We start from the raw sequence: 61,583 nt of genomic DNA on the forward strand, positions 1-61,583 counted from the left end.
AATGAAAAATATGGAAATATAAAATTAACAAACATAATTTCGTATATATTACGATAATTTTTTTGGCAAATTTTGTGCTTCAAGGGGAAATCAATTTAATAATGCCATTTAAAAAAAAAAACTGGGACAATTTGATAATGGGTATATATATGGGAGTTTCAAGGGTTGATTTAGGAACTAATATTTAAATTTTCTTGGGCCACATGTTTTAGATTAATTTCGTGGTGCAAACTCTGCCTTTAAAAATTATTGTTTCCAACCTCATGCATTATATGCCCCATATGCCATAATCATTGTTAAAAAAGTTCCTGTAAAAGCATATTGTGCACATGATTTTTTTTTCATTTTTACCATTAACACCTATGTCTCGCTAGTAATTATTAGTATTATTTCAATGCTTAACCTTCTTCTTCTTATTATATCAAACAAATATATGAATTAGTAGGGTTGATCATATTGTCTAGCCTTCTTCTTCTTATTATTTCAAAATATAAATACATAATCACTTTATAAACGATTTAAAGGCGAAAAATCATTTTCTTGGATTAAAAAAGCAAAACCAAACATGTGAAGTTCTCTATATAAGATCAAATATTTGCTATGTTTGAAAAAAAGAAGGGAAAAAAAATAAGATCATATCATAATAACATGAAACTACCGGTATAAATTAACTAACATGATGAGATATATATGATCAGTAGCTTACCTATATTCATCGAGGAGAACCGTAATGAAATACGTTGTTGCAATCGTGGGATTATTGTGTTTTCTACTGTACTGTTTTATATTTTATGTTTCGTTTTCACTGGTTATACTTAAAATTTCAAATTATATAGACGTTTTTCAATTATTTAAAAATACCAAACTACCCCGTACTAAAGGGATATACCGTCATTTCGTACGTCATCACTCTCAAAATAATTTTATGCCGTCATTTTGTATGTCATCATCATCAAAAAGTAATTAACTATCCATACACATATGCTATAATATCTTCTTTTAACCGAGTAATGATAAAAAAAAATTAAATTAATCAATCTCTATGTGTTTGTAAAAGTTAATATAAAAAGTATTTTATATTACATAAATTGAAAATATTATATTTACTATTTCAAGATATGATATTGATATAGCCAACAACAGTTGTAACTCTTTCATAAATTAAGTTGGCACCAAATATGACATGAAATGATTGTTGAAAAGTAGCATTAGTTACTGAAAATATTATATATATGTAGGCCATATAATACTTATTATCTAACCCATTTTTTTATGCACATAGTACAATTGTTTAATGATCATACCTAATTTGAAGATTTATAACACCCACCTTTTAAAGATAATATCAACACCATGTCTTGAAGTGGAAAATCATTTTATGAAAATAGTAATAATAATGATAAAGAATTGTACTGTCTGACAACTTTTTTTTTTTTTTTTTATAGAAAAATTGTGTTTCCAAATACGGATAATTCATTTAACCTTTTTCTCTTCTCTTCTTTCTTTAGTTTAACCACAAAAAAAAAAAAAGGTGTCAAAAGTAAACGTTGTTGAGTGAAAACAAAAGTGGAAAAAAATATCTAATTAGATGATAAAATGTGAGTAAGCCACAGCAAGAAAATAGAGAGTGCTAATAAAGGATATCAGATGCAATAATCATTTTTCATAAATTAAATTAAGGTTAATTAGAATTGCAATAAATCCCAAATATATTAGGAAATATATAGTAAATAAACAAAAGCCTAGGGGCTAAAGTGAAAGAAGGACGAACAGAATTATTATAGAAACCGATTGGAGCTATTGGCATCCCGTTAAATTACTCTTAAAAACCCTTCTTTTATATTGACAATTATAAACTATAGAAAATTTATAAATATCTACAGGAACATCCTTAATTCAGCCATATTCAAGGAGTTAGGAGATGCTAGCTATATATTATGAGGAGCATTCCGCAGCGTTTACAGATTTTGGGATATCAAATAGCACTTCAAATTTTTTGCTTCTTTATTTCTCTCCGGGATTTATAAGGTTGCCCTTTATATCTCTCCAACACCAAATTAATATTATTACGAGCATTTGACTCTACAACCAGTGGGACTAGTCCTGATTCCACAATAATTTGAATGCTAAAATTCATTGCATGACACTACCATATATATATATAAGCGGGGAATGTTTGTGGCCAAAATTCAAATTTCATGTAGCAATTTTGTAGGAGTTCTTAGAGTGCGTTTACGATTAATGTGTAGCAGTTGGGCTACTAAAGTCCGGTTGTTAAAGTATTTGGTTCTACCTTTTATTCCATATCAAAAACTTAATTTATGAAATATCATCAGTTTTTACTCAGCAGCTATTTTTGGAACACAATAAAATGTGTTAAGGTTATTTTTGGAATTAAAAGGGGTGTCGATAAAAATTTATATTATTATGCTTTATCTGAATGGGGTGTTAAAGAATAAAAAAGGTTTTGAAGAGGACTTGGAAGGGGTGCCAATAGTTTCAATCTTAGAAGTTAGAAACCTGAGTCTCATTATATGAATCCAGGCCGGCCCTTTATCCCCTAGGGTTTTGACCCAGAAACAAGTCTAGGCCCGACTCTTATCTATTTAAACGCCATTCATGGAGCACAACAGAAACCATCCATTTCAGTCGCAACGCTTAAGAACCCTAGCTACGGCACTTCCTTCGATTCATTGGGTGGTTTTGGTTTTGCTCCTTTTTTTTTTTTTTTTTTTTTGCAGTTATGTGTTGTAAAAATGAAGAACCAGGCCTTCATTAATCCCAAATAAGCTGATATTAAGAAAAAGTGCTTATTTGATTCATGGGAGGCCAATATCAATCAATACTGGAAGTTTCGCTGGTAACGCCTTTTCCTTTCCTTTTTTACATGAAGGCGTTCATTAGTAACTCTGCCATACACTCCCCCTTTTCTTCCCCTTCTGCTGTCTTTCCCTTTTCATGGGTTTGTTTGTTTTGCTCAGTGTTTTATTTATCTTTTTTCCATATTTTTTTTCTGGGCATTTTGCCAAAGCCTAGTAATTTCAATTATTATTATTATTATTATTATTTTCATTCACCTGTGCAAAGTTAGGGGCCTGACTTGACTGAGAGTCTTCTTAAGTTGATGAATTGGAATCCTCCACAAACCCCAACAATGGGCTTAATTTCTCTCTTAATATAACATGATGAGAACTTGAGACGTTCACTTAATTAATGCAGATTTTCAAGCTAATGCTCAATAGATTCAAGATTTTATTTGACATGATCCGAAAGCATAATTAATTACAATAAAATGTTATTATTGACTCTCCAATAAGTCGATTAAATAAATTAACATTTTTTTAATAATACAATTTGCCGATATAAATTTATTGAAAATTTAGATAACATACATTTATGAAACAATCAAAAAGCTTACAGAAATCAAACTCAAAAAATCTACTTCCACTATCAACATTAGAATAGCATTCCACGGACATCTATTATCAAAATATTGTTATCCTTCAAAGAGAAAGGAAATTTTTTTTAAAAAAAATGGTTTTTAGCAGGTATTAACAATGTAATTTGAAATATTTATTCTTAAGATTCACATGGGGCGGGTATTGTGACGGATAAAAGAGTTCGCAATTTACCCTTTTTCCAGTCTAAATGAAGTCGGATTGGAATTTGAAGTATTATGTGACATTAAAAGTGTATATTAAATTCAAAGGGGCAAGCAATAAGACTAGTGTGCCTGAAAAATTAAAATTGGACAACTTGAAGGCAAGTTGTTGTTAACAACATGATAAATATTCTTCTCATGGCATAATAAAAAATATCTAATCCTGCTCCGAACACTATGGTTTCTCTCAGTATCGAAAGTAAAAATCTACTTGCTGTAAAGGTGAACGATGGTGAAGATAAAGAACCCAGCCATCTGCATCAGAAACCACATAAAATAGATCATAACTCCAGAAAACATGTCGGAATCTTTTATAGAGAACTCCTACGAGATGATATATAATGATGCTACATTTCTCTTTGCAGAATCAAAATCTTGCACGTTAAAACAAAGGAGGAAAACTGCGTTTTGTGCTTACTATTATAAAGCCCAAAATAGATAGAAGACTTAGAAATTATAAATTGGACGAGGCCAACGGGAAACAGGGAACAGAGAAAGAGAGAGAAACATACCATAGAAAATGCTGATCCATAATATGGGTAAGCTGCTGGTAAAAATCTTTCGTATTCATTGTGTCTGTAGGGCCTGACTGGAATCTGCAACTCAGTAGTTTGAAAGGGCATTAGGGGACTACACAGTCACTAAATTGTTTAGAATTTTTTAGGAAGCAACAGCTATCAACAATGTGGACTTTATTAAGGAACTCTTATTTCAGCAGATGAACTTGGGTAGATTTCAAGGAAGTGTGCTAAGCTAGATATTGTTCTACAGAAGCATCACTTTTGGGGAGCATTTTTCATCAAAAATAATAGTAATGATAATAATGCAGAATGGAAGCAATAGATAAAAGGGTAAGCCTACTCTGCACTAATGGTATTCTTATTTGGAATTGGGTTTTCTATGTACTCTTATGTGAGAAGATGATGACTGCCAATACATTGATTAGTAACAAATCTTTGATCAAGATAAATCAGAAAATACACAAAAATAGTTTATTCTAATTTTCTATGTACTCTAATTTTCTTTCAACTCTTGAAATCTTGCACAAATACAACTTGGACCCATTAAGTATGAGGAACAAAATTGGGTACCTGTTTTGATAGGGATAAGCTGGTGTATCCTAGTCTTTGGTACTCGACCTTGAATTGGAAGACTCCATAAACATCTGGAACCTTGAATTCTGCAGAATAGTGACCCTGCAGGAACAAATGATCAGAGATAAAGGACTTCATAAAAAGAGAACAGTTGAATTCAATGCATCTACAATCAAATAAGATACCTTCTGGTCAGTTGATAAGGTTTTCAAAACATAGGGGCTCATCATGTAAAACTGCACTTGAACATCATCTGAAACATATGGTTCCCAGCTTGTTCCAGACCACTCATAAATCTCAACCGAGTATTCCTTTAAATGCAGTCAAGATGTTAGTGGATCCAAAACCTAACAGATACACAAAGAAGGATAGGAAGAAAATCACAATATTACCAAGTCATCATTGATCCTGTAAATTGCAGGTTCATCTGATTCTCCAACTTTGTGGTGTCTCACATTCACAGCCTGTGTATAATAGTGACAGCTTAAATGACAGCACTATGTAAATGTAATTCTCAGAAACCAGAGACCCATTCAAATATATATTTACTCATAAAATCCACATCAAAAACCAAAAGAGAAAATCAGAAAATTGAAAAGAAAATTCCATATAATAAGGAAAGCAACTAAAGACGCCTTACCTTAAGATGACCTCTTTCATGGAAAACCCATTTGCTAATTTCTGTCAAAAACTGCTCATTACCTGATTTCTCATGTCTGTTAACATCAAAAAAATTAGAGCTCCCTGTCAACTTCTAGGTTCAAGCAGTACAATGTGCAAAGCCCCTAAACTTCTGTACTATATAAATATAACTAAAACTTACAATAAATTTTCAAATTGGAATGAAAACAACTACCAGATTAATCTGTTTAAAGGAGAGAAACTGCATGAATATATGTGCTTTTATTTCTTTACAAAATGCTATCTGTGGTTTCATAACTTGGTACATCCTTGTGATAACATAAATAAGCACCATGAAGCAGTACCATAAGACTCAACAGCACCACCAACGATATGCATAGGGGTATATGCTACCTAATATGTGCAAAACACATGTATCTCTACTGATCATGTTTTCCATAATCAATTTTTAAAATAAGAAACAGATGACTGAATCTTTTCTGTATCTACAGTTTATAAAAGAAAAAAAAATGCATCCAGTGTTCATGGGAACAAGGTTTCAGTTCATTGATATAAACCGAACAAATTCAAACAGCAAAAAACTTCATTTCCCTCCTATGGTTCTAATTTCATTAAATACGATGCAGATGTAACACTTTACAAATTTATTATAGCCACAACCAAGTTGGCAAAGCAGCCATCTCTGATATTTGGCTAAGCACGACCTTATTAAATGTCTTGACACTTAACCTCTTAGTTAAAGAGGGTACAATTGCCAACATTATACAGACTGTAAATCCAAAGCCATCACAATAACAGAATAAGGTGACAGTCACTTGCACATTTGAAAGAAAATTATAAAGGTAACTCAAAGGATCACTCACTTAATTGAGCTCCCAGCCTTTTGCACTCCAGATCTGAAGAATCTGGAAACAGATCCAAAATCGATCAATAAAATGAGCATAAATGAATGAAAACCATATGTCAAATACCAAGCGCATACCGATTGCTGAACATGCTCAATGAGCCAGTGATCAAAATCCGAGCATTATTTCTTGCCTGCAACGAAAAAGGCAATTTATGATCATGTCAGTATTGTTAGAAGTAGCACTAGTAGCAGTGACTTATGAGCTTATTTGATTGAGTCAAAACAAACAGAATTCTTATTCTCAAAGTTAATTCAGATGTTCCAACACAGATAAATTGTGTATACATCAATACATAGAAACAAGATGAAAGCACAGAATCATTGAGCAGCATCGTTGATCCAATTAAAAAAGAAAAGAAAAGAAAAGAAAAGAAAGTGCGGAATAGAGGAGCCAGTGTTGAATTACCTGCACAACTGAAACTAAAGAGATTGCAGATCCAGTGAGCGATGGAGGATTTGACAACTTAGACTTCGGATTTGCAGAATAGGCTGAAGAAGAAGCTGAGAGTACTTTCAAGACCTAAAAATGGAGCACATATTAACCAGAAAGGAAGCAAAAAATGTGGCAGATAACGCATCTAAGGAATTGGAACAAACTTTTACTTTCTGGAAAAATTGAACACAATCAGCTTACCAGGCTATTGGCAGGATTCAGTGAATGCCCAATCCCCTGGAAGAGTACAGGAGCCTGTGACAATCACCAAAAAAAACCTGTTCAGAAGGACTAATATTGCTACACCATGTTGAACTTCAGGACTCTGATTCAGAAACACACAATACTTGGAAATATGTCAGACTTACACAGCCACTTTAATGTGAATGAAAATACCTTGTCTCAATTTTATAAGGTTTCAATATTATAATTATAGATCAAAAGCATTAAATGAGTAGCAATATGATGTGGCAACAAAAGCATCAATGCCAACATGCTTAATTGCGTAGAGTCTAAACAACTTATGTTAACAGTGTGTTATTGGAACATATACTTGCCTCAATTTTCTTGCTTCCCAAAATCACATCAGCCTTGATAAAATCATCACTAGCAATCAATGTATGATCCCCATCAAAGTTTGAAACTGCATAATTGATGTGATCAATAACCATAGCAGCTGGGTCCTGAACCATTAACAATCAAGATAAGCAAACTGAAAAAATAAAAATAAAAATAAACAATCAAGATAGTGAATGACAATCAAGAATCAACCCACCTCATCAAAATCAACACCGCACTCGGTGGCAACTTCCCTAATCAAATCAGACGCATTACTATCCGCGGCAACAATCAAATCATGGCCCGAGTCAACGAAATCCACAATCGAAGCAACATCAATAGATCCTCCAAATCCTAAACGGACAAATAGGGTATCAAATTCAAAATTTTGTTAAATGTAATTCAACTATAATCTCATAAAATATCAGTAAATGAAAAATATTTACTAGATTAACTGAAAATTTTTCACGATCCATTAATAACTTTCGTAAAAAAAGCAAAAGCATTTTTTTTAATCATTTTCGAATTCTAACATAATTTTTTAGATTGCAGTTTAAGATTATTATTAAATTTAAGTTAAAAATGTAGTTGACGTACGTTCGACGGAGGGGCAAAAGAGGACCAACGCGTCGTACAAGTACTGGCCGTAACGTTGCAAGCCGATGTTGGGGTCATCGGCTAGCTTGAACTCGAGCTGGAAGCCGCGTGATGTGAGGGAGCCGAAGTAGAGGGAATGGGAGGACTTGATGGCGAAGTCGTCGACCAAAACAAGCACGCGCCGATCCGTCGGGTTCTCCGGGGAGAATGCGACGGAGAAGAGTGGAATCAGCGAAGTCGCTAGCGTTAAATACAGTAAGAGCTTCGCCATTTTTCTTTTGATTTTTTGGCTCGTTAGGGTTTTGAAAGGGATTTGATCTGGCGCTTGTTGTTTGTAGTGATGACTGATGAGGATGGGGTAGACTGGTACTGGTAAACGGGTATGGATTGGGACAGGTGGATTCGGGGCAATCAATGATTTGGGTATTGGCTATTGGGATTAACCGTTTAAGCAAGGCCTTGGGGGTAAATTGATTTCATGGAAAATGATGTTCTTAAAAACTTTTCACAAAATGGTGTGTTTTGTGTAAAGTATAAAAGCCACTATTTGTTATGTAGGGACACCACACACACTTTTGAGATAAACTTGTGTGTAGCAATCCTCATTTTTCTCTCATGAGACAGCAAGTGAGGATTCTCTCTCCCACCTCTTTTTTTCCTCACAAGATAGCAATTGTCTTAGGTCTCTCCCATCTCCACGCCACTAATAGTTTCAACTACGTTCTCCCTCACCACGTAGCAACATGGAGAGCTCTTTGTCACCTATCTCAAGCGTCTTGTTTCACCTTTCTATCCCTATGACCCTCGGTTGTGTAAGAGAAATCTTACTACCTCACTATCATCCCGCAATTTTAGCTGGGTTGCTCTCTCTCCCCCATCACAATCAACTTGTTAAGGTTAGTTGCTTCAATTCATTGCCCTAATTGAAATCTTTAATTTATCTAGGACATTGTGTTGTTTTACTTATGGATGGTGACTGTCTTGTAATTAAGTATTGTAAATTAGAATCAAATTATACAACCCCTTGATGCCATTTGGGAATCATGTTTATTTCAAACTTTCATGTTGTGATTTTTTTTTTTTTTGATACAATGGAGCCTAGTAAAGATTAGGACAAAATAGAGCGGGGAATAGTATTCTCATACATATCATTACATAACCAATATCTAATACCCTTTGGTGGGTTATCAAAATCATGAAAACCGAGAGGTAAAGATCCTGCCAACTTGGCCATGAAATCAGCAGCAAAATTAGCTTCCCGATATATATGCTTTATTGTAATTTGCCAATCTCTATTCATCAACTCCTTGATGGCATTGATAAGTGAAAGATGTGCATTAGGCTCTGTTCTTTTGGAAGAGATAAGTTGAACGATACATTGACTATCCACCTCTGCCACCAAGCAACGGATACCCCGATCCCACGCAAGATGAAGACCTTGAAACAAACCCCATAATTCACCAGAAGTCACCGAACAAAGACCAATGTTCATGCCAAATCCAAACTGCTACTTGCCAGAGCAGTCCCTCACCAATCCTCCAGCACTTGCCAAACCATTTTTTAATCGAGAACCATCTATATTCAATTTGAAAAAGGATTCTGAGGGAGCTTGCCGGCCAATTTCTTTGATGATTTTACTGGTACGAACAACATTGAGACCTGCTCTTGCAATATGGATATCATGAACCCACGATCTAATTTTCGTGACCATCTGAGTGCAGCGAGGGGCATTGTGTGTGAAGATAAATTGGTTGCGCCAGAACCAAATTTTCCAAACAGAAACGCCAAATAAGCAGGCCCATTCATCCACAACCTTATTGATACTAGCCTTGCCCAAGTTGAAGCATAACCAGTCACGGAGACCAAGAGAGAAAAATGATTGCTGGAGCATATCTGGAACCAAATGATTCCAAATTCTTTTTGCCACAACACAATCACGAAGAGCATGGATTACATCTTCTTTTTCATGTCCACAATATTCACAAACCATAGAAATTTGGATATGCCTCTTAAATAGCTCCTCTTTTGTTTTAATTCTTCCATGCATTACCAACCACAAGAAAATGCGAATCCTCTGGGGTCTTTTCCAATGCCAAATCAATTTCCATATATGGGCATCATTATTGAGTGAGCCCAAAAAGGTTGATCCTCGTTGTTGTCATCCGAAGGTGGTTTGATTGTTGCAATCTGGAGAAGAATCTGATTGGGAAGAAAATGACCAAACATGCTCCAATTCCAATTTCCCTCAATATCCACAAAATCCGCCACACATTTATTCTTCAATTCATCCGGTAATTGAGTTATAGTATGATTAACAATGAGAAGCTCTTCCGAAACCCAACTTTGATGCCAAAAATTTACCTTATTCCCTTTTCCAATCGACCATCTCGTGCCCTGCAACACATACTCCCATATTCTGCTTATGCCTTTCCAGAGATAAGAGCTGCGTTTATTCTCAAGCTTGGAGGGAATAAAATCTGAATCAAGCCCATATTTTGATCTCAAAACCCGAATCCAGTGACTGTGACCAGAGGTTAGCACATTCCATCCAATTTTCATGAGTAGAGCATTGTTCATGTTTGTAAGATTTTTAAAGCCTAGACCACCTTCAACTTTTGGAGAACAGATCATTTTCCAATTAATCAAACTGAGTTTACGGCTTCCATTCTTGCTCCCCCAAATAAATCTTCGAGAAATCCGATCAATTTTATCCAAAATTCCATGAGGGATCCTTGTTGTTTGCATGGCAAAAATGGGGATCGCCTGAATTACCGATTGAGCTAGAGTAATTCTCCCAACAAGAGAGAGATGCATTGCATTCCATCCAGACAGTTTTTTATCAACATTATCCACAATTTCTTGATAAGTGGCTTTTGTCACTCTGTTGTGAAGTAAATGCATTCCAAGATATTTACCAAGATTATCTGTAGCGGCAAATCCCAATGAATCACTAATTTTCCTTGCCTTGTCTGCAATAACATTCTTTGAGAAATAAACCCGAGTCTTCTGTTTGCTTATCAACTCTCCCGAACAACTACAAAAAATATTCAGCACATTATTGATCACATGGGCTTGGTTGCAAGAAGCCTCGGCGAGAAGAAGTAGGTCGTCCGCAAAAAAGAGGTGAGTAAGAGGAACACCATTTCGCGAGAGACGTATAGGACACCAACTTCCATTTCTTACTGCCAAATTAATTGCATGACTAAGTCGCTCGATACATAGAACAAAAATATAAGGAGAAAGAGGGTCACCCTGTCGGATTCCCTTAGACGGAGTGAATTTTTTAGTGATCTCCCCTTCCCATAAAATTTGCACTCTAGCCGTAGTAATGCACTCCATTGTAATCCGAATAAACTCTTTAGGCAGTCCAACATCCCTAAGAGTATCATGAATGAAGTCTCACCTAAGCCGATCATAAGCTTTCTCAAGGTCCACTTTGATAGCCATATGCCCGATTTTTCCTCTTTTGTTTCTCATGGTGTGGATAATTTCTTGCGCCATCACAATATTCTCTGTAATTTGCCTTCCGGGAACAAAGCTTGTCTGGGTTGGTCTGATCAACTCCGGTAGAATTCCTTTTAACCTATTTGCCAAAATTTTTGTAACAATTTTATACATCACTGGACATAGGCTAATGGGACGGAACATCCTCAAGTTGGTGGGGTTGTTTGTTTTTGGGATAAGGACAATAAGGGTCTTATTAAGCTCTGGGGGGAGGGGATTGCCTTTAAAAATATTGCTCACAAGTTCACAACCTGATGAGCCCACCACATCCCATTGCGACTGGTAGAAGAGAGCATGAAGGCCATCAATTTCAGGAGCTTTTAGAGGGTTTATTCCGAAAACTGTAGCTTTAATTTCCTCGTTAAGAACAGTTCTGCTAAGATCAGCTAAACTGTACTCATCAATTCTTGGAAAAGCATTAGCAATCGGGAAATTAAAACTCACTTCATCATTACAAGAAAAAAGTTTAGAGAAAAAAATCAATGGCATGGGACTTGATCTCTTCTTTGTTATAAACCCACGTACCCTCGCTGCTTTGGATTGCATCCACACGGTTTCTCCTTCTTCTCGTTATTATTTTTCTGTGAAAAAAAACAGTGTTTCTACCCCACATGAAATCCATTCTCTCCTTGACTTTTGGTACCACAATAACTCCTCCTGGGATAATATGGTTTCAAGTTCCATCTTCAAATTGGACTCAAGCTCAAGAAGCCGGTTTGAATCAAATTTCTCCAGAGCATGTTGAATACCATTTAATCTTGCCAATAAACGCCTTTTCCTTTTAAAAATATTCCCAAAATTTTCTTTATTCCACACACTAACTTTATCCACAAAGTCATGAGCAGCCTGAATATATCCCTTAGAGTTGCACCATTCCTTAGCCACTAGAGGTTGGAAGGACTGGTCCGTCAACCAAGCTATCAAGAAAGGAAAAGGCCTAACAACATTCATTCTCTTCAAACTACTGCCAAATCTGACAAGAATCGGACGGTGGTCAGAATGAATTTTTGGAAGATGTAAAACTGAAGCTTCCATAAAAGACACATTCCACTGGTCATTGCATATGGCTCGGTATAATCTTTTAAAGAGAGATCCTCTCGACCAAGTAAAACTAGGCCCTTTAAAATGTAGATCCATAAGCTGATTATCATGAAACTATTTGTTAAACAGTCTACAAACACCATTGCCTTTTTTTGAACCTCATTTTTTCTCTGAAACATGTAGGATTGAGTTGAAGTCTCCACCTAGTAGCCATGGTCCTGTAACTGAATTAGCTACCAGGTCAAGATTGCTTCATAGCTCCCTCCTCAAATTTGGGTTGAGGCTAGCATAAACGGCAGTGACCCACGACCAATTACCAGAAAAATCTGTGACTTTAAAATGAATGTACTGCTTGTGATTAAAAACAAACTCCATCCTGAATTCTTCTTTCCATAAAATCCAAATATCCCCTGCAAAACCTTCAGCTTCCACCCGATGTGATAACTCAAAACCACTACGTTTAATAAAGTTATCAGCTTTAACTCCACTGATTTTAGGTTCCAAAATCGCAACAATATCAGGGTTATAAATTTTATTCATTGTGATAAAAGCTCTTCTAAAGCCCGGTGAAGCCACCCCTTGGCAATTCAAAAAAAAAAAAAAGATAAATTCATTAAAATAAAGAGAATAATAGGAGGACACCTTTCAAACCGAACTTCATTCTGATTCCATGTTGTCCTCATCTTCCAAAGAAGTTCCGCTATCATCAGATTCTGAGTCACTTCCCTCACCTTCACTCTTAAAGCTCTCATCATCCGGGTCATCTTCGTCATTGGCATCTATTACTAAATCCTCATTAGGGGGTTTGTCTCGATTTTCAATAAGTATATTAGGATCAGCAAGCTCTAAGTTTGGTAAAGATGGAACTAAACTGACCTCTTTAGAAATTGAATGAAAATCTTGTCGAGAAATAAATTTTATTGCCGTGTGTTTTACGGGATCCAAGCTAGTGGGAACAATGGTGGGGACAGGTAGGTTGGTTGAGGTTGCAGGGATTTTTAACTGTGAACATGACACTGTTTCTGCATGCATGTGAGTTGGTGAGGTAACAAGGTTCTCTTTCAAACATGGGTGTTTGGCTTTTTTGTCACTTAAACTTTGCATAGCTGGAGAGTTGACATTTGTATGGCTATTTGTGGTAGTAGGTTTCTTGGGATTCTTTTTGGTTTTTATTTTAAAATGGAAAGCTGGCTGATCCTTCTCGGTTATGGGCCCATTGTAGCCTTTAGAGTGGGAAAAAATTCTATCCTCATCATTATCCTTTTCGAGCACTTCAAACCGTGATCCCCCTTCAAATTTGGCATCTCGATGACGAGTGGAAAAATTATTATAGCCACCACCATTGTTGACTCTACCCCTTCCTTTTCGGCTGACAATCATCCAAGGCCCAAATGAAGGGTTTGCCGGAGTGATTGTAGAGGATGGCGGTTGATCACCACCACCACTACTGTAACTGTTCCCATCCTTATTATTTTCTGAGTTCTCTGTTTGTCTTGTCTTTGTGTTGAGCTGATGACAATTTTCATTCCTATGACCATAAATCCCACAATTAAAACAAATAACAGGTAAATTCTCACATTCCACTTTTTGCATTTTGCCATCGAGAAAAAACTATGAGCAAAGAGGTTTCTTAAGGGAAACTTCAACCGCAATACGTGCAAACTTTCCTCTTGTTATGGATTCGGTATTGTAATCAATTCGAATCACTTTTCCAACGACATTCCCAAGCATGCGAAGAACCCTTTTATGATAATAGTGTAGAGACATACCTGGTAATCGGATCCAAGCAACAATGTTTTCAATATCTTCACTGGAACAATCGAAGTGAGGGTTCCATTGTTGCACAGTGAGATAATGACCGAGGATGGTCCAAGGACCTTGTATTAGAGCATAATGGGCGTCTCCTTCTGTTTTGAACTTAACTAGGAAGAAATCATTCTCCAGGTCAATAACAGAGAAACCTTGGGTCGTTTTCCAAACCTCATTTAACTTGTTGCAGAGTGCCCGATAGCCAAGAGTTCTCCCGAGAAGTTTGACAACAACCGTGTTTCTCCATGGTTTCACCAACTGTGCTTGGATCTTTTCTGAAAAGGAAATGGATGGGATGCTTCCCTTTTCACTAATAACGACGTCTTCAGGATCAAATTCCAATTCTTCTTCTCTACCCAAAAGCTCATCTTCCCCATCATTCTGATCTTTCATTAGCTTATCCTTAAAAGATAGCGGAAGTGGATTCTCCTCTTCATTCCCGTGACTCCTAAATCTTGCCTTTTTAGTTAAACGTTCCTCCGCCAGTGGTGGTGGCGGTTCCTTACTTAGGTTATCGCTATTCATAATGGACAGAGAATTTCCTTACTAGTTTTTTTCCTTAATTATCGCCAGTGGTGGTGGATTCTCCTGTAGTTTGCTCCCTCAAATTATTCTGTTCTGTTGAATAAATTATATTGCCTATTATTTGAATAGAATTAAAAAAAATTATAGCCCTTAAACATTGAGCTTATGTTATAATTTACGTGTCCCATCTTTTATAGCACCTTTTTTCATAATTTATGTTGTTTCTAATTAGTTAATATGGAATATATTTATTTCGTAGGAATAAAAAATATGAAAAAAAAAACCCATCAAAGTTGAAGAGTTAGAGAAAATTGAGGAGGAAAATTTAGATGACGATGAGCCAATGATTGAGATATTATTTGATAGCGAGACTGAAATGTTTAGTTATTACAGAGTGTATGGTAAAAAAAAAAAAAAAAGGTTTCCAGCTATGCAGAGAAGTAATAATAGGGATAGTGATGGGAGAATAAGACATGTGAGTTATGCTTGTGGGCGAAACGGTGCAACTAGAAGCAAATCTACTAATCTACTCAAGACCCAACCTAATGGAAAAATATGCTACAATTCTAAATTTAAATGAGAGTTCAAAAAAGACAGAAAGTGGATGATTCAAGTTTTAAATCTTGAACACAATAATACATTATTGACTCCAACTTAGTCTAAGTTTTTTCGGTGCAATCGTAGCCTCAGTTCAGAAGCGAAAAATAAGTTTGATGTAAATGACAGAACATGAATTAGATTGTCCCAAAATTATCAATCACTTATTATTGAGACTAGTGGCCATGGAAATCTGACATCTATAGAAAGAGATTGTAGAAATTATGTCAAGAAAGAAAGACAACTACGACTTAGAGATGGAAAAGCTGCTGCTCTTCAAATTTATGAACATACAATTAGAAAAAAATAAGTTTTTCTTTAGTATGCAAATGGATGATGAGGGTCAATTAAAAAGGTGTATTTTGGGTTGAGCCAAAGAGTAAGGAAACTTACAAAGAGTTTGAATATGTTGTTACATTTGATGCCACATATCTTACAAATAAGTATGACATGCTATTCACTCCATTTGTGGGAGTAAATCATCGTGATCATTTTATTTTGTTTCGATATGGATTGATTTCACACGAGGACATTGAGACATTCACGTAGTTATTTCAAATGTGGCTATCATGCATGTCTAATTCTGCTCCTATTAGAATCATTGCAGACTAAAATAAGGTGATGAAAATTACAATTGAGGATGGTTTTCCTAATACTCAACATCAATGATGTTTGTGGCATATATTTAAGAAGATTCTAGATAAATTAAAAGGCTATAAATAATATCGTGACGTTAGTGATGTGTTATATTGTGCTGTTTATGATTCACAAAGCCTTACAAAGTTCGAGAAAACTTGGCATCGCATGATTTTAGAATATGATTTGAGTGGTTACAAGGCTTATACAACGATAGACATCATTGGGTACCATGTTATCTTAAGAACAATTTTTAGGCAGGAATGTCAACCACTTAACGCAGTGAAAGTATGAATGCATACATTTTTTATGGTTACATTAACTCAAAAACCATCTTGAGCAATTTGTAGAGTAATATGACGATGCATTAAAGAGTAAAGTTAAAAAAAAAGTTGAAAAAGATGTCAGATGTCTTTCTCAACAAATGCCATGAGTGACATCTTATGAGATGAAAAAGCAAGTTCGAGATGTGTACACTATTTCAAAGTTTGAAGAATTTCAAAAAAAGTTGACTGAAAAGATGTATTGCGAATTTATCAATTCTATAGTATGTGAATATATAGTTAAAGAAGATGTCAAAGTTGAAGAGGGTAAAAAACGAACTTTTTTTTAAGTCTATTTTGAAAAAGATAATGGTGAAATTAGTTGTAGTTGTTCAAGATTCGAGTTTAGAGAAATTCTTTACAGACATGCCATTACAAGCATGATACACAATGACATGGAAGTACCTCAAGAAAAGTACATACTAAGAAAATGGAGAAAAGATGTGTGGAGATGCCATAATAGGGTGAAAACGAGTCATGGGCTGCGGAGCACAGATGAACAAAAGCAATATGAGAAAATGTGTGTTATTTTTTAAGATTACAAACATGGCTGCAACAAATGTTGAGACTTGTAAACTTGTTTTAAATTGGATTTAGAAAGTACGGAAAAATCTACCAAAGATGGTTCAATGCGGAGGTAACAGCGTAGGAATTTCAGGTCAAGGAAGTTGTAGTAATATCGTGAGAATTTCAATGAATGCAATTGAAAGCAGGGGCAGAGACAACATATTGATTAACTGGGGGCTTATTCAATGGTAATATAAAAATTTTTCAAAAAGTAATAAATATATAAATTTGAAAGATTTATCATAGTTCAATATATGTTTACAATTGCCCTTTACGAGTTTTCATACATTGATAACGTTGTATTACAACTTCATTATCAATATTATTAAATAAATCTTTTCTATATAAACAACCAAACTACCATTCATCAATTGCTCTCTCATTCGGATTCATAACTGATTCTTCAAAATGTTCATGGCTGAAAATGCTCTCTCTACACTAACAGTGGCAATAGGTAAAGTCAATGCTAATATTATTAGCAAGTAAATCAATGGATATACCTTATGTCTTTTAGGCTTGACCATCAACTTTGCAAGATCACTAATATCTTCTAATTGTGAAAACTCACCACTAGTTCGTATATCCAAAATATATGTATCAAGTTGAATTCTAAGTGCCATGATATCAATTGCAGAGAACTCATTTGGATACAACTGAGCTAGCCATAATAACTTCTGCTTGTTGAAAGCAGAAAATGAATCATCTGGAGATAAACATGCTAAGCAAAGAAGCAACTCAATATTTGTCTTATTAAAATGAGAATTAAGCTCTTGAAGTTGCATATCTAAGACTATATAATACAATTCAACACGATAATGATGCAAATTTATGATCTCTTGAGCTTTACGTAGTGATCTCTCTCTATCCATAAACATATCATCCATATTAGGCACATTAATATCATGCTTCGCACAAAAAAAAGTAAGTTCATCAATCAAAGAATTTCATACACTCTGTCTCATTGTTTGAAGTTGTAGTATACATAATCTAACCAAGTTCATAGCATTCACAATATCTTGATTTTTCCTCTGTAATGCTTGTGATAACTCATCTATCGCCCCTAAAATATTCCTCATCAAATGTAAACAGAACACAAAATTATATGACAACATCAGCTCTAGTAGATTCTTTGCTTCTCCTCTTTGCCCAGATTTTGGTCCATCATCAATAACAATTTCCAATACACTAATTACTGCTGAAAATATGTTAAGAATACTCAATAATGTATTATAATGTGAACCCCAGCATGAATTACCACAACGTTTCAGAGTAGTCTCTTGTTTTAGACCTTGCCCACTTAAGAGATCTCCAAGATTAAGTGCTTTAACAACTTTCGCAACATGTTTCACTCTAAGAGCATTACGACGTTTAGATGAGGCTCCAACAACATTCACCACATTGGCAATTATAGCAAAAAAAGATTCAATTTAAATATGATTTTTTACAACATCAATAAGAGCTAACTAAAGTTGATGAGCAAAACAATGAATGTAATAAGCATATTCATTCTCTCTCAAAATTATGGTTTTAAGGCCATTAAATTCTCCTTGCATATTACTTGCTCCATCATAACCTTGCCCTCGCAACTTAGACATACTCAAACCATGTCTAGAAAAAAGTCTATCAATAGCTTCCTCAAGTGATTGAGCAGTAGTACTAACAACTTATTTAATGCCTATAAAACGTTCAACCACTTGCCCACTAGTGTTTACAGATCGTAAGACAACTACCATTTACTCTTTTGTTGATATATCACAACATTCATCAACCAAAATAGAAAGAAATGCATCACGCATCTCTCTTATATAACATTAGTGGTCTCAATTGCCCAAGTACTAATTATGTCTTTTAGAGTATTTGGATATGTCACTTTAAAAAATGATAGGGCATTTTTCAATGTAACAGCTTTTATATCCTCATTATGATCAGCAAGAAATTTGAGAAGTTCTAGAAAGTTACCTCAGTTACTTGACTCTTCAGATTCATCATGGCCACGAAATGCAAGTCCTTGTCGTTAAAGAAATCTGACACAATCAACTGATGCTTGGAAGCGAGCTCGATATTCACTTCTAGTTTGATTAGAATGTTTGGAATACATTGTCTGAATATGTTGCTCTTACTTCATTAAATCTTCACAAGAACGCCAAGCATCATTGTGGACACTATTAGAGCAACCAAAATGAACTCTCAATCTTTCGATTTTTTCCAATTTGTAAACCCATGTTTAGTAAATGATTCACCACCTATTTGTTCTCTAATTCCTGGCTTGCAAAGATAACAACAAAGACAAAATGTAGCATCATTTGCAATGCTATACTTTAACCAATTTTCATATTTATCAAACCAAACTAGATTAAATCTCTGAGACTGTTTTCCAAAATGCCTAAGAGGAAAATTGTAAGTTTTTGGTTAACAAATGCCATTTTACAAATATTGTCTTCGAACTTGATCATAGATATTAACATTATAGTAAGTAGGGGTGGGTAAAACCGAACCGGAACCGAAAAAATTTCAGTTCAGGTCGGTTTTTTTCAGTTTCGATTTGGTTGTTTTAACAAAAAATCTAAATTTATAAATACTGAATCGAGTGGTTCGGTTCAGTTCGATTCTCGAATAAAAAATTATAAAATCTAAACCGAACCTAATTTAAGGCATTTTCGTAATTTCGCTAGAACATATATATACACAAGTTAAACATTTGCGGTTTGCACCACTCTCTCTCTCTCTCATTTTCAGCTGCAGCACAACCACTTACGGAAAAATTGAAAAAATACAATAACATACTCATATCGAGGCAAAGCTAATAAAACTAAGGGCCCGTTTGGTACCGTTTTGCAAGCCATGTTTTCGTTTTCATTTTTATAATACACACATAAAACATGTTTGGTGGATTTTTTTCACAAAACAAATTACAAAACACAAAATCCGGATTCATTATTATAACTATACAACTGAAAACAAGTTAAACATGTTCTCCAAATTTTACAAACTAAACCTAAAAATGAATTAAAAAACAACAAAGAAATCGTGACCCTGCAGCCCTCACTTTTCTCTTCACTGCAGCCCTCACTCTCAATCCAGTTCACTGCAGCTCCCTCTTTCCCCTCAATTTTCTCAATCCAATTGCAGCAAATCTCTCTGTTGGTCGCTCTTGGTGTGCTAGCCACTGCCGCTACTCTTTCTCCGCCGTAACCGCTACTGCTCCGACTCCGTCCAGCTACTGCTACTTCGTCTTTGCTCTCTCGGATCTGCACTTGCTCTCTCGGATCTGCACTTGCTCTCTCGGATCTGCACTTGCTCTCTCGGATCTTCGTCTACTGCTACTTCGTTGTCACTTGCCGGTATTTATTTTTTTTATGAGCTGAAATTTTTGAGAGATGATTTGAGTGATTTTTAATTCTGGAAATTTCTGAGGTTGTTCATATGTAGTGACAAATTGTTTATTTATGAGTTGAAATTTTTCCTCATTTATTTTAGAGATTGTGAAATTTGAAAATTTTCCTCATTTATTTTAGAGATTGTGAAATCTCAATTTGTGTCCAAAAAATAATAATTCTATTTCTAAGTTTGATAATGCAACCTAAATTAAAAAAAAAAAAATCCTTCACAGATTTGTGTGAAAAGGAAGAAAAAGAAATGCTCGAGAAAATAATCAAATTGTAACTGGCAATTTGATTGCAGAGTAGAATTGAGTTCATTTTTGCATAAACTCCCAAAATCTCTTTTCATAATGCCAAATCATAATCAAGAAGCTTCCTCTCATACGAAATTTTTATAATGAATAAATTTATATTGATATATTAATTCCAAAAGTAATAATTTTGTATAAATCACTTGATATATTTGTGGGTCTTAAATTGTCCTGGAAAATATACCCTTTATGCTAGAGATCTTTGATATTTCCACTATTTTTTATGAAGAAAATAGACATAAGAGTATGAGAGGAATCTTTATTGGATTAAAATGGGTGTTTGAAGTAAAACAAAAAATTTCATTGATGAGTGTTGTGAGAAATTGAGTTTGTTGAGTATTTTAATGAATTCAAATAAACTTCACCTCGTACTCAATAATTCCACATATCTCAAATGATATAACTAGAGTATTGTAGATTAATCATATTGGGGGTTATTACATTACTGAAAATTGAGTGGGGGATTAATAGCATGTACTGAAAATTGTATGTTTATATCTAAAAATTTAATAGCAGTGTTTTTAATTTGATTAATATTTGATATATGTTTTATTTTTTATTTTTTCGGGTACCATTTAGTTTTTAAAGTATGACATGTTGCTGAAATATGTATATGTTATGTTGAATTTGATCATTATTTGATATGTGTTATTTTTTCTAATTTTTCAAGATATGGATGTGCAAGATTTGGTTACCAACGATGAAGGAGACACTAGTAGGCCACTTACTAATATTGATTTATCTCCAGCAAGTGTCGTAGAGATGAATGCTACAAGAGATGGAATTGCAGCTTTTATGTGGCATGATTACATACGTAATGCATAATGTGTATCATGTAGTTTTTTTATAATTATTTTGTTTAAATCATGTGTTGTAATATATATCTTAATTATATAGTGTAAAAACAATGACAATGTCAAACTTCTTTTTAATTAATGTTAATTCTTAAACTTTATTATCATGTAATTTTTTAATATTAAATTTGGTTAAATTATTTTGTTGTATTTGTGTGTATTAGTTAAATAATTATTTTATGACTATAAATATAATGTAAATGATTAGTAAAAACTGTTTTTGAAAAAAACATTACCAAACGCATATTCTCTATTTTTATCATTTTCAATTGTGTCTACCAAACGCATATTACTGTTTTCAATTTTAAAATATAGGATACAGAAAATGATACCAGACGCATATTTAAATTCGAAATACAGTAACTGCAAAACACCATTTTCATTTTCGTTTTTATTCTCAGAAAATACAGATTCAAAAATAATACCAAACAGACCCTAAATAATATTAATAACTTAAACAAACATGAAATAAGAGCATATCAAAGAGCCATTTAAAAAAATAACAGATCCATTTAAAAACAAAAATTGAGCAAAGTTGACGGGCTACTGTACTCCTAGCAGTGCTGGGGTGAAGACTAAAAAAGTCATTAAATGTTGAAGATGATGTAGGGATAATATTGTTTAGATCTTTTTTTTTTATAAAATTTTAATATGACTCAATATTTAAGATATGTTTGCATATAGGAATTCTATTATGATTTGATTTGTTTGTTAACTTTTCATAATAGTCCTTGATTGAAGGTGAACAAGCTAAAATTTCATTAGAGTCCCTAATGTTTTGCTAATTTCTATTACGACACAAATATGTATTTTATTTTATTTATATTTTGGGCCAAAACTTTTGATATTAAAAATAGTAACCATAATTCTGAAAATTCTTCGTTTTAGTCCAATATTCTTGCCTTTTTTTTTAAAATACAAATTTGTAAATTATTTTATTTTTGTTTGATTATACATTGATTATAGTAGGCCTTGTGTGTAGGATAGAAGAAAATAACAATGTTGTAAAGGATATTATGAAGGATGATTTTGTAAATTATTTTATTTTAATGATGTAGTAGTAATTGATGAAATTGTAGATTAATTGATGAAATCATAGATTGTACATGCTTTGAATATATTATATAGTTATTGAAAATGAGGAAATTATTGCACATGGTTTGAAATAGAACTGAAAACCAAACTGTTAAGTTGAACTGAAAAAACTGATTGCTTAAATAAAACTGTTAAGAAAACCAAAACCGAACTGAAACCGACCTATCAGTTTGGATTTGGATTTTATTTTCAAAAAAACGAACAATTTTTTTTTTTAAATTTTCGAACCCGAACCGATCTGAAACCGAACCGACACGCACCCTTGATAGTAAGAAATTGGATGTCGTAAACCAGGATCCATAGGAAGATTCAATAAATTGACCTCCACATCATTTTCTCTCATAGTTACAACATCATCATTCTTTTGTTTTTTTATCACTATCATCATTTTTCTTTGAATAACTACTGTCTTTTTGTTTTGAAGTATCATCATTTTTTTTTTTTCTGAAAGTGGCTACTCCTTTCTTTTATAAAACCTTTCTATACCTATTTCAAAATATAAATAAAGATTATGAGTATATATCATTTACTTATGCTACTAGCACTTTTAGCATATTCCCATATTATATAATTATATTAATGTTGTAAATTAATTAACAAATAGTACACGGCAATAAAGCTAAACAAGCAAATGTTTTATTGCAATTGTCATTTTCTTAATATGATAATATATGTTCTTTTTCATGGAACCCACACTCAATCACATTATTTTTTCAAGTATACCGACTACCAAATGATACAATAAAGGAAGAAAACAACAATATCATCAATTCAACAAATAGTCATATGTGATTTATAAACAATAAAATAAAAGGCAAATAAAGTATTAACTTGTACCTTAGTTGTATTGAATGAAGAGATGAGGGGTTGTTTGAAATTTGGAGGAATGAATGAAAACCACTTGTCCACTGTCACTACTTTTTTGCTTTTGGAGATGCTGAAACAAGAAGATGATTTAAGGATTTACTGGTAGTGGAATTGGAGAAGGTGAGAGTAATAAAATATTATTAATGAGTTTGTGGGCTGTTTAAAAATTTAATTAATATTTATATTTATAGGCTTGATTTTAGTTTGGCAAGGCCATCTCTTTTGATTTGTTTTAAAATTTTGGAGTGTGAGAATTTAACTATATATTAGGGACTTGAATATAAATTATTAGGGGCTTAAGAAAAAAATATTGGAAATTTTAGACAAATCAAATTAACTATTAAAAGATTTTTTCTAAGTCCCCACTGGTCCCAAAGTAACCCTACACATAATTAAATCTACATTCTCGTGTAATCGACACTTATCACTATAAATCTATACTGCAATGGATTTGTGCACTTGTGAGTACAATAAAATTTGCACAACAATAAACATCCATGACTTGATCATGTATTGTAATTTTTTTTATTTTCAGGCCACCTTATCAAGAATGCTAACCTTCATAGATAGATTATGGTTAAGTTATGGTGATGAGCGGATCATGATAGTCAAAACCAATCATAAAGACAAGCTTGACCTTACTTTGTTGCGCCCTGGTCATATGGATGTGCACATCCATATGTCATACTGCACTCCATGTGGGTTCAGAATGCTAGCCTCCAATTACCTTTGGATAACAGAGCATCCACTTTTCTCGGAGATTGAAATGTCGTTAGAGCTAAAAAAGGTAATTCAAGTAGCTGAGCAGCTGATAAGGATGAGGTATCACCCCAGGTAGGGGTTTCACTCTGGTGGGTTGCGCATCTTGAGATTTAGGCATCAATTCATTCTTCTCAAGCTCATCTTCTACATGCTTTGACACTTTCTTACTAGGCTCTTGTAACTTTTTCTCACTTTTAAGGATGACAGCACTAACGTTTTGCAATTCGCCCCCGATTGCAAGGGTATATGATCTAATAGCTAAATGTCGTAAAGGTCGTCCACCTTATCAAAGAAAAAAGTCAAAAAAATTTACTAAACCTGAAAAGAATTTGGCTTGTTTCGATGTAGAGGTTAGTTTTAACATTAATTAAAATAAAGTAATTTATTATATAAATGATACTTAAATGATTTTTTGTTGACTTTGCATGATGGACAAGTAAACAACCTATTATCTTCTCAAGTGACTACTGTAATACTAACCCTTGTTGTGGTAAGTTTTGAAAAATTCTTATTGATAATATATTGTTGAACTTATGTAGACGCTTCAAAACCTTGAAGGAAGTAGTTTTGGTATAAATATCTACCTACCTATATGGAATAGTGGACAATTGTAATAGAAGTTTTCCACACTTTATATATATGTATATAAACACACACAACACACACATACATATATATTTCTTCATCTTATGTATTGTATTTTTTATCATAACAATATATTTATTTTTTTATAATAGCAAACACAACTCTAGTAGCATGAACATTTTCAACAACTATTCTTTCAGTAAGCTAATGAATATGGAGTTAGTACGGAGTTTTTGAAATGATTTCACAAAATAGCATTGTATTTGTGTTTTAAGAATGAAGAATGACAAAATGCAGTTGTGCTTATTTTTCCTTTTTTTTTTTGTGTTCTATTACTTAGTGCTTTGAATAAAATTAATTTGTTTATAAAGTTGTTTGCTTTTACTTAATCTTTTCTAGCAATTTATATTTAACTTCACTGTATTTGTAATTAACTTTGGAAGTACCTTATTGAGGATCGCAAATAAGAGAAACTAATATGTTAAATTCACTTGACATTATAATTGCAACCAAGAGAAGTTAACACATTATGATTGCAAATAATAGAAGCTAATGCATAATTAAATATACAACTTAAATGTAATACATATTAAAATAGATCTAATTATTTGTACGTGAAGTTCGTAAGATCTTATCATTGCAGCATTTTTTCATCTGTGAATTTGGAATTTCACTCATGGTAGTAGGCATTATGACCAAAAATATCCAACCAATTCCTTGAGCTTTTCAACTGCAGCCTTCTAGCTTCTACAAGAATCTTGCATTCATAATACCTTTTAAGCAACTGAAGGAAGAAAAAAAATAAAGAGGCCACAACAACTCAAGCTTCTATGACCAAAGATCCATTTCACCACATACATTTTCAGATTTTGCCAGTTATTATACAAATTATATAAAGAAAACAACAAATCACTCTAATCTCAATAAATAAACATATTCACTATTGATCAATATCACTAATAAATTGATAGGTTGTATAATTTGATTCCAATTTACAACACTCAAGCACAAGACCAACACCATCCATAGGTAATTTGACATACCTCTATGTAAGTGGAGATCCAAGTTTAACAAATACCAATAATTTTTTTTCTTTTGATATTAATCACGAGGTATCTTGGGGAGGGCCCCAACTGTGGGAAGCACCTTTAAACCCGTACCACAACCTAGACTAGAAGTCCCCGCTCGAACCGGGAGGCACATGTTCTCCCAACAAAGGCGACTTTCCTACGACTCGAACTGGGGAGCAAACTCAGTCAAGCCACTTAAGGGGACTCCATTGCCAGTGGAGCCAACACTTTGTTGGTACAAATACCAATAATTGAATACAAATTATTCATCAGCTCATAAACTATTATTTTATTACAAACCACCAATTTTCTTAAAAAAATTAGAGCTACTCCAAGCGTTGGTGCATCTGGCAACTAATTACATATTTTTTTTTTTTTTAGAGAAAATATTTTATAGATATAAATAGAATTTTGATTGTATTATACATTCTTCCAAAGCTAGTTAAAAATAAATGAAATTTCTTTATAAAAAATTCAGGACCAAATTGACAACAATAGGCCATTCAAAGGCACTGTTATCCAAGTGTGTAAAGTGCTAGCTATAAAGTAATCATCGTAGTATATTATAGAAACCATACAAGTATGACGAAAAACTCATTTAACAAGCTAGTGTAGTAGCAGTAATAGGTTGTCAACAGTGACTAATAAAAAAGTGCACACAAAAATTATATTAATTCCTACAAGACAACAAATATCTCAATTTATGTGTTTTAAACATCTTTTTTAAATAGTTACTCTGAAATTAGTTCTTCTAAATTCAACACAGATAGTTATATGCAACTGAAGTCAGCAATTAATTTCAACTCACTAAGAAATCCAATTAACAAAAGCCAAAGATTACCATTATAATGAATTAATCATAAAAATACTCTCAAAGCTTATGCAATCCAAAATATCATGAACATCGGTTCAAGGAATCAAGCTCTTTGCATGATTCTCAGGCTATTTTACTAGTAACTAAAAATCATAAGTTGACAGTTTTGACAAACCAAATGCCTTAAAACTAGAACTAACTACAATATCCAGGGCATAAGGGGTTGCATAATTTGATTTCAATTTACAACACTCAAGAACAAGACCACCATCATCCATAGGCAAGTCAACACAATGTCCTAAACAAGTTAAAGATATCAATTGGAATATAGAAATTGGAATTGTGAAATTCAAAACCCTTGACAACCAAATTAAATATTGGGGGGTGGGGGAGAGTGAGGCCGCAAGATTTCTCTAACACAGCCGAGAGTTATAAGGATAAAGAGGTGGAGCGAGACGCTTGAAGCAGGTGAGAGAGAGCTCTCACTGTTGCTGCATGGTGAGGGAGAACGGAGCTGAGACTGTTAGTGGCTGGAGATGGGAGAGAGAGACCTTCACTGTTGCTGTCTCGTGAGGAAGAAAGGAGGCTTGTTGCACATGAGTTATGTTGCTCCCGTCTCAAGTGTGTATGGTGTTCCCACGCAACAAATAATGGCTTTTATACTCTGCACAAAACAATCCGTTTCATGCAAAGTTTTGTGAGAATATCAGCACCATATGTGTAGCAACTTGAAATTAGGATGGCACAATTTGTTAATTGGAAAGAAGCATGACACTACTTTTGGTAGGTTGGAATTGATCTGAATAGATTTAAAATGGAGTTAATTTCGGATTATTCCTCGTGAATTGATTATTTTAAAATTTCCTGTATTATTTTTGAAAATATAAATTTACTTCTCATTTTTTTAGGAAGACGAAAAAATTCATCAACTCGTTTTTATTTTTTCCTTATGTTTTGAGATTTTTAAAAGTAAAGAAGATAATTTGAAGATAACCAATTCACAAGGGAGATAATATGAGAATTTCCCTTAAAACAACACTATTTTTTATAATCTCTAATTCTTGTCACTTATTTATTAGGACAAAATTACGGTGCAATTGTGGTACCATGCCACAGTTTTCTTTTTTAAACACTATTCGGTATATTGTGTTTGACTAATTTTTATTTTGGTGAACATTTATTGGTGGGTATTATAAACATTTTTAAAAATATATTTAAAACATATTAAGAGGTGAATTTAAAGAAAATGTTAAAAATATGCTAAACGACTAAAATATGTATGACATGGTGACTAGGATGACACGACATGCCAGCTTAAATTACCACTTCCACTTGAAATTAAGAGCTTCAATTCATCAATGCGTTTCTATGGAAGCTTGACATGTTACAAAGCCATGTATATAGACTTAATTTAAAAGATTTTTCTCACAAGAGCTGATAAGGAAGGACTATCCTTTTGTGACACTGTGGTAACACAAGGCTGTGTACAATTAAGAGTGATTTGTAGATTTTTTTTTTCTTTTTTAAGGTGACAATTAATATTCATATTGTGTCCAATACAAATACAATCAACATTGACGCAAACTCATTTAGTTGATTATCTTAAAAATTAAATTATAGATAAAACTTATTAATGAAACGCGTTTATTCATATTAATTTTTTAATACTATTAAGTACATTTGATCAAATTAATTATGCAGATCGTATCAACATAACTCTTTCTACTAAATGTGTTTAATTTTGTTAATTTATTTGATACGATCAGACATTTAAACCAATTAATTAAATGTGTTGAACACGTGTTCAAAAAGTCAACTTTTAAAAATTGTACAAGAGAATTGAAATTTCTACGATCACATTTTATTTAAGGAAAAAATTACTTTACATGCCTAATTTTTCAATTACTTTCTTTCGAATGATATTTACTTGACCGAATAAGTTTTCAAACAGACTTCTTTAAATGATCGCTAAACCTAAAAATTAGAATGATTGGAAATAAAATAAAAAAATTGATTAGTCTAAATATTTTTTCAGGACTAACTTTTTGATAAGCACAAGTGCAAAGAGAGCAATCCGAAGTATTTCTGAGGTGGCCGAAAAGGTCTACTTATTACGTTATTGTTTTTAAAAAAGAGGAGAAACCTCTAGAACCGGTTCCCGGTAATCTTCACAGTCACGTTAAAAATTCACCGCGGCACTCCCGTGTTCAGTCGGTCCTACCAACCACCCTACCACTCCGCTTTCCAAAATCCAAACCCACCCAATCAAAAAGTCGACAATAATCAAACTCAAACGTGGCAGTTTTCTATTCGGTACTTCAAAAATAAAACAGGTAACTGCGAAGCAGACGATTAAAGGAAAAAAGTTTTCCATTCAGTAGAAAATTGGACGACGATAATTGACACGGTAAAAAAGGAGAGCATTTTTTTTTAATCTTTATCTTTATTATAAAAAACAAACCGCAGCAGCACACAAAAACAACAAAAACACTCGCTCTCAATCAGAGGAGCACGCTTTCAGATTCCAACGCGACCAAGAAGAACAAATCCCCTGCAGCTTAACTCTTAAGCAGGTAAAGGGCTTCAATCTGATCTTCATAGTTTGCTTCTTCTTTTGGTTTTTATTTTTTGTTTAATTCAATTTGTTTTGTAATTTACTTGTTATGTGACAAGCTAACCTGATCCAGCTGTTAAGGTACTATGTTGGTTTACGCTATTTTGGGTTGATGGGGTTTTGGTTTGATGATAATATTGATCTGGGTTTTGGTTTGTTTTGACTCTTGTTGTTGAAAGTTTGTTTCTTTTTGTGTCGATATGGGTTTTGGTTTATTTGCTTTCTTGAGTTTGTTTTGGTCCATAGGAGGTATGATCACATTAATGGGAGGCTCTGGCCTCAAATTTGTTACCTTTGAGGGGTTTTCTGCTCTTAAGTAATTTGGGTCTTTTGGGTCTAATTTTTAGAGATTGTGTTATTGTTGTTTGATCATTTTCCTTTGTATGGGGAAATTTTGTTTACTTTGATTGTTTGGTGCTTTCACTTGGAGATTTGGCAAGGACCTTTGATCTGAACTGGATATTTGATTGGTTGGTGTTTATTAGCTTTGATCCTTGCTACCAAATTGTGCGTATGCATGTTGTGGAAGTGTCTGCATGCTTATGCATATACTTGGAAGTGCTTACGATAGATACCTCTTGAATGCTTCCTGATTTTGATGTTTTTCTGAAGGAAAAATGATTAAGCTGTTCAAAGTCAAGGAGAAGCAAAGGGAAAATGCCGAAAATGCCAATGGGAAGACACCTGTCAAGAAGCAAAGTGCTGGAGAATTGCGTCTTCATAGAGGTTCCGTCATACAGCCTCCATCTGCCAGATTGTAGATTGGTTTTCGCTTCATTAACACCTTTAATTCATCTTTTTTTTTTTTAATATTACTACCTCTCACATCAATTCCAGACAAACTCTGCCTTGCAATGATGGGCAGAAAAAATTTGGTTATTTTCATTTATTATGTATGGTTTATATGGGTACCTCGCATATATACATGGAAGAAAAACGAAAATGTTTTGAGTTTCTTCACATGCTTCCTCACATCCAAGTAATTTATTCAGAAAATAATAGAAATACTTTAATTCTGCTGGCTGCTCTATGAACGGTGATAAACTATTATTCTTAGTCATTGTTGTTTCTCATTAATATAGTTTGTCATGTGTCTCATGACCTATTTTTAGCCGTTGTTTGAAAATGGTCTGTACTCTGTATAGTTTTCTTCCAATTCTTGAAACCTTATTACCTTGGACATATACAACTTGGCAGCGTTCCTGCTTATTAACTTAATTTCATCTGTTCATATGAAATTTACTCTGGATTAAATTTGATTCCTCCAGTAAAGTAACACTTGAGTTGCAGTTCAATTTTTCATTTTTCTCATCTTGCAGACATCAGTGAACTGAACCTACCCAAAACTTGCAGCATAACATTTCCCAATGGCAAGGATGACTTGATGAACTTCGAGGTTTCCATTAGGCCTGACGAAGGATATTATGTGTAAGTATTCCCTTGGCATTCCTTAATTTACCTTTTATCCCTTGCAATCATGGTAATTAAGTGGGATTTCATTGAGTGTCTGCTTCTGTTTTTCATTTTAATTATAAAAACCCTGGATCTAATGTTCTGTTGTTTCGGGAATCTAGTATTAGATCCTGCTGCCATACTAGCGTGTGTGTTCCAATATCATGGTGCTCAACAATGCAGCCAGGGGCCTACATACTAAATTTTTCCTTAGCCACAAGCATGACTTTAGTGTGACAAGAAGCATAACTTTAATGCAAAAAGAAAATGCCTCTCTCTTCGTCTATACTAACTTGTCTTTTGCTATTTTTTTAACCTTGTTTTTTTTTCTTGCAGAGGTGGTACATTTGTGTTTACTTTCCAAGTATCTCCCATCTACCCTCATGAGGCACCAAAGGTCAAATGCAAGACAAAGGTAACTAGGCAGACCTTGTTCGCACATAGTTTATTTGCTTATCTTCTTTATTTCTTGCCAACACTGTTGCATGGCTGCTCAGTTTATTTGCTTATCTTCTTTCTTGCCAACACTATTGCATGTATTTTAACCTGTGCATTGCATTTGCAGGTTTACCACCCCAATATCGACCTGGAGGGAAACGTCTGCCTCAACATTTTAAGAGAAGACTGGAAACCGGTTCTGAATATAAACACCATCATTTATGGACTCTTCCATCTTTTCACGGTACTGATTTTCTTTCTCAGAGTCGTTATTGCTACTAACTTCTTCCTCTTGTACAATTGTACTTAGTGTTTGTGCTTCTGTGCAGCAACCCAATTATGAGGATCCCCTCAATCATGAAGCAGCAGCTGTTTTAAGGGATAACCCAAAACTGTTTGAATCCAATGTTAGAAGAGCAATGGCTGGTGGATATGTGGGGCAAACCTTCTTCATTCGGTGCATATAATTGCTTTTGCCTGGAAATGCATGTTGCTTTGAAGGTAAGGAGCTGTAAATTTGGTCGCAGGGCTGCTTCAATTTCTAGTAATGTGTTGGGACAAAAAATTCTAAGAATCATGCAAAGGGAGTCAGAATGTTTGTATGCTGCTGTAACTTTGTTGTGTGTTTGTGATATTGGCTGAGAACAAAATTATTTCCCTTATTTTCAAGTGAATCGATTGGGGTATGCTGCAAGCCTGCAACTTTGAAGATTTAGTCAGTGTACTTTATCTTTGTTTTAGGGGGTGGGCAGAATGCTTTTTTCTTGCTTATTTTTTCATTTAACCCTGATACCAAATTAAAATCTTTTCTATTCTCTCCTGCACCACATAAATCAGACTGATCATATTTCTTCCATCATACTGCTAGAAGATTGCAAAGACTGAGTTTGTTGTGGTTCAAAATCTAGACAGATTCGAGTTAAAAGTGAAATTTGTGCCATTTGGCTTTCTGAACACAATTGAACTTTAAAAACACAAAGCAGAACGGATAGAAAAATAACACAACCAATAATATTTATTAATGAATGTGATAATACGATGATGAAAAAGAAATTTGTATGGATGTACAAAAAGCAAATGCAACAACTACGACCTGACAGCAGCCGGTTAATAATAAAGGTGCTGGAGGACAAATCTTGAAAAATGATCAAGGCACCTCAGCTGTCCAAAACCTATGAACACATGATAACTGAAGACCATAAAACAAACTGAACATTATGCTCTGAGGAAAAGAATGTGAGGCTAGTTTCGGCTGTCATTGGGATGGGAAAACTTCTTGACTATAGCAGCCATGTATTTTCCCTGATGCTCAGCAAGAGCCAGCTCTGTTTCGGTTGGCTTTCTTGTGCCGTCACCGGAAAATACTCCTGCACCATATGGAGAGCCTCCTCTTAGGGAGTCCATCCCGAACATTTCGGTGCCAAAGGTGTAACCAATGGGAACATAAACCATCCCATGGTGTGCTAACTGGGTGATTGCCGTCCACCTGCAACACAAACATAGCGGAATTATTCGGATTTAAGATATCAAACTGTCATGACTGAACTAGGGAAGTGGCCATGAAATTGGCACGGTCTTTGTTCCTCAGATCATATATGTATGATTTGCATTCTATGTTGGTGATTTATCATATTAATTTTGACAAACAAAAGTTGTTATCTAGCGTGCTAAAAATCAAAGATATCAAAAAGACAACGCTGAAACTCTTCCTAATAAATCCATGATCAAACATTAGCCAGATAATACCAGAAACATAAAAATATGAATTTTCCTGATCATAAAAATCAAATAAACAATAACCAAAGCAGTATCTCACGCCGTGGTCTCTTGTCCACCTCCCTGCGTCCCAGTACTCACAAAGAATCCGGCAGGCACGCCAGCAAGCCGTTGCTGCTCCCACAAGTGAAATGTAGAATCAAAAAAGGCCTTCATTTGTGATGCCATGGATCCAAACCTTGTCGGGAACCCAAACAACAAACCATCAGCATGAACCAAATCATCAACAGCTATTACAGGCACCTCAATGCCCTTTTGGGGCACCTTCATCTGCTCCAAAACCTCCGCTGGCAACGTCTCCGGTACTCTATACAAAACCCCTTCAACTCCATCAATAGAATCCACTCCCTTCTTCATTCTTCTTGCCAAAATCTCCACATGGCCATACATTGAGTAAAAGATTATGAAAATTTTAAGTTGTCCTGTTGTGCTTGTAGTTGTAAGTTGGTTTTGGTCAAGATTAGAACTTACTCCGTCTGGGTTTGAAGGATCTTGCTCTGGCATATCAATTGCAAACTTTTTCTTGCTTGGGAAACATCCACCTCCTTTTCCCATTAGATCTTAATATGATTCTGAGCTTTTCCTGTACTAGTGACAATGTTGAGTCAAGATTCTTGACTGGTGGGCACTGCTTGAAATATGTTTACAAAAGGCACAGTGATCAGAGACTGAGTGACAAGATAAACCAAGATTGTGAGTTTTGTATCAATTTGCATATAATATATAATCAAAAAGAAAAACAAGAACAGTAGACGAAGATGGAAACCGGAGTTGTGCATGTGAACAGAACTTGAGTTGACTTTCCTTTTGAGCTGGTCGTCGGTCTGTAATGGCTGGCATGTCGTGCGCACAACATAACATTATGTTACAGCAAACTTCGCCGTCTAATTTATTGAATGGTAGGTAAAATACTGAACAAATAAGTAACGTTTTTCTTTCGGTATAGACTTCTAGTCGCCATCTTTATCAATCATCTTTATAAAATGTGATACGAGTGCAGCATAGTTTGGGACCTTTTCTACGCCACCTCATTATGATTATTATGTATAAAAATTGACTAAGAGCAAGAGGCCATCAATCCCTTTCAGCTAAGGTTATGTTTGGCACTAAAGTGCCTGGGTAGGTAGTTGATAAACATACATAAATTATTTAGCTACTGTGCTCCAAATAATTTAACAGAAGCGGTGAAGCGCAGTAACTATTCGCATACCCTCAAAATTTCTTATATATATATATATATGTATTTTGTCTTTGTTTCTCATTTCTTGTGAAAAATGTCTTAAGATCACCTTAATCATAGCAGCATTCTGTGGCCTAGTTCTAAGGTTTTAACAGATCATGATACAACTATTAAAATCAGGCAAACGTATGCTCACCGTATCAACAATTCAGAAAGCACCCTGTCATTCTCACACATATGGTACATGTCATGTAACAAATTGTGATACACTACAAGATCGTTTACAGGAAAATTTTACTGCTTGTTATACACACCCAGGCAAGCAAAAACAGAGGGTATAAGAGAGTAAAGCCCTCTGCTTTGACATTTAAAATGAAAAACTTGCAAAGATTTTGTGGTGCAATAGGCCCATGATTACCAAAAGGTGGTGTCGTGGTGAGTGGTGACATTCTTCAAAAGCTCCAAATTTCGAGGCGGAGAATAGTTATGTTTTCAACTGAGTCATATATGAGTACAAGTCTGCTCATGTTTCCTTCAATGAGCGACTTTTAGACCTCTTCAGCTCCCATGGTGGTAGGCAGCCTTTGTAGTGAGAATGAAGAAACAATGAGGATATTGAGACTTCCTTCTGAGGCATTGAGATTGATGACCAGCAAGAGAAGGCTGTTCTGAGTCTCTTCTTTTCACTGTCACATCCTTGGAAGTTAGGGTCATGTGGCACAGTGGAAGTTTTAAGGGTTTCCGGGAGTATGCAGTTGCAGAGCAAACCTACAAGGGAGAAAAACAGTTCACATAGTTAAGAATAACCTTTCAGTGACCAAGATTCTAACAGTTAAAGCTTTGTCCTCAAGGAAAATAGATATAAAGTGTTCCTCGATTTAGATAAACTTTCATCCGTAATGGAATATGGCATGAAGCAATGAGAAGATTGAGTGAAGTGAGCCAAAAATCTTCAGTTTCTACCATTCATTATGAATCTATGATATAAGAAGCATTCTATGATTTCCAAAGACACATTAAGCCAGCAAATGCTTGTGACAGACAGATATGTGTCAATTACCTATTCTTGCGAGTCGGTTCACCCATTTTGGAATTGGCTTGCCTGTTAGCTTGTAACAAATATCCTCGCAGAAGTGGTTGCAGTTCTTTACAATCAAATGATATGTATCACCGTTGTAGTTTGCAGACTGGCGCTCCATGAACTCTCTAACCTCAATAGGATCCAAGCATGTTGTTCCCATTAATATTGACTTTCTAAACCTGAAGCCAGGGCATTGTCGTGGTTCAACCTCAAAGACACCACTTGATGCAAAGTCATGGGCTCCAAAAGCATATTCTATGCCATAAACTGTGATAATGAATCAGTCAGAATCCCTTTGGAACATAGCTAATTGCATAAATTATCCTGAGGATCCCTTCTTTTAATATAATATAAAAAAGTTTGTTGATCAAATCTATTTATCAATTCAGTAGAAGCTCAGAAATGTGAATAGGGCCTTAAAAGATGAGCCATGAGTAAGAATCAGGTCCTGTTAACTATTTGTAGACACAATGCTAGTATAGTACATGAAACTACAGTTTCTGATACTGAAAATATTGACAAATGCTTGTATGTATTGCTAAGTATTTTGCAATGTCACTCCCTCCCTCTATCTTCCTCAACTTGAGAGAATGAACAATACCTTTCACTCTATCCTACTCTACTTTTGATAGTCTTCTGCAAGCTACTTTTGGTTGAGATTGAGTTAAGAAAGCTATTGCATTGATAATGATCAATATATTTTGCTGCTTCTGCCTCCTATATTATGATGTCATATCTTCATTCAGTGATGACATAAAGCATCTATGCTTAATAATCTTAAATGAAAGTTAAAATATTCCATCCAAACAAAGCATTTATTAGAAATTCCAAGGTCATCTAGTAATTGTAATAATTACCTTCTACTCCTGTGTGAAAAATACCAAGGCCAGCCCAATAGACATAGCCATTAGCTGGTGTCAAGTCATAAACATTCAGGTAGACAGGTGCGTTGCCTCGACCAAATTCAGCTGATTTCACTTTTGGGAACATGCAAAAACGGGTGGCTGAACTGCCTCTTAGACGAAGTGGTACAATAGAGTTCCAGCCCTTCTTTGGTCCTAGCTTCATGTTTTAGGAATGAAACCAGGAACTGTTCAACACCTAGTTCCAACCTGCAACAATGAAAAAGTATTAAAAAAAATTTCATGCAGAAAATCCATAACAGCGAGCAGCTATCAAATCAACTGCAACGCAGAATACCTTTAGCACAAACTGATAATGAGCCTGATTTATTTCACAATGAACACCACATGATGGAGCTATTTCTATCAACAATTCACCACTTCCTACATGTGGCCAAGCAGTGATATATTAGAGAACATATCAATCTCACATCATTTTCCTATCATTTGGCTTTAGGATTTAGGAGTATGGATGCATCCAACTAATAGTAATCGGGAGTCTTATCTCTTAACAGTCTAAGACATCTCAATGAAAAAAATATGAACTTGCCAAATTATGGATATCTGTCATTATATTTCAATGATACATGGCATTTAGTACATTGGACATTGACTTATTACATTGCGAGGCTGCATCTAAATTTTCAATAAAACTAGGCAGTTTTATTCAGACAAATATATTGACCATGAAATCTAATTTCTGATACAGAAGAAATTTGGTAATCATTTCATTATTTTAGGATCCCCCCCCAAAAAAAAAACACAAAATTACATTGTTGACTCTTAATCCCATATGTAGTTTGACCCAAGAGTCAAACATGAACTGCGGCACTATCTTTCGTTAGATCTATTAGCAAAATTTCATTTTCGTATATGCAGAGGTTAGGATTTGCATTTATTAGAAGCAAGAGCGCAAGTCAAAATTTTGCGAGTGGACATGAACAGTTGCTAATTAGGCCCAAATAAACAGTAAAATTCAACAGAAAAAAATGGGAAACATACGCAGTGCAATGAATCATTTAATGAGTGAATCAAATTAAGCAAAATTATCAACTATAGAACTTACCTAAAGCAATGAGAAGTAACATGGAAAAGTAAATAACCGTGGAAAAAAAAAAACACCAAGAAACCAAAAATTTTAGAAAAAATGTCAAGCCCATCAAAGAAAAGAAGCAATCATACACTCATTGAAGTAACAAAACAAACCCATTGCAAATAAATGAGAATCAAATAGACCCAGAAACCAAAAATATCAAAAAAAGCAAATCTGCAGTAGAGAAATGAGAAGCAAAAACACCAAAACTTGCCTTGTGAAAGATGAGACACATGAGGCACGACCTTAATGCTAATGCAAATTAAAGCAAGCAGCCATTAGGAGTGAAGAGAGAGCACCTGAAGCTGGAGTAAAGCGTGAAGCTGTTGTGCCTGAAACTGAAGCCCACACATGGCTTTTTTGTTTGGTCTGTTTACCCAAAAACAAATGAAAGCTGTAAGGGGGCACAGAGACTACTGTCCTCTTTTGAAAGTCCAATGAGGCAAGAGAATAATTAATAATGGAGTAGAACAAGAAACAGAGTTTACACAAAATCTATAGTAGCTAAAGGTGAAAAAGCAATGGAAATCACTGACTTGCTTTTTGGAAAACCAGCATTGCTTTGACCCCATCTATGTAAAATGCACAATCAACTTTACTTACCACCATCTTTACAAGTGTGTTTTTTTTTTTTTTTAATTACTAGTTACAAAATTTTTATTTAGTTTGTAGATTTATAATTAATAATTTAAAATATTACGAAAAAATTATGATTGTTGTAACATATAATGGTTGGTTTTTGAATATATATATATATATATATATGTGATTGTTGATTAGTGATCCACATTGTTGTATGGTACTATTCCAATAATTTACAATTTTTACTCTGTTTAGGAGGGGGTGCTACGTGACTCACCAGAATATTTTTGGATGTTATATGATTATGTTAACAATATTAAATTATAATCTCAATTTACATGTCATTCTAAATTTTTATCACAATTAAATCATTAATTTGGGTGATATTTAATATTTTAATGGATGGAAGCAAGAAAGAATATTTTTTTTTTTTTTTTTTTAATGGAGAATGTGAAGATTGGTTGAATGAGAGCAAGTGTTAGAATTGTATAGTGCAATTTGGCAATATCAGGGAGGAAAATAATTGATTTGTTGGTGTGTGTATGGAGATGATCATTGTGAATTTTTTGACACTACATGCAAATGCAAATTGTAACAAAAGAAGGGATTCTCTCTTTATTTTTTCTTTTATAAAGCATAAAAAATATGATAAAGTTGAAGTCCTCGTAATCTGGTGAGGCGTGATAAGTTTATTTATTAATCATATTCTTCTACCCTCTGTTCCCAATCATCCATTATTTTTCTTTGAAGTACTCTAATTTCGTTTCTCATATCACTTCTCTAATTTTGTTGTGCTTCCATTCATTTCAGTTGTATATTTTGGGTTTTCGATTTTGAAATATTGGGCTTGAATAATACATTTATACTTTATTGAAATCGGTGGTATTATGTATAATATTTAAAAAAAAAATGTATTCTAAAAAAACAAAATTTAAGATAATGGAGAGGGTGGATGAGGTTAGACTGTCACAACCCAAATTCCTAAAAAAAATATTTATAAAACTTATTCTAGAACCTACTAAAAGATTGTTTGTTAAATATCTGAAGTCTAAAATTTTGTTAACTTCAGACATTTTCTAAAATTTACTTGTTTGTTTTTTGGAACTTATGTATGATTTTAAGACATTTAAATCTGAATCGAAAAAATAAACTTTTGTGACTTTTATCTAAATGGTAAAATGTCTGAATGACAAGAAAATATTATATTCTAAAAATATCTCTGTAAAATAACTTAATTCCTAAATTATAAAATCTAATCCTCTTTTTTGTTTTAATTTACCAGGACATAAATATCAAATAACCAAGTTTAAGATGTTTTTTATTGTAAAAACAAATAATATGCCACTTATATTCAGATATTAAAAAAAGAAAAACAAACATGTCATTTAGATTTTCGTATTCAGACTTTAGAAAAATTCAGACCCATTTAGATTTCAGACAAAAAAACAAATGCTACCTAAGTCTGCCAAATAAAAAATTCTTATTAGTTGAGCGCGTCATCTCATATTCACTCTGCCCACAAGTTTCTTCTTGCATAAACCTAATTTATAATAGTGTTTTTGTTTCTATAAATAATTATTTCATTTTTTTACCATAAATAATAATCCAAATTCACTAAAGGAATTGTGTCTTTTTTTATTAAAAAAAATATAAAAAGAATTAGGTCATCATTCTTAATAATAAACAAGACAAAACAATTAAAAAAAATCGAAACAACTTATTTCCTACGGACAAAAGGACAATATGTACAGGACAATGTAAAAAAGTTTAAGGCTTTTATTAGTTATTTGCTATAACTGAGACTCTCGTCAACTGAGGTCATTTCCTCAGGTTAACTGATACTTATTGCATTTAAATTTGTGATTCTTTTTAGTTATGTTTGATTTATTTTAAACCTAATTTATATTAGTGCTCTTGTCTCTAGTAAAAAGTTATTTCAGTTTTTTTACCATAAATAGTAATCCAAATTGATTTAAAAGATATTGTGCCTTTTAAAAAGAAAAAAAAAATTAGGCCACCCTTCTTAATAATAAACAAGAAAAAGCAATTTAAAAAAAAAAATCAAAACAACTTATTTCCTACGGACAAAAGGATAACATGTAGAGGACAATATTAAAAAAAGTATAAAACTGTTATTAGTTATTTGCTACAACTGAGACTCTCGTCAACTAAGGTAATTTTTGCCCACCTTAACTGATACTTACTACCTTTAAATTTCTGAATTTTTTTTTATTCCTTGAGTTGCGTTTGATTAATTTATTTTATTTTGCATCTTCATAATTAGGTTTTGGTGCTTGTCGGGTTCTAAGTAACTTTAAATATCGTTGCATATAATGCATTAGTAATGATGTTTGAAGTATTTCTTTAATCTTTATGGAAGATTACTGACACAGTTAGAGTATTTATAAATACAGTAATTTGACTGAGTTAGTGTTTTCACAGATGATAGATCACTTATATCGTCGGATTTTCATGCACTTTAAGCCTCCTGAAGGCCGGAGGTTTTCTTAACTTGCGTCCCAAGAATTTGATTTAAACCTGAAAATTTTATGTATCCATGTCATACATAAAACTCGACGATACAATCATGACATGTGCAGCTTCTTTAATGAAATAAGAAAGTCAAATTTGGGTTACTAAGTCTTTATAGATAACTTTCAAATTTTCTTATACTCGCTGATTTTTTTTTTTTAAATTCCAGATAAAGAAGAAACCCACTTCAGTTTGGTGAGAAGATACTGCTGGGGTAATCAAGCAGGGGAAATTATGAAGGCGGATTCAATCTGCGGAAATAACAATGCATATAATGCTTCAAACAGGTAATTTTACCGGACTTTTTTTTTTTGTTTTTATTTTGTTTTATTAAGTTATGATCTATAGAGTTTGCAGTGATTGTTCATTGTTTGTGTGGTTCTTCAACAGCTCTGCAAGTGTATTTGAGGAGGAGGAGGAGTCGTCAGATGAAAGTATTGACATTAACCGAGTACGTAACTTCATCAATTTTATATGTTGAATAATTTGGTTAACAGATCAAACGCCTGTTGTATTGCTGGTATTTGATAGAATGTGACTGTGACCGTTTGCTTGAAACATGGTGGATTTACTTATGTGATCTAAGCATATCCGTATTCTTTTAGGATATTTTTGCTACCAAGAGGGAAAAAATTAATCAGATGCATGAAGCAGATGATGGTATGTTCTGAACTGCATAGGTTTTGCTTTGATTGTGCTAAATGTCGTTATTTCGATTGCTTATGATACTTGCACGCACAGATATTCTTGCACAGAAAAATGTGACTGTCTGTCATAGTGACACAACAAACTTGGCGTCGCGGGATTCTGCAGAAAGCATGATCAAAACAGCTCAGAATTCGGGGATTGTTATCAATGAATCCGGTACTGGAGCTAGAATTACAAAGGTGAGACCGAAAGCAATTGCTCTCTCAAAGCTAAGTACTAGGCAGAGTTGCAATTATCCATAAAATTTGTTTTCATCTTATGTTTCATTCTTTGCTTTTACATTTGTTGCTGGTTTTTGGGAGAGCTTTAGCTAATCTTCCTTAACATTTTACCGACTCTTTTTCTTATCTTTATTTCTGCGTTCTTGTTTAAACTAAAGCACTGATTGTTACTGCTGCCTTTCTGGCTCTTGGTTGAATAGGACGGCGAGGAATTGAAACTAGCTAAGAGAAGGCAATCTAACAGGGAGTCAGCTAGGAGGTCAAGAATGCGCAAGCAGGTACATGTGTATATCCATTTGCAATTGTTAATGCAACAGCGTTGTCCAAACTTTTTCCCTAATCAACTATCTCAATTTTGATCCTTGAACCAACAATTTTAGAGGTGATTCACATTTGTTCCGTTGTGAATATGCCTTTTGATTTCTTATCACTTAGGAAGAATTCAAAAAACTACAAAAAGCGGTGGAGGAACTGAAAGCTGAAAGTGCTGTGTTGAAGGACGAGCTGTTGAGTCTTTCTGCAAATTATGTCAAACTCAAGGATGAAAATGAAGCCATAGTGGTTTATCATCAAAACCCTGCACCTTAACTCTCATTTTTTTCCCCTGTTGTTAAATTGAGTTGTCATTGAAGCATAGGGTAGCAAAATATATTTTGTTCTTTGCCAAAAGTCTATAAAAGTTATGCAGTTTCCACCTTCTGTTCCCTTCATTTTATACTTATTTTGCTGGTAAAACAGGAGGAGCTGACACTGAGGCACAGAGCAGATGCAATTTCCTATCTTGAGGCTTTAATGCCGCATAACTTAATGAACGGCGAAAGCTACAGATGGGAAGAAAACTTGGCACTTTTCCAGAGTAGATATGCATCATCTTCTAGTCTGAATGTTAAAGCTAGCTCAAGCAAAAATTTTAGGCAGTAGGTCTCATGGTAATTTTGAACATGTAATAGTGACATTAGGTAAGACTAACCGTAGATGTTAGATGCCATATACCGAAATGACATAGAATGGTATTGTACTGGACTTCTGTGAAGCTGTGGCTCTTATTGTTAAACAACTTTTGTCAGAATCAGAGCACGGATTGCACAATTTCAACTTGCTTGCACGTCAAGCATTTGCTTAATTTTTCTCAGGGGTAATCATTGTCAATCTTCCGGATCTGTAAAGCTCTAATACAAGTTTGTGTCTTCTTTTAGAGTAATGTTGAATTGTTGATAAAACTTCTCTCTCAAAGAAAAAACTTCTTACCAGTTTTGAGTGTGGCTGGGTTTGAGAAAACCGAACCGAACCAGACCTCCCCACTCCAAATGATACAAGTTTTTACAAGATTCAGTATTCGAAATATCATTTCAGAAACCTGTATACATACAAACACCAGCACTACTGTTTTACCCTGCAGAAATGCATGAATTGTTCCAGACAAGCACAACAGCATTCCCACCAAAACTGCCCATTATTTGGTTGCACAAACATTTTTGTATATGTTATGCACATGTAGTAAAACCACAAGACTAGTAGGCTACTTGACGGGAGTAACTTTTACAGCTCATGTTTCTAAGCCGCCTATTTAGACCAAGGCAACTCAAACAAGTTAGGCCAGTTCCACTAAGACATATCTTATCTCAAGATCAAAAACTTATCTAACTTATTTACAACAAAGATGAAACTATCTTCCTAGCACAAGAAAGATGTTAACTATCCATCCACTCCAGGAAAATACAAAATTTTCTGATAAGAAGAAGATTGAACAACTTTGTGCTTGTTAGGAACTATTTGTCAGTCTTCGTTGTCTGACTGAGAATCTGGAATTGATTCTGGTGGGCCTTCAATAGCTCGATTTGCTTGTGTTGGCACAGGATGAATAATCTCCTTAACAGTTTGGTTCACTGATTAAGAAAGAAAAGAAATCAGAAAATAGACATGATGACAAATTTAAGGAAAATAAAGCGCAGAAGTGAATACAACATAAAGATGCACAGACAAAAGATGAGCTAAGGTTGACCTCTGCTGTTCTACATATATCAACGAAATCCATTACTACAGAGCCGTCAGTAAATCCGGTTCTCAAAAAAAATGTAATTTGGCAGGTAATTATGCAGAAATTAAATAAACGACTACACAACAAAGATAACCAAATCAAATGAATGACTAAAATGAAACGTCAGAATATCTTAAATATGCAGAATATAGGATCGCTTAGAATGAACATTAAAGTCTAATATTCAGTATGGAATAACACCAAAATAGTCGGAATTCTTACCTAATGCCACAGTTTTCATAAAGAGCGTCCTCACAAACCGGAATTCAACTTGATGATCACTGACAAATTGACTCTGCAGCACCAGCGATCTATTAAAACTTTCGAACTTGGTAGTCATATTATTTTTCTATTGGTCTCCAGATCTAAATTAGCAAATAGAGTGACATGACAAATGCAAAATATCATGTAAATTACATCCTCTATCATAATTTGAAATCACAAGTTCTTACCATTTCACCATTTACAGACTCCAGTATTTGATCAAGTCTAGCTTGATGTCTCAATAGAAATGGGCGCAAACGACTCATATAAAAATATTTCGCTCCCTGTTATAACACAAGCAGTTATTCCACCAAAAAAGCAATCGAAATTATTAACAAATTCTGTTGAAATATGCCATTTGAGAAAACGAAACTCTAAAAATTTCCAAATAAACAGCTAAATGCTGGGAATAATAGCCAACTTGTAAGGAATACCAAATTCCATCAGGCAGGACGAGTCTAATTCAGATCAATAACCACGGTACCTTGGAGCAGCAATGCATGCCAAAAATTAAAAGATAAAAAAACTGTAGAGTAGAAGCTAGAGCAAATTTACATTGGTAGATGGAAGTTGTAGCCAAACCAGAAATGCAAACTTCACATGGTGGTAAAGCGGAAACCTGATGAAACAAGGAAAAAGGAGATTCCTTAACTGCAACGTCTGGAATGAGAGCAAACTCAACATTCTAAAACTAGCGTCATGCTCTTAAAGCGTAAGCAAGCAAAAAAAAGAGCAACTGTGCATGTCCATCATCAAATGAAGCATGGAATTCTAAGAAAAGTCTTCCCACAGCAGAAGGCCAGAGGATTAAAAACTTATCTTGCAAGTTGAATCAAAAGACAATCAATACCCTTAATCTCCTTAGGCCATTGTAACCAGGAAAGGGAAAAAAGAAAAAAAGAAAAACAACAACAACATACCAGCAGAGTATCTTGTCAGCAAACATTTCCGCAATGCTAAAAGATCCATAAACTGCAAGCAGTTGACAGTATTCAAAATGAAGTATAAGAAGAAATTTAAAAAAGACATCATATATTTACCAATGTGCTACATATGACAGGCAAAGCTAATCATAGATCAGACACCAGGTCGATAAACAAGACATTTTTTAAAAGACTCGTGTATCTTCAGTCAATTATTAAAACATAAAAAATCATATCATACTAATTTATTTGGGAGACAAAACAAAATTGGATTTTCTAAAAATGACGAACCAGCCCAATAAACAAGCCACTTTTGTTTCTCATTTTCATCTTTGCTCTCAATAGCTTTAAAAGTCGAGTAAACCGGCAAAATCGTCCCAACCGAACAACTGTAAAAGGCACAGACATTACAATTAGCAAAGCATATTTAATTTTCCCATTCATAAATTAATAAAATTTTCCAATAACAAATAGACCTCAGATCTTGAAAACAGTTTGGGACTCACCATGCTGTGCGGACAACAATGTTAGAGCCAATTGGGCAAAGAAGCAATCGCAAACCAACCTGATTCGAGAGAGAGTTTACGAATTAATAATCATGCCAAAAATGAATTCGGTAATCGATTGTTTTCTATGCAGATTTTTGAGTAATAATTAAAATTTCTTTATTCATTCAAAAAGCGCATGGTGGAAGTAAAAACCCCAATTCGAGATAAAAATAGAACAAATTAAAAAAATAGAATACAAGAAATATTAGAGATATTAAGAATCAACTATAGGATCACTAACCTCGCCTGAGAGAGCCATTAATTCAATACGCAGAAAACTGCGAAGCAAAAAGATTTGATTTGAAGGCCGCGATTGATTGTTGCCATTTGTCGAGATCGGATCGCAATGCGCAAGGGTGGAAATTTGAACCGGGTTCAATTTCACCCGACCGGGGTTGTGGGGATGGTAGGGCCGGATTAAGCGTCCTGTTTGTGTTCAGGATAATTTTAACTCAAAAGAACTTATCAATAATAATAATAGTAGAATAAAACACAAATTTGCAAGGAGCAACTTTTTTTTTTAATTATTTAATTGGTGTAATTTTTTGTGAAAAATATATTTTGGAGAGTATTTTAAAAATTGTCATTTTAAGAAGGAATTTGGCTTTAAATTTATATTATTAGATTTTTTAATGAAATGAATAAATGAAAATTTAAGTCATCATTTTAAGAAGTAATACACACATACATACATACATACATTGTCTAATAATTTAACATTGTCTAAATCAACCATGAAACATTACATTAATTGATACATCAATGAGTATGACAAAGAAGAAGAACTTCCTTGACTTTCTATTTCATACAAAACAGAGGAAGTTGATTAAATAGAGCCATGGCTGTATATAATCTTGGCATCAAAAGCAAATTCTTCAGTTGGGGAGTTGCAATGCGAAGCCAAGCTCAACAGTAGCAGTAGACATAATCTTGAGTCTTGCTAGGTTGCTAATACCTGTGAATTGTTGTAAAATGTCACCATCCTTTCTCATCAAAACTCAATAAACTCTTACTGCCTTTAACTCTTAGTTTTCATGTTTGGTGATTAACCCTCGCTCTCTGATAGCAGATTCGTTCAAACAGTGAAATTCGTCGGGAGCCACGGTCAATTACGATCCCCCCACTGCCCTGCATACTGATTCTGACCTTTTAGCACCGCAAACCATGCTAGAGCCAACCAAATTATTGAAGCAGGGAGATATACTGCAGCTCGGGGAGGTGTCTTTGTATTATTGAGCTGCATTTCCAGATATATTGTCTTCCCCAAGCTTCCTGATAGAAGATAAACAAAATGATTCTGTAAGGTAATATGTTTGTCTATGCTGAATAGAAGAATAGAGCAGAATTTCTATAAATTGCTCCTCTTTATGTTTCTTCAGTGAAAATATATAAGTGACATGAAAGGATAAAAATATTTCTTCTAAAAAGTTCAGCTTAACAATAATATTGCCTTTGAATATGGTTTATGTATATAAAGAACAGTCCAAAGTCCCTCTCATTCACATACCTGCAGATGCTACAATATCCTTCAACTTTCGAACTTTGATGTATTGCATTTGGCAACATGCAACATGTGGTAACTTCAATACCTTCAGCCATCGAGATAAAACAAACAAACAAATAAATAAAGAAGAAAAAAATAGGGAAAAATATAAACGGCCCATCTTGGGCCTGACTAGAAGGATACATATAGACATATGTTCTGTTTGATAGCGTGAGTATTTCAACATACCTCCACAGTGTTATACTGCTGGCTCCTTCCTCACTGCAGATAATATTTTGCTCGCCCTTGCCAAGCTTCGATTGTATCATTTGTTATGATGTTTAGATCCAGAGCATTTTCTTAATAGAATGCCCCAGCAATTTCATAAAGTTCCCCAGTGAAAATGGCTAACACTGAATATATTGCGTTTGTTTTGGGATGGGATACATCACCAACAGTAAATATATGAATTCCACGTTCCACATATACCCAACTGCAACCGGCAAACCTATTTCCCTTCATCCCTCTCATTTGCTTCCTTATCCTCCCCATCTCAGCCCAGTTCCCCTCAGCTGCATAGACATTGGCCAACTGAACATAACGTGCCTTGTTATTTCCTTCAAGCCTTAGAAGTTTTTCCTCTGCCTCTCCAGCAAGTTCAGCATTCCGATTTAACCTACAGGCATTCAAGAAAGACCCCAGGATTACTGCATCTTCTTCTGTGGGAATACTTTTCATGAATTCAATTGCCTTCTCCAGCTGATTAGCCCTTCCATATAGATCAATCATACATGCATAATGGTCGGTCTCAGGTGAAATTTTATAATCTGCTGTCATGGAATTGAAATACTTTTCACCCATTTCTACTGAACCACAATGACGGAATGCTGATAAGATTGCAACAAAGGTTACAGCATCAGGCTTGATTCCTTTTTCCAACATTTCCTCAAACAACAGGATAGCTTTCTCTTCATGTCCATGGTGTGCGTAGCAAGCTATCATTACATTGTAAAGCACTAAATCCCTTTCTATAAAATTTTGAAAAATTATTTCTGCATATGTCATATTCCCGCATTTTGAATACATATCAACCAGTGTGCTTATCAACTTCTTATCCATCTGAACACCCATTCTCAATATATAAGCATGTATCTCTTTTCCAGGATGCAAAGCAGCTTGCAGTGCACAGGCACCAAGCAAAATGACAAGAATCAAGGCATCGGTAACCACTCCTTCCTTCGTTACAAACTCACTTAACAGATCAAACAAAGCCTCACAATTTTGTGCTTTGACATACCCAGAAAACAAAGCGGTCCAAACAACCACATTCTTCTCTGTTAATGAATCAAAATGCCTCCTAGCTTCTTCCATGTTGCCTTGCAATGAATACCCGACAATCATCGAACTAATTGAAAAGGAGTTCCTAACTCCCTTCAACAAAAGCATCGACTCTGCATAGTTCATATTTTCACACTTGCAGTACACATCAACAATGCCACTACTTACGAAAGGATTCGATATCAATCCATTCTTCAAAACCCAGGAATGAATTTCCTTTGCACATTTCACATTTCTCAAACCACAACAAGCACTCAAAGCACTTGCAAATGTATGCTCATTCCATCTGACTCCATTCTCGCCCATTCTAACAAACAACTTTAACCCCTCTTCCGCATCACCATTCTGCACATAACCGGAAATCAATGTATTCCATGAAACCGCATCATTCAACTCTGGCTGCCTCCAAAAAGTCTTCAAAGCCATCTCCATCTCACCTTCTCTACAGCACGCCGCCACCATTGCATTCTTCGAAATCAAATTAACTTCCTCACTACACCCTTCAAAAACTCTACACGCCTCTTCATAGCACCCACACTTTGAATACATATCAATAAGAGAACTCACTGCAAACCCACTAGCATCATTGCTTGTTTTCACCATAAAAGCATGCACCTGTCTCCCAAAACCCACATTCAATAACTTCACACACAAGTTAAGCGTGCTAGTTACAGTAAACTCATCCATTCTTATATGTTCATCCGCACTTTGCATTTCTATAAACAATTTAAGCGCATCAGCTTCATACCCATCTCCATTAATGAAGCCACACAACATTGAATTATAAGTGACCAAATCTTTGTGGGGAGAAGAGTCAAATAATGAGCGCGCTTGTGTCAAATCGTGGGATTTTATACAAGCCGAAATGATCGTGTTCCATGAGAAGACGTTTCGTTCGGGCATTTCATCGAACAGTTTTCGAGACTCGCGTAAAAGGTTATGTTTCGAGTAAATGTGAATGAGTTGGTTTGTGGTAATAGTTGTAAGCCTCATGCCGGCTTTTATTGCTTGAACGTGGCAAATAAGAGCTTCTTTCAAGTTCAGGCTCCTCATTTACGCGTATTCTCGTGGGCTTTTTTGACAGTGTAAGTGCCTGAAACACTGCCTTATTTTTTAAACAAGTATTGGGCGGTGGGTGTCATCTAGTTAAGACATTAAAATCTGTTGTGTTAAATATAAAAAGTTTTAGAGTTTGAGCAGTGTTCACATTGGTAGGAAGAAATTTAGTTATTATTAGGCTTAAATAAGAAGAAAATAAAAAAAAATTAAGTATTGTGTACAGACAGCTTAATACGGGTAAAGAATTTGTTCCATAATTGAATAAATTGAGATCAATTTGTAATTATAATTTTGCGACTTCTAAGTCGCTATAAAACTTTCCAGTGTTAAACATGAGATCTGGAGTTTGAAGATTAGAATTGTGACCAAGCGAGATCAATATCCATGAGAATAAATATATACAGTGTTTGCTTTTTGTTTTTATTTTTCCAAATAATCCTTTTCAGCTTTTCATATGGTGGAAGAAGCATTGTATTACAGGGAGGTAGGAACCATTTCAACAGTTTTAGGAATAGACAATGAAGTTCCAAATCAAGTTACATGTAATATGCGCAATATACAGATACTTAACTTCTCTAATCTGTTCAAGCCCGCAACGGGAAGAGAATTCAGGCACTTGAGGCATCGAAACGAATAAAAGCATGTATTCTGTAGCAAAATACTGAAAATGAAGAACATAAAAGCATGTACAATTCCTGAAAGTGTTTCAATTTCATTGGGTTACGGAAACAGTTTGATGAGTCTGTCTTGTCTCCCCGTGCTTCACAGCATTGATTGATAGAACAATACGTTGGCAGCAGCATATACCGTCTTTGCATCATCTGCAAATAAGAAAATCACAACAGGTCATCTCATGGATGTAGCACAGGGTACAAGATTATATAACCAAGCTTTTAAACATTCATGCGAAGTGCTAATTAAGGTAATCATACCTGCAATTGCAGTCAAATTAAATTGGGAAGGTACATTAGTCTCTGCCTCAACGGCAGCTTTGGCTGCTGCAATACCCACTGCCACACTCTGCATAACATCTAAACCCGCAGATATTGAAGCAAGTGTCCCTCCGACTAAGCAATCACCAGCTCCGGTAAGCCTTACAACTGACGCAGGAAGTGCAGGGAAATGAACAGCGAAAAACTGGGAGCCTCCTGCAGGCTCCGTAGCACCAGAATACCTACTCGAATGGCATCTTGATGTCACAGTTTCGTATAAATCTCTAATGAATCCGTATGTTTTGGTTTTTCCCGGACCAATCCTCATGGAGCTCAGTAATTCTTTAGAGCATAAAAGTACACCATCTGAACCCAGGGTCAGAACAACTAGCCTGATACCCTTTTCTAACAAAACCAAGATTGCTGGTTTTAGCGTTTGAAACAAAGATTCTGCTAAATGCTTATTCCTGTCGATTGGACGAAACATGTTTTCACCAGATAAAGCATTTGCCATGGCAACTAGTTCATCTTCATTAGGTGAAACAACACTTATCTGTAGAACATCTCCTCATCAGTTGCAGATGTTAAATGAATCAATGAAAAGAGAATGAACTAACATGTAGGATCAATTACAGTATCTTGCTGATTTAATTTTAGAAAGCATATGGCTAAAAGTAATACTGCTTAAGTAGCAGTCGTTTTTGTGAGGCTTTCTGTACTATTCTTTCTGCTATGAGGTTTCAATGTGTCAGCATTTACAGCAGCAAAAGAAGCAAATTTGTAGAAAACATATGATTAAGATACCTTAAGATGCAATTATCTAAAGTTTTTGAAATGGTTTCAACTCAGACCAAGATGTCTGCATTTTAAAAGTTTTGCTGAATGGTCAATCGTAAAACTTCCCCACACTAAAGAAGAGAATGCAAATTTCACAATGAATGAGTAACGCTAAAAGAGTCTGTGTATAAGAATTCTGTATCCGAATCACTTATCACAAATTCACAGCCACATACAAGTGAAAAAGAAGATGGTGATGAAATCAGAATAACAACATTCTCTGAAAGGTGGTAAAGAGCTCTGACAGATTTTTAAACTACATACATATAATTGTAATCATCTTCTCAAGAGTACAACAAATTTACCCATATTACATACTGACTCTACGTGGATTTAAGTAAATGCATACACGTTAAAAGGTCATAGCACTCACATACTTGACAACTGAGGTAATTCTTCTGGATTTTGTTACTGACACAGGTTCAAACCACACCGGAATGTTACATTCTGCTGCAACTGCAATAAGAAGATAAAGGAAGCATAAAAGGTAAATATAAAATTAAAAGAACGAAAGTGCAATGAACAGAGTGCAAATTGATAGCAATAGCACAGATACTATAAAATTACTTTTACAAGAAGCTGCTAAAGCAGGAGGACTCAGGTTTGCATCAACCATCAATACTGGAGCAGAAGATATATGGCGGATGAATTGTCGAATCCAGTCAGGTGTGAGGAATTTTTCCTGTGCCAAACTGATCATATTCAGAGCTAATGTCCTCAAGGAATTTAAAGCAAGCTCCAACTAATTTCGCTCCCATTGCTAAAGTTAATCTGTCAAAAGTCAACTTACTATTGATTCAACACTTGCAACAGCAGCCGCCAGTTCTCCATTGACATCAAGTATGTTGCTTACGACAGCAGTGTTGATATCTTTCTGCCTCCTAATGCCTACTCCAGAACCAATACAATGTAAGAATAGAAAGGAAACCCTGTATTGGAAGGTTGAAAGATAAAATAAAAATTGAAACCAACATCTCAAACATTGATCTGAAACCAAATACGTCCAATCAATTCATCACGTCTCTGGTAAAAGTACCATAGGAATTACCAAAGGTGATGAATAAAAGGTTATAAGACGAAAAGAACAACCTTCTATAGATAGGCCAGCAGATTTCCAGTGCTCCAACAGTATATTTCCTAGTACAATAAAAGAAAGAGAAGAAGAATAAAACACTCTGCTAGTCGCAGAAAAGCCGTAACGACCATTGAACGAATGTCAATATCATGTATACCAAAATATGAGTTATGATAATAATATTTTAAGTACAAACATTCCAGTATGTAGGCCTGTGAAAAAAGATCAAATATAAATGTTTGTGATTGGAACTTCAAATATAAAAATATTATTGGATCTTGAATATCATTATCAGAAATTCTACATTAAGGTATAAACCAAAAAAAAAACATTAATGCATCGGGTATATAAATATTAGTTTGGCTATGATAAATAATTGTTCAGAGATATGCGATCACCGCAGAAAAGATATTGAAATCCAACAAACTGAGATAAAAGTACCCCAATTTCCAGTGCATAGAACATAACTTTCCAGACTGGCCATTCAATATTCGAATGCTAAAGCAAATTACGAATTGTTGGTGATTTCATACGAAACCTCTAGTGGCAAACCAAAATAAAAAACAGAAGGGATCATGCAAGGAAAAATGTTAAAAAAGCTCTCATGGTACCAAAAAGTAAAAAGCAAAATCACCAGCCATGTCAAGTCCAAGAGCACTAATCATGTAAGGCTTAGCTCCAAGCTTTGACATGCACTCCGCAACATTCCTTGCTACACCCCCTAACACATAATTCACCTGCATAAAGAAGCACCCCCTAATGTAAGTAAATATCAGAAAACAAAATCCATAACATACCACTAATTCCGATATTTTCCCAATATACCTAATGGTGAACACATTTCTTAAAGCTACATTTCAAGAACTAACACAATTCTGAAAAGAAATTGCAAACTCTCATCAAAATCTTTTTAAAAAAAAAGGTGGGACTAAAATTTTTTTTAGAAAACAAAAAAAAAGGGTATAATTGTACCTTGCCTGGAGTAGTGGTTCTTGGGTTTGCAGGGATCGAAGGAGTGGCATGAATGTCCAAAACCATGCCTCCTATGATCACTGGCTCTGCTGCTTCTTGTTTTTGCAAGTGCCTGCTTGTTAACAAAACCTTTTATACAACAAAGATGTATTAGAATTAAAAGAAAAAGAATAGAACCTAAAAATGGAAAGAATATTACAGTTTAGATGAGGCTACCTTATGAAGAACGGGATTAGCTTCACATGGCTGCTGCAAAAGGTGGCGAAAGACTGCATTCAATCGCTCGTGAACACTGCTGCTGTCCATTTTGCTTCCAACACTTTTTGACTGCAGCACTTAAATTGACTGACATACACGAACAAAACAATCATGCCTCGAGAGTTTCATGCGTTGTTTAGTTTTGGGCTGGGCATGAACAGTTTGTTCTTCATTTGGGCTGGTCACATTTCAGTATTTTGGGTTCAGAATCTAAGTCGTGGGTAAGATACTAATAATGGAACTTCGACTACTGCCTAATAAAATCATATCTTTTGTTGCAAATTACTAGTTAATTATCATAATCACATCATAATCATAATTAATATAGTGATTGTAAAATTCTTAGGTTTGTTTTTGAAAGTACATACCTTTTTGTTTTTTTGGTCTATTTTTTTGTGTTGAGTACCTTCCAAAAATTAATCTCACTTGGGGTTGGGCCCTTCATCGAAAAAGGAAGACACTAATCCTACTCCCAAATTAGGCAAGTTCTTGGGCCTCCTGTAAATGGCTCGGCCCAATTAACTTAACCTTTCAATACCTTTTTCATCCCAGCATCAACCGACAAGCATCACTCTTTTAGTGTATGGATCAAGATCCTCTCCTGATCTGAGTACTTCTGATCTTTTACAGATTTTGTAACATTTGTGTTTTAGTGTTAATAGATAATTAGAATTTAACTACATTTTTCTTTTTAATTTATTAACCACTAATCAATTTGTTCAGATAAAAATCAGATCAAGAGAGTGTCTTCATCCTTTGGTGTATACCAATAGAATTAAAAGCTATAATTAGGGCGCCATTAATTAATCATTTGACGGTCAGTCATCAGTGCAAGTTTAAATAAGCATATAAGCACTCCGAATTAAGTTGCATTGCATGTACGCATATTAATAATAAGGCATATTAAAATTAATACTGCAATTACTATCAACAACAAATATATCTGGCCTTTCCTTCCATGGAGGGCCAATATATTGAAGACGAATCAGAGAAATGTTCTTACAATAACATAATAATAAAAATATATATTATCTTAACTACTTTTCAAGAGTATGATCGTTTCTTTATATATCTTTTATTCCTTTAATATATTACTAGGCACTTATCACTTAAACCAATCAACTAAACATACACATGCATGCATGCATATTCTGCAAGTTCAATTCGAGCTCTCTATTTCCAAATGGGAGCAACAACTTTAAAATACTTTGCAATGCTTATCCACGTTTTACAACTTTTAATGATACTCTTGGTGAAACTTTTTGAGTAATTAAGAGACACAAGATGTATACCACAAGAATCAAGATGATGATGATGATGATTACTTTATGAACTTTTTGTGCTCACTTAACCTCGCTCGTGCCCAATATTTTAATTTGATTTAGGACTAAAAAGCATATGAACAATATTGGAACGTGCATAAGAGTTAATATTATTTTTCAAAATGGTTGAATTTTTTTTTTCACTAGTATGCAATTTTTGGAGCTCAAGATTGTAAAATATACAAAACCTTTCTTCCGTTTATCTACAATATCGCCAATAAACTCGAGTTTTCAATTCCCATTTTCCATAATAATTATATGTATATATATATATTAAACCCGAATTTATAAATTTTTTATTTTAACACACACACACACACGGCACACATTCTTGACAATAGACGATGACCATAATGGCGACAAGAAAAAATAATTATGAAAACGACGAGCAATACAAGGAAAGGTCGGAAAGGCGAGCAAATAATGGCAAGGAGAAAGTGAAAAAAAGAGGCAGGCATATGTGTTTTCTGGAGCATAATTGGCTTGATCCTTGATGTGGGAGTGAGCCTGTGCAGGTTTCATTTTCATGCACTTACCTTTTGCATCAGCCACACATTCTGTTAATGTAAAGCCAAATTATATGAAAAGTGACAAGTACCATAAATTGATACCCACAAAGAAGATGTTGTGTTCAAATTCGTCTGTTAAAGTCACTTAAAATCATATTGTTCGGTTGAATAAAGATAAACGTGCGATCCATATGATGGAGGATCATTCTTTAAGCATCATTTTCATTTTCAGTAAACAAAAAATTAATATATAAATGTTAAATATTTATGAGGTAAAGACTAAAGACCTGGAATTAGAATGTATTCGAAATTGTAAGAATTGTGAACGTTCACGTTCTTGAGTTTTCTATTCTCTCATCTTGAGCACGAATTCGGGAGAATTGTTGAAGAAAAGTCAGCGATTGTACAAATTTCATTTCATCATTTTTTTTTTAAACAATAACAGTTGGAGGAAAAAAAAATGTAAGAAGATTTGTGCTGGCACAATACTTTTGACTTGCATCATATTTGGGAAGAAACTTATCCAAGAAAATGGTAACGATGACGATGAGAACAAAATTTAAATGCTTTTTATTGTTAATATTTAACAAACAAAAGCTGCTTCAATAGATGGAGACAAATTTATTGAAGTTCAAAGTTTCCAACTTCCATGTGAAGGCTGATTTTGGTTAAGAACAGTTGAATTTGAGTTCGTTGTAATGGAATTGGCCGTGTCTGGCTCTGATACCATGATGAAAGAAAGCAAGAAAAGTGATGTTTAAGTGTTGAATGCATGAATAAGCCTTGATAAGGCCGATTGAAAACTGCTGCAGTCTTACTCACCCAACCCACGGCTTCCACTAAAATAAGACTTGGGTTTCTCTTTGCCACCTGTTTGGCAAAGGACTCATCACTTTAGCCCTCACCGATTTGTTATGATGATGAATGGTGATAATTTGATACACACATATGGAGTGATCATGAATTTTCTACTAAATGAGCTAACAACTTGAATTTTAAATAAAATAACGGCACTCAAATTTGAATTTTCTACTAAAAGTTAATTATAATAAAAAAGCCCCTAATTAAAATGAAAAAAAAAGTTTACTAACATCCAATATCTAAGACATAACAAAGAAAATTAGTTGAAAAATGATAGAAATTATTATTGATCAAAGTTTCCATATTACCTTTTTACCCTATTTTGGCACCCAGGTCATCATACATCACTTCTTAACGTTTCAAAGTTTATGTTTCAAGAGAACAAATTAATTCTACGTTGTAAATTACAAATCCTCATGCTCAGACTCGTGGACATCATCAATACGCACGTATATCCAATACCCAAAACTCAAGTCAGTAAACAATTAAAGAAGATGAAGTCAAACCCTACATCACATGTGAATCTTTGGCAATCTTTGGGGTCCCCAAAAGGGAGAGTCCGCAAACAGTTGCTAACCACAAATAAGTAAAAATCAAATAAATTCCAAGGACTTTCTAATTCCTACATTGTGTCCACAGCAAATTTGGAACGTAGTTGATATGATAGAGATCAACTTCAGATTTTGTTGTAGAAAAAGGAATAGGGCCGGGTGACGTTTCAGCTATGGATTCCAATTCTTGACTTTTCAGTGAAGAAACAGTGACTAGTTTCGGTCTTTGCATGATTAATAATTGCACCTAGTTTCGGTCTTTGCATGATTAATAATTGCACCCACCCTATAGTTATGTGCATGTTATATAGACTTCCTTACCCTAAAGAATAAAGTCTCAAAAGTCAAAACAATATGTTGAACACAAGTCCTTGCGTTGGATCGCCATCATTTTTCATCGGGGTGAATTTTAGGTACTCATACAAGTATTCTTATTTTATTTATTTTATTTTTTTCATGTACCTGCTAATTAAAGGGCTATTTAGGATTGAAGTTGGCCAACACAAAAATATTAATTAAACTCTAACTACTGTAGTTTTAAAGATATATTAATATGATTTTTCACTTGTAAGATGAAAAATTTATTATGTCTTTAATAATTTTGACAAAATTATTATCTAAAAATTATATTTTTATATATTATTAATTTTTATTTCATAATTATAAATTTTTTTCCACTTTAATCTCAAATGAAAACTAGGAGTAATATTTCTACCGGGTGGGGGGGGGGGTGTTTTTACTGACATAATGGTGTTGTCAAGATTTTGGTTTTACTTGGCCTCTAATAGAGAAATGAAAAATTGTAGTTATAAAATAAAACTATTAAACCTTCAATAATGCTATACTTATTTAATTGAGATACTTAATCTATATCTCAACTGATGTGGTAAGTGATGTGTCCCTATCTGATTGATTTAATTTATAGATAATTATTAAATCTTATCATTTTTAATTCAACTATTAATTTTTTGTTGATGACAACTACAAACTTTTATTCTAACTAAATAAACATAACACTCTTAAACTTTACATAAAAGTGGAGTAAATTTTCGTGAATGCCCCCCAATTTCAACATAATTCCGCCCACGGTGCTTTTTTATGGCAGTGTAATAATGTTTTACAAAATTGACCTTAAATTTATAATTTTTTAAACTTTTGGCCCGCATGATTCACACATAAATCATTATTTGTCATACATTAACCCCTATTAGTTATTAGTTATGGCAAAATGGCCCACTTGGTCTAAAGATTTTGATTTCGCGCATGCCAGCAATATCCAAAAATGAAAAATGTACATTGAAGAGTCTTGCAATCAAGCTAAGATTTTTCTGTTTTGTTAATCATTTTTCAAATTAAAAAAAAAAAATCAACTTTACTGACTTGTTTGACAGGATCGGAAAATTTGTTGCATCGAAAAGCTCTAGCACACTGATTTCAATAAAATAATATAGAATTTATTCACTAATTATTGATTAAGTGCCACGTCACATTTTTCATGGACATTTTATATGAAAAATTATGTCGTAGCTAGCTGGACTCTTGATATACACAAATATATGTAATTGTAACAAGACTTCCCAAATTATTTTGAAAAATCATTCAAATTAATAATTGTTTAAGCATATCATTGTTCATTTTGATGACCTTGGCAACAAGAGTTGCCAACACTTTAAAACTCGGAATTTATAATATAGTTTTTTTGGCCTTGCCTAATTATTGTTCATTGTTATTTGTTAGTCAACGAGCCGTCACAAATATACTAGTTTATAATTGGGGATGCGTGTACTCATGAACGTGGCTGAATTCAATTGTTTTCTCAAAAATTAATTTGTATATCCTAATAATCAATTCATATAATAATTAAGATGATGATCATGCATCGTCAGCCTCTTAAATAATTCCCATCCTTTGAAATAGTGTTGAAAACTTGTCATGATGAATCATGATCTCAAGCCATAAGATGACAATTCGACCTCATCACGAAATATAGTTTAGGGTAATTTCTCTTAAAAATTAATTATCTTATTAGATGTCGACACGATATTTTATGAGCTGGTTAGATAGATAATTAGATTTTTTTAGTTATCATTTAATTGAATTTAAGATATACAACCAATTAACATTTCATATCAATTTATATATCTTGATTTTCTCTTTTTCCTACACCTCAAGGTTCTCAAACTTTTTAGTTCATTCATTCACAGTCACACAAGTTATATAATCTTTAAAAATTGATTGATGATAGCCGTTATAAGATTAGAATCTCATCATGTTTTAATTTTCTCGAAATTTTAATAATTAACAGATGTCATGTATTATAGCGTATGGATATGATTTAATTTATTTATTTTATAAATTTAATAACAATCAATCAACTCGTAAATTTTTATCTGAAAAAGTTCAGAGCATAAAATAATCTTAATTCTATTAGGATATTGAAAATGATGAATAGGGAAAAATTCTAAGGCACGTGTTGGACTAAAATGTCGAAAGGGGCCAAATTGTCAAGTCTTTAAAAGCACCACGGACCCATGTATTTCGAAACAGAGCATCTTTTCAACGCATGCTCCGATGCTTATCATTAATAAATTGAGTTGTGAATGGGAACAATATACTACAATTGAGGTCGATAATCACTGACCCTCCAATTTTCTTGAACATTCATTACTCCTTTGATTTAATTTTTAAGATGAAAGGGGTGTGTGTGTGTGTTGACTGTTGAGTGATTTAGAAAGCGATTTTACTTGCAAGTTTCTTTGAAAGCAAATTTTGAAAATTAATGTACCAGATGCCTCGTTGACAAGCACTTCGATTATCATCTTTATTGTGATAACTTATGAATCTTCACAACATAATAAGAGATAAAATAATCCCTACAAATTAAACGTAACCACTGCATATCAAACTTGATAATATTATAGATAACAAAAATGCATGCAGGATTTGAGAATTCAATTCCTTGAATAATATCACATAGCCCCTTCATCTTTGTATTATTTGCAAAATTCTTCATTTACTTTTAGCTTCTTACAAATTTATCTTGAATTAAAAGCAACCTCGCAATATAATTAAGACTATGTAGCCGGATGTTTGTTAAAATTGAATAAACTATCTTTATTTGCGAACATGCAAAACGTCAAGGATCATGATGTTATTACCTCAATTAATTTTTCCATCCAAAGAGCATTCTTAGTGTGTGCACGCGCGTTTTAATTAAAAAATGTTGAATTTCTATCCAATGTTATAAAATAAATATAAAAATCCATTCTGACTAGTTAAAAATATATTTAATACATAAAAAAAATAAACTCTAAAAGTAGCTTTGAGAGTATAATATTATTAAATAAAAGAAATTTTTTGATTATTTAATTTGTAATGACAATATATGGGTGACTTTGAGAATTGGAGGGACCAGCACAGAGTCTTCAATTGTCAAGTACATATATAATGCCTCTTATTCTGAATAATAGAAATGCGCTTGATGAATTCCCTCCTTCCATCCCCCTCCTTTTCATGGATAAAGATTCTTCTTCATCTGAGTTCTCATGAGCTTTTAAAGATATAATTAAACTTCTTTATTTTCTTTATTTATTAACTATCAATCACCCACATATATTTTTATTCATAAGGAGATCAGATAATGAGAAAATCATAATCTCCTTAAACAAGGTTTCAAGATAGGTTAGGTATAAAAAAATAATTGAACAAAATTACAAATCTATGTTTACCCGTAACCGTGGGATTTGAAATCATTAGTTAATTAGCTCGATTATTTTTATTATGAATCAACTTGACCAAATTATCTTCTTGGAATGGTATTACCTTTCACAATTAAGTCACCATAGATATGACATAGATATTGTCTTCATCGATAATCCAAAACAACTAGTTTCCATGACCTAAAGATTCTCTATTATAATATGAACTCGAAAACTAATTTCTTGAACATATAAGTTATATTAGGGGATTGATCATTAGATGAATCTATGTTATCATTATAAAATAGAATAAAACAAAAGAAAATAATTTTTTAAATAACATGTGTTAAAAAAATACTTGATTTGAGAAGGATTTGGTCACGTATAGTAGAGTATTGATGGGTGCGTGTGGGGTGGGCGCCATTTAAGTTGATATAAATCTCACGCATCCACACCGATGTTGGGAGTTTCATCAATAAGCTAAATAAAAAATTTTAAAAATGGTGTCAATTAAAATTTAATGGTTTAAATTATAAATCAAGTGAGTTAGGTTTTAAATCTTGAACGGTTTGCTCAAACAGTTTCTGCATTTTGCATTGTGGTAAATCAATCACCATACATATTTAGCTAATTACAAAAGTTTAGGAACCTAATAAAGGCAGAAGAATCATCTTGTAGTACAATGGCAGATTTTAAATACATGCATGCAAGTATCCAAGGTAGGCAAAAACTGGTTAGGGTTCATCTCTCAGCCAATTGTTTCCTATAATTCATTCTAAAGCAACATATATTTGCTTTTCAACAGATCAATTGATGTTAACTCGAAAGCAATAGGGACTAATTAAAATGTTCTCATTTTTTTTAACTAAATTTTTGTGCATTGATGTGAATGTGGAGACGCATGCATATCAATATCATATTATTACACCAGTTGTTGCCTGGAATTTAATTTTATTATTTTCAGGATTTAAACAAGATTTGTTTCGTTGCTTTTGTTATTATAATTTATTCAGAAAATAGTTATTAAAATATAATCAGTGTTAGAAAAGCGACATTATTGGCACTGCAACTATTTTAAAGTTTAATTAACAGTTGTTTTCTGTTTTTCCTACGTTTCAAAACTTTTGAAGCTGTTCGGGTGCAAAGTGGTGGTTTTTTTTTAAAAAAGAAAAAAATATGTCACTTTCTAAAGTACAGTGATATATTGATATTTTTTTTGCATTAACAGTAAATGTTGCTAGTGACAAGATTTTTTATTCTGGATAATAAGGTAATTTCAAAATTTTCTAGTGTCATTTATGGTCACTTACGTATATTAGGTTGTTACTAATCAGCTTAATAATAATAAAGCAAGAATATTTGATATAAGGATTATTTTGTTGTAAATAATAACTAAAAGGGGTCAAAAATAATGAAATTAAGCTACTTTAAAGGCTTAATTTGAAAAAGGCATAGGAGTCCTTTCATACTTAATGACTATTAACGGTGGCCAAAGTATAGCTATTCTGATATGGAGGTTACATCAATAAAAATGCATAATCTTTTAATACTTGTGCAATTTAAAAAAGGGAAAGGACACAGAGACCCCCAACGTTTGAATAAGGGACACAAAATTCCTTAATGTTTCAAAAAAGACACTCAGACCCCCATTTGTTAACAATAAATTATAATTTTAGTACCCGACATTTGTCGGACGCCATCTAA

General features: G+C 33.9%; 7 protein-coding genes and 1 non-coding gene across 13 annotated transcripts; 3 read left to right on the forward strand and 5 right to left on the reverse strand.

Moving 5' to 3' along the window:
• The first annotated feature begins 2,778 nt into the window (after positions 1-2,778).
• On the forward strand, positions 2,779-2,922 carry LOC112096587. Its single transcript, XR_002904488.1, has one exon. It is a non-coding gene; the product is annotated as a small nucleolar RNA snoR83 (small nucleolar RNA).
• Positions 2,923-3,659: 737 nt separating this feature from the next.
• LOC18034666 (dolichyl-diphosphooligosaccharide--protein glycosyltransferase 48 kDa subunit) lies at positions 3,660-8,385 on the reverse strand. 2 transcript variants are annotated; one of them, XM_006423138.2, is made up of 13 exons: positions 7,893-8,385; positions 7,513-7,649; positions 7,295-7,420; positions 6,939-6,992; positions 6,711-6,824; positions 6,380-6,435; positions 6,261-6,302; positions 5,396-5,471; positions 5,148-5,219; positions 4,941-5,066; positions 4,753-4,857; positions 4,174-4,257; positions 3,660-3,916 (listed from the first exon to the last, which is right to left on the reverse strand). In XM_006423138.2, the coding sequence occupies exons 1-13, from the start codon at positions 8,161-8,163 to the stop codon at positions 3,869-3,871; spliced, it is 1,311 nt and encodes a 436-aa protein (XP_006423201.1). In that variant the 5' UTR covers positions 8,164-8,385; the 3' UTR covers positions 3,660-3,868. The 2 variants fall into 2 exon arrangements, with proteins under 2 accessions (XP_006423201.1, XP_006423202.1); XM_006423139.2 differs by lacking the exon at positions 6,261-6,302.
• A 5,663-nt stretch (positions 8,386-14,048) lies between these two features.
• Positions 14,049-14,771, reverse strand: LOC112096268. Its single transcript, XM_024179690.1, has one exon. It carries the CDS (start codon positions 14,769-14,771, stop codon positions 14,049-14,051), a length of 723 nt encoding a protein of 240 aa, XP_024035458.1.
• Positions 14,772-29,096: 14,325 nt separating this feature from the next.
• Positions 29,097-31,951, forward strand: LOC18035183 (NEDD8-conjugating enzyme Ubc12). Its single transcript, XM_006423142.2, has 6 exons — positions 29,097-29,205; positions 29,859-29,972; positions 30,566-30,674; positions 31,035-31,113; positions 31,264-31,380; positions 31,466-31,951. The coding sequence occupies exons 2-6, from the start codon at positions 29,864-29,866 to the stop codon at positions 31,601-31,603; spliced, it is 552 nt and encodes a 183-aa protein (XP_006423205.1). The 5' UTR covers positions 29,097-29,205; positions 29,859-29,863; the 3' UTR covers positions 31,604-31,951.
• A 227-nt stretch (positions 31,952-32,178) lies between these two features.
• Positions 32,179-33,921, reverse strand: LOC18033737 (probable NAD(P)H dehydrogenase (quinone) FQR1-like 2). 4 transcript variants are annotated; one of them, XM_024179198.1, is made up of 3 exons: positions 33,703-33,921; positions 32,953-33,540; positions 32,179-32,622 (listed from the first exon to the last, which is right to left on the reverse strand). In XM_024179198.1, the coding sequence occupies exons 2-3, from the start codon at positions 33,465-33,467 to the stop codon at positions 32,379-32,381; spliced, it is 759 nt and encodes a 252-aa protein (XP_024034966.1). In that variant the 5' UTR covers positions 33,468-33,540; positions 33,703-33,921; the 3' UTR covers positions 32,179-32,378. The 4 variants fall into 4 exon arrangements, with proteins under 4 accessions (XP_024034966.1, XP_024034965.1, XP_024034967.1 ...); XM_024179197.1 differs by having other exon boundaries at positions 33,679-33,921; XM_024179199.1 differs by having other exon boundaries at positions 32,953-33,284; positions 33,384-33,921.
• Positions 33,922-34,217: 296 nt separating this feature from the next.
• LOC18033764 (deSI-like protein At4g17486) lies at positions 34,218-37,719 on the reverse strand. Of its 2 annotated transcripts, XM_024179648.1 has the most exons (5): positions 37,468-37,719; positions 36,374-36,459; positions 36,031-36,285; positions 35,153-35,440; positions 34,218-34,860 (listed from the first exon to the last, which is right to left on the reverse strand). In XM_024179648.1, the coding sequence occupies exons 3-5, from the start codon at positions 36,239-36,241 to the stop codon at positions 34,616-34,618; spliced, it is 744 nt and encodes a 247-aa protein (XP_024035416.1). In that variant the 5' UTR covers positions 36,242-36,285; positions 36,374-36,459; positions 37,468-37,719; the 3' UTR covers positions 34,218-34,615. The 2 variants fall into 2 exon arrangements, with proteins under 2 accessions (XP_024035416.1, XP_006423211.1); XM_006423148.2 differs by lacking the exon at positions 36,374-36,459.
• Positions 37,720-39,854: 2,135 nt separating this feature from the next.
• LOC112096253 (light-inducible protein CPRF3-like) lies at positions 39,855-42,388 on the forward strand. The gene is made up of 8 exons (XM_024179650.1): positions 39,855-39,923; positions 40,452-40,569; positions 40,673-40,733; positions 40,888-40,942; positions 41,024-41,169; positions 41,412-41,489; positions 41,647-41,772; positions 41,950-42,388. The coding sequence occupies exons 2-8, from the start codon at positions 40,517-40,519 to the stop codon at positions 42,130-42,132; spliced, it is 702 nt and encodes a 233-aa protein (XP_024035418.1). The 5' UTR covers positions 39,855-39,923; positions 40,452-40,516; the 3' UTR covers positions 42,133-42,388.
• Positions 42,389-42,544: 156 nt separating this feature from the next.
• On the reverse strand, positions 42,545-53,116 carry LOC18033943. The gene is made up of 18 exons (XM_006423151.2): positions 52,897-53,116; positions 52,681-52,809; positions 52,343-52,445; positions 51,723-51,770; positions 51,424-51,521; positions 51,201-51,315; positions 51,007-51,089; positions 49,797-50,349; positions 49,672-49,685; positions 49,425-49,525; positions 47,335-48,850; positions 44,943-45,001; positions 44,728-44,825; positions 44,434-44,485; positions 44,069-44,132; positions 43,702-43,797; positions 43,472-43,544; positions 42,545-43,097 (listed from the first exon to the last, which is right to left on the reverse strand). Exons 1-18 carry the CDS (start codon positions 52,984-52,986, stop codon positions 42,988-42,990), a joined length of 3,402 nt encoding a protein of 1,133 aa, XP_006423214.2. The 5' UTR covers positions 52,987-53,116; the 3' UTR covers positions 42,545-42,987.
• Positions 53,117-61,583: the final 8,467 nt, after the last annotated feature.

Source organism: Citrus clementina, unplaced genomic scaffold (genome assembly GCF_000493195.1).
Source record: "Citrus clementina cultivar Clemenules unplaced genomic scaffold, Citrus_clementina_v1.0 scaffold_8, whole genome shotgun sequence".
Lineage (NCBI taxonomy): Eukaryota > Viridiplantae > Streptophyta > Magnoliopsida > Sapindales > Rutaceae > Citrus > Citrus x clementina.

Bases quoted from the DNA above. Each gene is read 5' to 3' on its own strand.
- LOC18033943 (XM_006423151.2), bottom strand. From the start codon at position 52,986: ATGGACAGCAGCAGTGTTCACGAGCGATTGAATGCAGTCTTTCGCCAC. The intron at 51,316-51,423 runs GTAAGTTGACTT...AGTTTGGCACAG, and splicing joins TTGCAAGTGTTGAATCAATA to GAAAAATTCCTCACACCTGA. The intron at 43,098-43,471 runs GTAAGAATTCCG...TTTCTTAATCAG, and splicing joins TATGAAAACTGTGGCATTAG to TGAACCAAACTGTTAAGGAG.
- LOC112096253 (XM_024179650.1), top strand. From the start codon at position 40,517: ATGAAGGCGGATTCAATCTGCGGAAATAACAATGCATATAATGCTTCA. The intron at 40,943-41,023 runs GTATGTTCTGAA...TTGCACGCACAG, and splicing joins GATGCATGAAGCAGATGATG to ATATTCTTGCACAGAAAAAT. The intron at 41,773-41,949 runs GTTTATCATCAA...CTGGTAAAACAG, and splicing joins ATGAAAATGAAGCCATAGTG to GAGGAGCTGACACTGAGGCA.
- LOC18034666 (XM_006423138.2), bottom strand. From the start codon at position 8,163: ATGGCGAAGCTCTTACTGTATTTAACGCTAGCGACTTCGCTGATTCCA. The intron at 5,067-5,147 runs GTAATATTGTGA...CTGCATTTAAAG, and splicing joins ACAGGATCAATGATGACTTG to GAATACTCGGTTGAGATTTA. The intron at 4,258-4,752 runs GTACCCAATTTT...ACTGAGTTGCAG, and splicing joins GCTTATCCCTATCAAAACAG to ATTCCAGTCAGGCCCTACAG.
- LOC112096268 (XM_024179690.1), bottom strand. From the start codon at position 14,771: ATGAATAGCGATAACCTAAGTAAGGAACCGCCACCACCACTGGCGGAG.
- LOC18035183 (XM_006423142.2), top strand. From the start codon at position 29,864: ATGATTAAGCTGTTCAAAGTCAAGGAGAAGCAAAGGGAAAATGCCGAA. The intron at 31,114-31,263 runs GTAACTAGGCAG...TTGCATTTGCAG, and splicing joins AGGTCAAATGCAAGACAAAG to GTTTACCACCCCAATATCGA. The intron at 31,381-31,465 runs GTACTGATTTTC...GCTTCTGTGCAG, and splicing joins GACTCTTCCATCTTTTCACG to CAACCCAATTATGAGGATCC.
- LOC18033737 (XM_024179198.1), bottom strand. From the start codon at position 33,467: ATGGGAAAAGGAGGTGGATGTTTCCCAAGCAAGAAAAAGTTTGCAATT. The intron at 32,623-32,952 runs GTGAGATACTGC...TTTGTGTTGCAG, and splicing joins GGTGGACAAGAGACCACGGC to GTGGACGGCAATCACCCAGT.
- LOC18033764 (XM_006423148.2), bottom strand. From the start codon at position 36,241: ATGAAGCTAGGACCAAAGAAGGGCTGGAACTCTATTGTACCACTTCGT. The intron at 35,441-36,030 runs GTAATTATTACA...TCATTATCACAG, and splicing joins TTTTCACACAGGAGTAGAAG to TTTATGGCATAGAATATGCT. The intron at 34,861-35,152 runs GTAATTGACACA...TCTCCCTTGTAG, and splicing joins GAACCGACTCGCAAGAATAG to GTTTGCTCTGCAACTGCATA.